Genomic DNA, 72,089 nt, shown 5'->3' with positions numbered 1-72,089 from the left:
TAAAATTGTTTTTTATTCATAAAATTGTATAAATTTCTAGATATATAAAAAAACTGTAGTTAACATATAAATAATTTTTTTAAAATTAACATACATTTAAAATATTAAAGAATGTTAATTAAGAACATTTTCTTTTCCAAAAGCCGGAATAATCTGGAAACAAAATCCTTCGTTAAAAGGAAGAGGTCTCAATCCCACTTGTTGACTCTTTCTTCTCGTTAACGAAATGCTATTTTATAAAACAATTAAAAAAAAAAAAAGTTACAACTAGTCCTCCCACGTAACATTCTCCCGGGAATATAGAAATGCTAGCGTGTCTTGAGTAATGTTATATTTTTCTTATATTCTTATTACTTCCTCGATATTTTATATATAAAAAAAAACTGTCGAATAAAAATATATTAATATAATATAAACATAAAAACACTTGAAATTTTTAGGAGGACTAATAAATAATATTATTTAAAAACTTAAAATTATACATATATCATGACACATACATGATACACATATGAGAACATCTTCATATACTTCAAAGTTAATCTTCGCATAAGCACCTCTACCCCTCTCATTTCTGTCATTTTTATTTGCATTCCCTTACTAGCCTTTCTCACTTCTCTCTCTCTCTCTGCCATGGATATTTCTTTGCTGTTCACAGTTCTCTTCGCAATCTTGATCTTCCCGATGCTCTTCAATCCGAGGGCAACTGCCATTGAAGAACTTGAGTGTACGTTAGCAAATTTCATATTAATGGTTAGAATTTATTTGAAATGACCAAATTACAATCAACTTATTTAAGTTTTATAAAAAGAAAATGTGAACTTTTTAATTTAAATATTAACATTATATGGTCTAAATTTATTTCTCGCTTTAATGTTGAAATGTTTCTCTTGCAAGATATGCTCATGTACTCACCTCCATACATACATTTATTTTATTTTTTATAACCATGTTGTATATTATTAAGAATATTTATCCATTTTATTGATCTCTTTTCAATTATACATAATATTCAAATTTAAAACTTGTTTAAAGAGAAGAGTTCAATATCATACTTATATATATATATAAATATATTTTTTAATATTTTTATTTTCATATTTTTGCATATAGATTCAGTGGTAGAGGGAGAGAAAATGGATTTCAGCGAGTTGAGAAAAGCAGTGGAAGAGGTCGAAGTTGTGGATGGTCACTCCCACAACATAGTTGCCTCTGAGTCCAACTCTGTCTATGGTTTCATCCAGGCCTTTACTGTGGGAGCATTTGGTGATGCTGAAGCCTTTGCTTTTGCACAACAATCTCTATCCTTCAAGGTTATTTTCTTCCTTCTTATTGCTTTTTCCATGCATGTGCTCCTTCTACACCTTAATAACATTTGTTTTACATAGTATTTGGTCAGAGGAGAATGAAGGAAAGAGAAGAGATTTTTAAAACTTTTCTTGTTTTGGTTCAATTTTTAGGAAAAGAAGGAGCAAAAATATTCAAAAATATTTTTATTTGTTATTAAATTTAAAACTATAAAGATATAAAAGTAAATTAATTTTTAAAATCTTATTTCATCTTCCCTTTTGAACTAAACAAGAAAATAATTACCTCCTCTCTTCTCTCAACTAAACAAAATTTCTAATTTTTTTTCTTCTTGTGCCTTCCCCTTGCCTCCCTTCTTTTGAATCACGGACCATAAGGATCTATAAAAAGTTTTAAAGATGTTACACATTAAAACAATTCTGCAAATATTTGTGAGTACTACCTTTGATTCTTTCATATATTTTATTTATAAATATATTATTAGTATGAAGTATCCATTAATTTTGATTAAAACTAATTTTTGTTGAATAACCTTTAATGAGTTATCCTCTTCTAACCACGTTTTCTTTTCTATATACATAAGATTCAAATATGAAACTTTACTTAACAAGAATAAGTCTAATTTCATCAAACTAAAGACTTATTAGTAATTCTTTTATATATTAAATTCAATACCGAGAAAAGAATAAATCCTTTCAAATATAAATATATATATATATAGAGAGAGAGAGATCCGTTTACTCAAGGAGTAAGTCTAAATAGACTTATTCCATTCAATGACTCATGTTATTCTACATCAAATTTTAACGATTCAACCGTTGAATTTAAAGTTCTTAATACGTAGATCAAATCTGTAAATTTTTAAAAAATTTGATATCCAGTTGATACTTCGTTTCATTAATTCAAATCAATGTATAAAATAATTTTATTATTATCCGTCAATTTGATACTTTGTTTTATTAATTCAAATCAATATATATATATATATATATATATATATATATATATATATATAACTTAGAAGAGTGAGTAAATATTCACCTTTTTTTAATCTGTTTTAATTATATAAAACAACGATATATGTTACTAACACAACTTTCAACATACTCTCTTAAATATACTCTTTATTATTAACCGGATTTTATAAGAAATCACAAATGTAAGTAAATTTTACTTCTAATTTAATGAATGTCACTTATAATTTTATTATTTTAAAAAATAAATAATGATAAAATATGTTATATTTCTTGACGTTTTCATACATCCGGTTTTAGCTGTAAATAGTTATTTACAATCAAATTTATAAATTTAAGGTCCGTTAGGAGTGATTTTAACTTCACAAAGCTTAAAAACTAAAACCAATTTAATTTTTTTAGTTTTAGTTTATTTTGTTTTCATATAAGTTTATCCAGTTATAGTTGTAAATAGTAATTTACAATCAAATTTATAAATTTAAGATCCCGTTTGGAGTGGTTTTAAGTTTTAACTTAACAAAGTTTTAAAAATTGTGTTACCCTCTATCCCACATACATAATATAATAATTATAAAAAGAAAATATTATATTTGAATAACTTCAATTAAAGATAAAGAGTATCACGTTTGAAATTCAAATAAATTAAATCAATACTTAACTATTACAAACTTTAAGGAGAATACGTTTTAAGGAAAGTAAATTATAATTCCTAAACAGAAAACATGAAACATAATTTAAAATCCTCGATATCACAGGTATAAGAGCTCTCTCCCTTCGATCAACTAAACTCTTCCAGAAAAGAAACCTTCAACAATAACATATAAACACCCACGAGAAAAAAATAGGGAAGTGAGAACATATCTAGCTCCGGCTACCAGTGTAGAATAAGGCCGAGTAGACACACACAAACAATATATAAAACTAATAATTAAATTTCTCATCAATCCATACAATAATTTTAACTCGGTTTATATCTCATTCCATCACGATATTAATCAAAATATAGTTTAAACATTAGCAAAATGTTTTATGCATGTGACGCCAGTGAAAATACTTTTTCCTACCCGAAGATTGGGTAGTTTAGGTGTACATGTCGAGTCAAGTCATCACAATACTTTCAGTAGAAAGATATACTACATAGGTCTCATTGGGATAACTAAGCTGTACAAGATACACCTTATGCACACAATGGGCAAGACTGGGGCTTCCCTAGCCAAAGTATTCACAAGGACTAATCTCCAAGCTTTTACACAAGAGAGCATTTCTTAGCGGTGTATTCTGTATCATACCCATCACAAAACACAAATGCACATGATGCATGACATTCAAAACTCAATACATTACTACAAAAATTCATTCATAACACATCACACTTTATCACTCACAATTCATCACATATCACTTTCCGTTATCACAATTACTTATATACACAAACAATTCGCACTTACAAGTATATAAGAAGTAGGTTTAAACAAAGAATCGTGCCTAACAAGACACACCCTACGCCTAGTGCATGCGAGGCCATGAGCCTCTGGAAGGAAATCACACCTGGTGTGATCCTTCCCACAACCAACGAGATGCATCCAAAGGACCTTTGAAGCTTTCGTGCCCAACGTGACTACGCTCACGCCTTACATCAATAAGGCTGCAAGTATTTTGGAATTTCACGCCCAACGAGACCAAACCCACACTTGACGTGATCGAGGTAAACCTTAATATCCATAATTCATGATTTTTAAAGGGATTTCTACAGTCTAATTAATTCATGTTTTAGTAGTCATGCAATTTATAATTATTATAAATTAGCTCCAACCTATGGGTTTAGATACATCAACTCCGGGAATCCATAGACACTCATAGATTCATGATTACGTTATAACTAACACATCAATACACACATCTATCATACACAGAGCATTCAATTTCATACAGGTTCACAAAAATGATCAGGTTTAATCCCTTTTCAACATACATACACATCATAGGAATTAGGGGTCAATCTTGCTACCCAACAGTTATATCCTACACCCTAGAGTGAGGTTCTTACTCCCTTCTTATCTTGATCAGTTAGCTTCAAGACTTTGCTCTCCGAGTTTCTCTCCAATTGCCTCTGGTTCGCTTCCCTCTTCAGATCATAATGTACAGTTAGATTGCATGTAAGGTAGTAATGTACTTAAACAAAATCCTAACTTTCACCTGTAACCATAACTAGTTAGTAAAAAGTCTAACTAATTAGCCTCATATATTTGAATTTAAAAAGATAATTAACAAATATTATCTTATCAAATCACTCAAAATATTTTAAATTCTAATTAATTAATTAGAAAATCTATTGTTAACCTATTTGAAAAGAGTGGGATATTACAAAAACTAAAACCAATTTTCAATTTTTTTTAATTTCTGTTTGCTTTCCTTTCAAAAAGTTTACTAAAGAAAAAATGTAAGGCTCTTCTCGTGATGTTGTGATGAGAGGATATGGAATAAGAGTTGAACATAAAATAAAATATTCAAGTTTTTACAGGCTAAACATAGACCGGACAATGACCAGATTAATTGGGTTAAAAAAACTAAAATTTAATTCATACTCAAAATTTAAAGTCCAAATCACACATTTCATCAGACAAGTTTGGCTTGGACTCAAAATTAAAAGTCTAAATCTTACATTTCATTAGACGAGTACGAGCTGAGTTTGTTGCAAGCTGTATGTGACTATGCGTGTTGAACCAAAAATTCTATATTCAATTTGGGTTTCAATTGATGAAAACTAGATTTGAATAGGCTTTTTGCTAGTTAAGCGTATATCAGGCTAAGATGCTTATAATTAATTTGTGCTCAAAATTACCATTTCATCAAGTTGGTTTGAGTCATGATGGTCACAAACTTGATGTGGGATATCAGTAACAACTTATTAGATAAAATAAAAAATAAAAAATAAAAAACCAACAACAACAACTAGATTCAATTAAGACTTCTAAAATGAGGCTTAATTTCGATGAAAGCTTGGTTTGTATGTATTTCTTTTAGGCTAAACTCACATTCAACCAAGACATGATCAACTAAAAGGACTCAAATTAGTTTAGTTTGTGCTCAAAATATAGGGTACAAGTCATTCATTCTATTGAGCGAGGTTTGAGTTGGGTTGGTCGTAGGGTCGATGTGAGTTGCAAGTTAAAACAAGTTGAGGGAAATATATATATATATATATATATATATATATATATATATATATATATATATATATATATATATATATATATAAGGAGGGTTCAAACGATACCGATATAACTTTTATTAAATATTACATCGTTTAATAACTTTATATTAAATGTGAATTTTATAAATTCAACAGTTAGATTGAAAAATTTTTACTCCTAGATCATATATACAAAACTTTATATTAATCTAAGATGATTTAATACTTTTTTCTTATAAAACAAAATTGACATAATATATATATATATATATATATATATATATATATATATATTTTAAAATATACTAAAATATGAACACTTTGATTACTTTCAAGTTGTTGTTTAATTTTAATAAAATTTGATATAAACATATATAAAGTGATATGAATTTTTATTCTAACGGTTGAATTTACAAAATTCACATTTAATATAAAGTTATAAAATGATACAATACTTACTAAAAATTATACGATATTATTATAATCCTCTTTTATATATATATATATATATATATATATATATATATATATATATATATATATATATATATATATATTCAATTTGGGCTTTTAAAATAAGGTTGAAGGCGAACGAAATTCTATTTTAACTAAAATAATACTTCTTCTCATTGTCCATGCATAGGTTATTTGAATTATGCAAACAAATCAAATTCTTTGAACAGTTACCCTGCGTGAGTATAGGCCTATTTCCATGAATCAAAGAGCGGAAAATTGCATTTCTACTTTAAGCTAATTTAGCATATGTGCATTAGTTTCCTGTTCAACCTATTACATGATTTTTTTTCATGTTTGGTGGAACTTGCAATACTTTATGTATGAAATATTATTATAACACCCTATTATCATATTATAATGTTAGAGGAGTTTAAGAGATGTTGCTAAGCTATATGGAACCGAGATATCTTTGCAAAGTGTAGAAGAATACCGTAGAGTTTCTGGAATACAATCCATCAGCTCAACATGCTTCAAAGCTGCAAGAATATCTGCCATACTCATGGATGATGGCATAGATATGATGGATAAAGTGCATGACATAGAATGGCATAAGAGTTTTGTGCCTTTTGTTGGCAGAATCTTAAGAACTGAACGGGTGGCCGAGCGAATCCTTGAGCAAGTGAGATACCTAAACATATTCACTTTTAATTTACATTATATCCCATCATTATTAGGTAGTTTTTTTTTTCTTCCTTTACTGGTTAAGGAATCAATATTTGAAAAAAATTTGTTGAAAATTACAATAAAGTTACACCGGAAGAATGTTTAGATAAAATTTTTCTATAATTTTTTTTTTCTACTTTTGATTCTTTACCTAGTGACCTAACGGCACTTATTAGCATTTTTCTTTTTGTTTTAGATGTTTGATTGATCTGTTTGTTTTACTTTTACTGGTAAGCATGTCATATACTTATCTTACTCCTTCCTAGGGTTATGTTTTTCTTTACTGGCTTCCATAAATAAAAAATTCCATGTGTGTTACTTTTCCCGTAAGTGATATAATTTTGATGCTTTTTCCTTTATGATATGATTTCAAGCCATTTCCTTTAAGTGCACCCCATTTAATAATTTTCTCAGTCTTAATATTTTTTGTGTGTGGTTCAAATTGGGGGATATGTCTCTGGTCATGCTGATTGTTAAATTATTTCCTCTTTATTTAATTTTCGAATATAGTGAAAGTGTCATTATCTTTTGGATTATTAACCAACTATGAAGTCTATAAGTGAATTGACCATGATCGAGGAAATTAATTTTTTTTTTTTTTTGGAAAATTATTCTAAACAAAACCTATGAATCATGTCCAGTGTTGTTACTTGTTGGTTAACAAGAGAAGCAACAATGTTTCCATTGCATATTTTCTTATATTTGATTTCATCTTTCTCATTGGTATTGTATTCATATTCTGCCTCTTAGTCATTCACCTATTTTTCTATTTTATTTTATATTTATATTTGATGCTTCCTGAAGGGCTTGCATAATGGATCTCCTTGGACAATCGATTCATTTACTGAGGCATATATCTCAAAGTTGAAATCATATCCTTTACATGTCACTTTACACAAAATACAAAACAAGTTCTTAGCTTCATAAAAAGTATAAAATAAATCAATGTTTTAGCTAGGTTCCTTAGCATAACTGTTACAGTTGTTAATGAAATCTATGCATTGAAAAGCATAGCTGCATACTATGGTGGCCTCGAAATCAATTTAAACGTGGCTAAAACAGATGCTGAGGAGGATCTGAGACAGTTGTTAAATGGTGAGAACAATATGCAATTTGGTTTTGTTTAGGGTATTTGATACATGCAACCCAAAGGGACAAGGCCCAGATGAGGAGTTCAATACATCTAGGCCTAAAGCCCAAACGTGAAAGGAAACGACCCAATTGGCTTAAAAATTATATTTAAAAATATATATATAGTTGCTGGCAGCCCATTTGTTAGCTTGGTTCCTAATATAACCGTTTGAAATCCTTGTTTTGCTACTTCGTTTTCTTCTTTTATCCATTAGAATAATTTAGTCTATTTTATCCTTTTGCTTTTAATATCATATTTGTATTTAAGGGACCTTTGGTCTTTTATGAAAACAAGAAGAAATTATTCAGTAGCTTATAGTTTTCCTTAGTTATATCAACTAGCATTTCTATTGAATCGTATTGGATAAGAGAAATCTTATCATTAGTGCTTTCAATTTTTCTCATGCCTCTTAAATCCACTAAGGACATGGAAGAAGCTCTCCATGCCTTAAATGAAAAGCTCTCAGCTTTTCAACTTCAGCAGGATTCACGACATGAACAACTCCAAATATCCCTGGAGAATCGTTATGAGGCGCTTACATGAGCTATTCATGGTTTATTAGAAAAAGTTCATACTATTCCATCTCCAGCTCCTCGTTTTCCAGACACACCCCCAAATACAAACCTTTCCTTTAACCATAATCCACCGCCTACCTCCTGTCCTTTTCCTCCTCCACCACCCGCATACAACGTTGCACCTGATGGCTCTATATTATTATAGACTCCTACTCCACATTCAAAGTTCAATCTTTATTCACCTTTCCTTACTCATCTAGCTTTGCCATCGTTTTTCCTGCGCGTCATGCCAATATGACCCGCCCAAAAATAAAGTTGTTACCTTGAAGGTTTGAACCATTAGATGGATTTTTCATAGCCGACCAATTTTTTTCTTTTTATCAAATATTAAATATGGTGTTCTTTCTAATCTTTCTATATGAAAGGTGAAGCCTTATCATGGTTCAAATGGATGCATCAAAATCAACAACTTCACGATTGGGAATCTTTTATCCAAGCAATAGAGGCTCGCTTTGGACCATCTGCTTATCAAAATCATGAAGCGGAACTTCTCAAACTCAAACAAACTTCTACTGTTGCAGAATTTCAACAACGTTTTGAGAAATTATCCAACCGTGTTTTTGGTCTATCGCCGGTTACATTGCGTAATTGTTTTATTTCTGGTCTTACCCCAGCTATCCAACATGAATTAGCGATCTTACGACCCGTTACAGTTCACCAAGCAATGGGTCTTGCTCGTCTCGTGGAAGACAAGTTACGAGATTCTAAACCCAAATTTTCTTCTCGATTTTCCCCTCCACCAACCACCGATATCCCTTCTTCCGTGTCGCATCCTTCTTCATCATCTCACGCAACACCCACACCCTCTTTCCCCATAAAAAAATTGTCCAATGCCCAAATGCAAGATCGTCGTAGTAAGGGTCTTTGTTTCAACTGTGACGAAAATTTTTACCCAGGTCATAAATGCACCCAAACACAATTTCTCTTACTTCTCGCAGAGGAGGAATCCCATATTGTCGACCAACCATCAACTCCTTGTGAGGATATCAACACTATGCTTATTGAAAATCAACCACTTCCAATACATTTACAACTTTCACCACAAGCACTAACTAGTCAACCTTCCCCTCAGACATTGCGATTTAAAGGCTCTATTGATGGGCTTGGTGTCACTATTCTCATCGACACTGGTAGTTCCCATAACATCATGCAACCCAGGATTGCCCATTAACGCCAACTCTCAATTACTCCTACCCCAACTTTCCCAGTTATGGTGGGTAATGGTGCTCATATTTTCTGCTCCGGTTTATGCTCTAATGTGCCAATCACAATCCAAAAACATACATTCCAGGTTCCAGTTTATTTGCTCCCTATACAAGGGGCCGATATCGTATTGGGCATCGAATGGTTACGCACCTTGGGGCCCATTGTCTCTGATTTTTCAATTCTATGCATGACATTCACCCACCAACAATCATCAATTACTCTCACTGGTGAACCGCCTAACCTTCATACCACTTCTTGTCAACAACTTTGCCACCTTTTTCACATGGATGTTATTGATTCTTTACATCTTTTATCCTTCCATCCTATTTCCCAACCACCCCTAGAACCAAGTCCACAAATTTTATCTCACCCTGATCCACAAATACAAACCCTTCTCCACCAATTCAATTCCATATTTGCCAAACCCACTTGCTTACCACCCCCTCGTTTACATGACCATCATATTAATCTTTTTCCCAACTCTAATCATGTCAATGTTAAACCATACCGATACCCACATGCTCATAAAGATGCCATGACTCTCATCATCAATGAATTACTTCAAACCGGTCTAATACGTCCCAGCACAAGTCCTTTTTCCTCACCTGTTCTATTAGTTCGAAAAAAAGATGGAACGTGGCGATTTTGCGCTGACTATAGAGCTCTAAAGGCTATCACTATCAAAGATCGTTTTCCTATCCCAACCATTGATGAACTTTTAGACGAACTAGGAGGAGCCACTATCTTTTCTAAGATTGACCTATGCTCCGGCTATCATCAAATTTGTGTTCACCCCGATGACATACACAAAACAGCTTTTCGCACTTGGGATGGCCATTATGAGTTCTTAGTAATGCTTTTTGGGCTTACTAATGCGCCTTCAACATTTCAAAATGCCATGAATGACCTATTGCGACCATATTTATGGCGTTTTGTTCTAGTTTTCTTTGATGATATCTTGGTTTTTAGTTCTTTTGTTCGTGATCATTTACATCATTTACAAATTGTTTTCCAATTATTATAGGATAACAAGTTTTATGCTAAAGCGGCTAAATGCGTGTTTGCTGTTCCCACAATTCAATATTTGGGTCATGTTTTATCTACTACAGGCGTTGAACCTGATCCTGAGAAGTTATCCACCATAGCACATTGGCCCACTCCTACATCTCTCACCACACTCAGGGGTTTTTTGGGATTAACGGGTTTTTATTGTCGTTTTATACGACATTATGCATCCCTCGCAGCGCCTCTCACGGATTTATTAAAACTTACTTCTTTTGTTTGGAATTTACAAGCTGAACAAGCATTTTCAACATTGAAGGATGCCATCACTAAGACTCTTGTCTTACACCTCCCAGATTTTACAAAATATTTTGACATTATTACGGATGCTTCTTCCGTGGCAGTAGGCGCTATGCTCTACCAAGATCAACATCCCATTGCCTTCTTTAGTAAGAAACTTTGTTCTAAGATGCAACAAGAATCTATTTATGTTCGAGAGATGCACGTAGTGACTGAATCTGTAAAAAAATGGAGACAATATCTTATTGGCCGACATTTCAAGATTTTCACAGATCAAAAAAGCCTTAAATATTTTTTGACTCAAGCGTATCACACGCCCGAACAACAACGTTGGGCTACTAAACTTCAAGGCTTCAATTTTGATATTATTTACAAACCTGGTAAAGAGAGCCTTGTGGCGGATGCTTTATCACATTGTCACCAAGATAACCTTCCAAGTGCTATTCTTCATGCCTTCTCCACAACTGTTCCTTGCATTTTTGAGGATCTCCGAACTTTCTACACCAGCAATGCAGGCTCCGAACTCATCAAGGAAAAAATTGCATCATCAGATCATTATTTACTATTCAACAAGGCCTTTTGTATTATCGAGGAAAGATCTTTGTACCTGACTTCCAGTCCATGCGCTCCAACTTTCTTCATGAGTTCCATTCTACACCCCTTACTGGTCATTCCGGTGTCAAACCCACGCTCGCCCGAATTTCGGCCTCCTTCTCTTGGCCTCATCTTCGCAAGCATGTTCAAGCCTTTATTGCCGCATGTAAAACCTGTCAACAACATAAATCACCCTTGTTAGCTAAACAAGGTCTCCTACAACCACTACCAGTTCCATATCAAGCTTGGGAAGACATCAGTATGGATTTTGTTACTCACCTACCCTCCTCTGCTCATCACACAGTCATATGGGTCATTGTGGATCGTCTCACTAAATATAGTCACTTCATTGCTCTTCCTTCTTGTTTCACTATTGCCAACCTCGCCCAACGCTTTGCGGTGGAAATATTTCGCTTACATGGTGTCCCTAAAAGTATTGTATCTAACCGCGATCCCATTTTTCTCAGTAATTTTTGGCGAGAGAGTTTTAGGCTCCAAGGTACCACCTTGAAATTTTCTACCGCTTACCATCCAGAAACGGACAACCAAAACTGAGGTCGTCAACTGCTGTCTTCAATCCTACCTGCGTTGCTTTGCCGGAGACCATCCTAACCACTGGTTCAACCATCTTCACCTAGCCGAATGGTGGTACAACACATCTTGGCACTCATCCATAAAAATGAGCCCTTTTAAAGCTTTATACGGCCGCGATCCACCTTCCATACTCCATTATCATCAACAACACACTCATCTTCCTGCGATCGGGTCTACTCTCCTTCAAAAACAAAGCATCCTTACTTAGTTAAAAAAGAACCTTCATCGGTCCCGTCAAATCATGCAAACTCAAGCTAATAAGAAGCGAACCAACATCACCTTTTTACCGAATGAATGGATTTGGCTGCGTTTACATCCTTACCGACAACACTCAATTACTTGCCGCCGTTCGCAAAAGTTAGCCCCCAAGTTCTATGGACCATTTCAAATTGTCCGTCGTATTGGTGAAGTTGCGTATGAGCTTGCTCTTCCATCTTCGGCGCGCATCCATAATGTCTTTCATGTTTCCTTGCTGCGACGCTTCATCGGTGATCCTCCACAAGCAACACCGTCTCTTCCGTCTCATTTATTTTCTGGTCCTAAGGAAGATACTTCTGAACCATCCCTCTCAGTTCCCAACACTTCACTTCCTTCTTCACTTAATACTTCCACCACATCTACCTTCATAAATGACGTGCCAGCTGGATCCTCCCTTTTAAATTCCGCCGTTGATAATTCCTTGATCTGTGCCTCACCTTCTCCAATTAAATCACCACGGTTCTCTACAAGCACAATTCCAACCAATTAATTAAATGCCACGTCCACTCACCTCGAAACTACTCCAGATACTTCCAACGGCTTTGAGGACAAAGCCAATTCTGATGGGGCGAGTATTGATACATGCAACCCAAAGGAACAAGGCCCAGATGAGGAGTTCAATACATCTAGGCCCAAACGTGAAAGGAAACGACCCAATTGGCTTAAAAATTATATTTAAAAAATATATATATAGTTGCTAGCAGCCCATTTGTTAGCTTGGTTCCTAATATAGCCGTTTGAAATCCTTGTTTTGCTGCTTCGTTTTCTTCTTTTATCCGTTAGAATAATTTAGTCTATTTTATCCTTTTGCTTTTAATATCATATTTGTATTTAAGGGACCTTTGGTCTTTTATGAAAGCAAGAAGAAATTATTCAGTAGCTTATAGTTTTCCTTAGTTATATCAACTAGCATTTCTATTGAATCGTATTGAATAAGAGAAATCTTATCAGTATTCTTATTCATCCCTCTGTATTTTCAGCTGGGAAGCCCTTCTTTCTACTAAATTCCAAAAATCTTGTAAGCTACATCTTCTTGCAAAGTCTGGAAATTGCTCTATCATATGACTTGCCAATGCAGATACACACAGGGTAATAGATGGATTTTAATTGTTTGATACTTTTACCATATTGATATCCAAACATTTTTTGTTAAAATTTACAATAAAAGCTTTGGCTTAAATTTGTATGTGTTTGGTTTCATGATCGAAAGTATTACAACTGATTTTGTGTCCTGTCAAACATTTTCCTTCAAATCTCAGTTTAACTAAAATTAATTAAAAAGTGCCTTTTGCATTATTTTGAAAAATTATACCAAGTTTTACATTAAACTTACTCTCAAGATTAAAAATTCAAATATATATCCAAACATAAATAACTTTCATTCAAAATCAAATTTTCAAACACTCACCTGAATTCACATAGTTCGTGCCTTTTGTACTTCTTGGAATTTATTATCAAACATCTCCTTATAAAAGTCAAAGCTGTATTTTTTTACATATATCAAGACACACATCACCATGATATTCTACTTGATTATACCTCTTACTTTTATCTAACACTCTAAACTTTTCTTTCTGTAACTAGCTTTGGGGATAGATTTTTGGATTTGAGGAAGTCTAATCCTCTTCATTTGCGTGCAATTCTTGAGGACAAGAGATATGCAAAGTGTCGATTTGTTCTTTTACATGCATCCTATCCATTCTCAAAGGAAGCATCGTATCTAGCTTCTGTTTACTCTCAGGCAAGCATTTTATGTCTCATGTAGTGACTTGTATTAATAGATCAAATTTTTTATTAATACAATCTTCTCCTTCAGGTTTACCTTGATTTTGGCTTGGCAATTCCAAAGCTTAGTGTTCATGGGATGATTTCTTCGGTTAAAGATCTAATAAATCTGGCTCCATTAACTAAGGTGACAATTTAAGCAATCCAAATAATTATTCACCGAGAATATATGGAATTTTTCAGGTAAACATGCCACAGATTAAGAACTTAAATAAAAAAATAGGTAAAATTACATTTTTTGTCCATCTATTTTTATCAATCTGTAATTTTAATTTTTCTATTTTAAAATAAAGATATTTAGTCTCCCTAATTTTATAAATACAGAATTTTGATTCTCTGATCAAATTAACATCTACTAATTTTTAAATTTTAATATTTACTCATACTTTAATGATGTAATATTTGATAATATGACATTTGAAATGAAAAAAAAACTAAAAAAATGTAATAAGATTTTTATTAATAAATAAATATCAATCACTTGTAAAAATAAATATAAAGAAGAAAAAAATTATTTTTTTATTTTTATCTTTATATGTCACACTGATAATACATCATGAAAAAAAAATTAAAATTTAATAATCAACAAATATCAAATTAATAGTATAACAAATATCAAATTAATGATATGATCAAAATTTTATATTTATAAAAATTAAAAAAAAAATCAAATATCTTTATTTTAAAATAAAGAAATCAAAATTATGTATCAACAAAATAGAGTCACAAATAAAAATATAATTTAACCTTAAAAAAATTAAGTATGTGACATATCTAATTAATATTAGAAGTTCACAAAATCGATCCGCCCTACTCCATCTTTTTTCACCTACCTCTTCGATCAAAATATAGGTATAATGATTGCTGAGATTAAAATTTAAATATAAATAGAATTTGAGCTCTTTGTTCTCCATCCTAGTTGATACTGGCAACTCTCAAAATATACGTCTAACTTTGAAAATAAATGTGAACTTTTTTACTATTTTCTTAAAATTCCCTTGCTTTTAATTTCAATATACTTAGGTACAAATGTGTTTGAAATGAGGCAATTTGTGAAATATATTGAAATAAAAAATGTAGTTGTTTAAAAGTTTGATATCCTTTATGGTTAAAAGTGAACTTTATGATTAATCAAATGATATATGTAAATAGGGTGATAAGTCTCACAATAGTAAATTTTGCATTGCAGGTGATGTTCAGCGCGGATGCTTATACATTTCCTGAAACCTTCTACTTAGGTAGGTTAATCTCTATTGCGACACCCATATTAATTAGAAGAATATGCTTAAGTACTTCGTTGTGATTGTTCCAATTTTTCATGTTTTTCTTCTCTTTTACATACATTACCACCGTGAAGTGTACCTTATCCTTTCTGTCATGAAATATATGTACTTCATGTCTATATTGAAGTTATAATGCCTTGCTTAGATCAGCTAAGTAACCACGTCTTGGAAAGTCAAATAATCATTATGTCTGGCTATTTGTGGTAAGGTGAAACTAATAATTATTATAGCAAACTTTATAGTTTGTTGGATGCAAGAATTACACCTAGAGATCTGTTTTGTAGCAGAAGCACGTACTACAACTCAATTTGTAAAGAGGATAAGATAGTGTCTTTTTTTTTTTATTGGTAGTACATATTCTTAAACAGTTAAATGAAGAAATATGCGAGAGAAAGCGTCCAAATTAACAAAATAAAATAAAATTCACTCATAGTGTTCTCTGGCCTCTATCAATTAATTATATTAAATTGTTTCATTATATTTAAGGTCATTTCCTAACATTTACCTTTCATACACTAAAGTTGTAAACTCCATGGAACATGCAAGTGTCAAGTCGTAAGCACATATGTTTATGCTTGCAACTTATGTGACTTTGAATATTTTTATTTAAGTTCACAAATCCAAACAGTTAGAATCATGTCTTTAGTCTATGGTGTTATTGCTGCAAGTTCTTATATTTTTACCTTGAATATTTCACTCTTTGTTCGAAAATTTCCTCCTCTCTGTACTCGTTTAAGGTGCAATAACTACAAGTTGAAATCACATAAGTTTTTCTTTCATAGGTGCAAAGAATTCTCGTGAAGTTATTTTCTCAGTTCTACGTGATGCATGCATTGACGGTGATCTCTCAATTCCTGAGGCCGTGGAAGCTGCAAAAGACATATTTGCACGAAATGCAATCCGCTTCTATAACATTAGTTCGGCCAAAAGTGCCCCTTAATCAAGGAAGCACAAACACTTCAATAAAGTAATCATTTTTGTTGCGTAATTGAATGTGTATTCATGCTGAATACTTTGAAGTTTGAATATTATTACTTCTAGCGGCATTATAATATAATAATTAAACAATTTGTGTTATTATTATTATTGAAAAAAATTCAAGTCTCACATTGACTATAAACTAGAAATTAAGTAATATAAAATAGTATAAGTGGAGAACAATCATTATCTTACAAGCCAGATTCAGGTTATCTACCATTTATCTGCATACTAAGTCTAATAGTGTTAAACGTGATGGAATATATTAGAAAATACACAAGTTATTCACATTGCCTAAAAATTAGGCAATTAAATAGTATATAAGGTAAAAATTATTCTCCACTTATATACTCTTTAATTGTTTTATCTCTAGTCGATATGAGACTTTTCACTATTACCTATAAAATGAAGATTAAAAGAAGTTTAATGAATAGAAATTTCATCATCTTACGGAAAAAAAAAAAACTTTAAGAACTTTAAACCTTATTTGGATGATATTTGTACACACTTGAAAACTTATTTATTATCTTTATCGAGCGTTATATATGCCCTTGATTTGTAAAGTCACTTTAATGAGTATTTCCTTTATATTTGTAAGTAATCTTAGGTAGAAATTACAAGTGTAGAGCTTTAAGATGTCATGAAAAATGTTTGTAATAAGATCACGTTGTTGTAGTTTGAAGAGATAGTAAACACTTGGTTGTAAGAAGGTTGAAATTATAGTGAAAAAAACCTTCGTGTTGAAAAGATTAGATGTAGCTCCTTTGAAGAGTAAACTAATATATATCTCAGTGAGCATTTTTTTTTCCTTATCCTCTTTATCATATTCCCTTACTAAAGAACTTTTTTTGTGGCACTATACGTTTAAAGTTAGTTTTACGAAATTTTTTAAAATTGTCATACACATTTCAACTCTCTTTTCTTGTGTACTTGTTTTACTTTAAGGACAAAAATAACAGAAAAAGTTTAGAGATTAAGACGGGACAAATTGTTGCTTAGAAAAAGTGAAATTTGAAAACGGGTCTAAAAACATATTTAACATCATTATTTACTTAAATATTCTAGCCAATTAAATTTAAAAGACTTTATAATTAGACTAAAGTATGAGTTTTTAACTATAGAGATTTTTATAAAAGTTTTATTTATTTATTTTTTTTACTTATAGAAATTGAATTTGACACTAAAAACTTTATAAGTCACACACTGCTCAGTTAAGTTGACTCCCATGATCTAGTTTTGACCTAATTTATTTCTTAAAAAAGTTTGATATGACTTTGGGCTTATATAGTCTAAGTCATAGGTCTCTTTCCAACATTTAATCAATTTTTATCCTTAATTGTAATTTTGCATATGACCGTAAAAAAATCTTTATTTAGTTAGTGTGTTGTATATTATTTTTTGATTTTCCATTTACTATAAAAGCTAAATAATAATGGGTACAAGTTTCGTGTATTGATCAACATATGTAAAGTAATGAAGAAAAAAAAAATAACACAGAAGTATGAACATGTGATATGAAATATGAAAATACACGCAATTATAAAAATATTAGGCTTAATTATGTTTTGAATATATATTTTTTTCCCAAATTTAAAAGTCATGTTTTTAGTCTTCATAATAGCAAAATATGGTCATTTTAGTTTTTAAATTTAAAATTTATCTTTTTAATCCTTGTAATTTTAATAAAATATTATTTTAGTTTTTTATTATCACTAAAAGCATAATTAACAGTAACAAATTAGGACAATTATGTAGTATCAATTAGTTTAATATGATGCATTAACAAAAATGCTAATAGGAGAATTTTGTGTAACAAATTGAGTTTTATTTGACAAATTTACCAACAACATTATTTGAGAAGGGGGACTAAAATAATAATAAGAAAATTATATTTTAGAGACTAAAAATATAAGTTTTAAATTTGAGAGACAAAAAAAGTATATATAAAAACTAAAACAATATTTTTAAAATTACAAGAATTAAAAATACAAGTTTTAATTTTAGAAGACCAATAAAAATAATTACCCTAAATTTGAAGGATTAGAAGCATAATTAAGCAAAAATATCACTAATAAAGATTTGTTTTTGGTTCTACAGACTTTGCAAGTATTGTTTATATGAATTTTTGACAACTTTAAGCATTTTATTGTCTTTCGAATGACTTAATCTCTTAATTTACCTCCCTTCAGAAAACATGTCATTCTTAATTTGTTAAAATTTTAAATTCAAATATATATATATATATATATATATATATGATCAAAATTATTATAATTAGTTTTAATTTTAAATGTCATCTTAAATTATATGGTCAAAATTCACTCGGTCTAGTAGTGCTTTTGGTGTATCGATCTTACAGCAAATAGGATAAATTTGTTCAAATCTTCCCATAGCAACAAGAAAATACTGCAGATCCACGAGTACTCAACGATCAATACATATTCTTTTTCTAAATAAAGTAGAATGGTTAATTATTTGAACAAGAGTGTTTTTAAAGTGTTTCTTCTATGAGAGAAATTTTATGAATTTTTTTTAGTAATTTACTCTTTAATTTATCATTTTTTATATGTATTTTTAAATTAAATTTTAATATTTTAAAAAATTGTAAATAGTAAAAATAAATTTTATATTACAATATGAATTATTTATTTTAATTACAAAATATAAATTATACGTTAAATATTATCTATTTAAAATTTCAATTATAAATAATTTATTATATTAAAAAATATTTATTTAACATAAATTTTAATTATATGAAACCAAAGTTTATACCGTACAATGAACAAATTAAAATCCGAAATAATAGCAAATACGAATGACCATAAATTTCTTTGTCCCGAAAGGCTTGAACCATAAAGCTCAGAATTTTAAATGCAAACAACGACGAATGTTCATCGCGAAGAAATCAGCAGAATGTAAATTATGCTCCAACAAGTCTTGCATAGAAACACAAGTAGATCAAAATCGGTGTATGAGTTGCTTGTATGCATCCTCGTTCTTCGAGTAATAGTCGATTTCAGCCTGAGAATAAGTCACATTAAGCATCAAAACTATCACCTTGGCTAAGCAAATCATATTATCGTAGAAAAAAGAAGTTAATAGCAGACATATATATCACCTTGGCATAAAATGGTACTTTGTGCATTGGTGCATTTCATGTAAAATATAAAAAATAAAATAGATAATAAAAATAATTCATGTTAAATATGTTTGAATAATTAACCATTAGAGAATGTGAAGGGTTTTAACTGATTATTTAAAGAGTGTGAAATGTTGAAAAATAAAATTACGAGAAAATGAAAAGAAAAAAAAAAAGCTAAATAAAAAATATGGGAAGTAAAAAAGTATTTTAAAAATTAAGGATAAAATAGTCGATAAAATGTATACACTAAAAAAAAATATCATCCTTATTAATTAGTATAAATTAAAATAGTTATTTTGAACAAGAGTGTTTTTAAAAACTATTATTTAAAGATGAGATTTTTAACTATTTTTTTTCAATAAGAACTTTTCTTGTAAGACTATAATGTTTTTAATTTATTCTTTTTATTTTTATTTATAGGTTAAATTTTAATATTTTTTAAATAAATTATCAATAATTAAGCAAGATAAAGCATGATTAAGCCCCTAGACAGTTTGATGCTGGAAAGAATTTTAAGAACAGATAAAATTCATTCCGAAAAACATGCTTTCAAAAAAAATCAAGAAAAAAAGACTCGTTTCACCTTTTCTATTTTTCTTTATTATATCTGAAAGAAGCAAAGGCAAGTCGCAATTAAAAACTATCCAGGAGATATTACAACCCATTAAAGCCTGTTAGTCTGTTACTATATCTCTACCATGTAACTCACTAGTTACCCAAGTGTGAAAGCATTTTATATCATAAGGAATTATAAATTGAAAAGCATCTAAACCAAAATCATACCTTTCGAACTGCTTTTATGGCAGCTAGAAACTTGTCACTGATGAAGTCCTTAAGGAAGTCATCCTTTTGGAGAGCATCCAAAGATTCAGAAAGTGATGCTGGCAATCTCTGATGGATTTCCGGATTTGGATTTGCATCTGTATCACACATGAAATGACAAGTTCATTGTTTGATCGATATTTATATAGACTATAGAGTACTGATGAAAACTATATGTACCACACAAAAATTTATGCAACCATTATAAAGAACACAAAAAACTAGCAAATTGTTAATCTCAATGATACTGAACTCGATCTCTTTAAACAAAATTTCGAATTTGAGTCATGTAGATTGAAAAAACATGATTGGGATGAGAGATCACATTAAACATAGTCAGCTAAGTTCTCTTATGAATATTCCTTCTTGAGATTCTTAAATTAACTTAATGGTGATGCTTGGCCAGCATAACTAAGTTATGCCAGCAATAGAAGAGCATAATGGTGAAGTTGCTTACAATATTTCAGAAAGAATCATAATATATATAATGTTACATTAAGTTAATACGAACTAACATAAAATAACTAATTATTTGAACATCGTATAAGCTCATGGTTGATATTCTAATCAAACACTATTCACAATGCATGCTGTTAAAAAAAATATAATCAAGGTTTATATGATCTTACCAACAGGTTCAGGGAGAGAAAGATGCCTACGAAGGCCATCAACGCCAGCAGCAATTAAGGCAACTAAGCTCAAGTATGGATTTGAAGTACCATCTAATGATTTCACCTCTAAGTTGTTCACTAGACCATCAGGAGTTCCAGGTGGAGCTGCAGCTCGCAATGGAGCCTCCCTATTTTCATTTCCCCAGAAATGGTATGCACCAACGCATGTGTTGGGTCGTATTCGATCATAACTGTGAAGAATTTGAATAGCGTAGTGAGAAAACATATAGCAGCATAATTGTAAAAGTAAATAATGGAAGAAGCTCAAAAGATGATCACTAGCTTATATTTTACCCATTTTTAACTGAGTTCAGTTTCTATACTTTAATGTAAAAAAATTTATAATGTCAATCAATCAAAACTCAGTTCTTTTTAGATACTGGAGCAGAATGGAACAGTGTGAAAACATCTAACCATTGGGCTTGTGCCGCCTGCCCATTGGGTTATGACTAAGAGCATGTTTGTTTTTTCGTTTGAGAGACTCAAATCACGTTTTCATTTGAAACCTTCAATTTGTTGCTTCTGAGTAAACAAAGCTTTGAAATGTGTGCATGTGAATTATAACGTGTATCCAAAATGCTATAAGTGGGGTGAGGATAGCTCCCCACGGTATGGTACAGGGGTGATATTGTAATTTTCTTCTGATATATAATAGAAACAGCCACTTGATTCTTGAGGACATAGGTACACTTGCCTTGTCTATCTGTTTTATTCTACAAATTTAGAATTTGGTTGTTATTGCTAAAATTATACATGAAGTTTTGTAGTTGGATATTATCAATGTATAAACTAATTACTTTTTAACTTAAGGTTAGCAAATATACAAACTTTGCATATGTATTTTACTATAATGCTTTTGTAGATGAAAAAAAAAAATCCTAGCCCTTCACGTACGTAACAACTTAAGCTTCATTACGCTAACAAAATTAGTGATATAATGCCATAACATATATAAAACCAGCTTTTCTCAAAAGAGCAAGAATAAGATAATAAGAGAGCAACCTGTTAGGGAGTGGCGCTACAATTGCCAAAATTGAAGGAAGATGAAGTAGAATTCCAGCCATAAATTCCTTTCCCAGAGTTGATATTCCATGCTTAGATGATCTATCAGATGCCATAAATACATTTTGGCCATTGCGCCACAAGCTAAGATGAACATGGGATCCCGAACCCAAATCATCTAATGAGAACCTTCAATGTGACGAGAGAAAACTTTATTACTTCAAAATTTTGAGCTTTAAGAAAACATTACACTAGAAGCAATAGATAAGGTTCATCAGCTGTAATTAAGTTTTATAAAGTAGAGTCTATACAGACTCCTGTGTAATAGCATGTGCCTGTTTACGTTAAGCATTGATTGTAAATTTGTTTGGGTATATTAAAGTGGTAGTAATAGAAACATTTCTGAAGATCAACTATTTATTGAAGGCTATTGGTTCTTGCTCAAATATTGTTAGAATAATATATTCAAATCAGGAGGGTATTTTTATCTACACGACCAGGATCAAAGAGGAACAAACATGGGCTTCTATAGTTGAGGGATAGAGTAGAATGCATTTACAACATCACAAGACAATTATGTCCACATGGTGTCAAATATGCTGGTAAAGTCTTCAATGCAGGTTTAAGGAGCAAAAATTGATTCTCCTTGGTCCAAAAATCTGAATTACATAGACAGCATATTGATATAATCAAACCAACCAATAACAATCTTTGCCACTTACTTTGGAATAAAAGTTGCCAGCATTCCATGCTTTCTAGCGATTGCCCTAACAACTTCACGGGTGTAAACTAAGTAGTCTGCTGCTTTAGTACAAATGGTATATCCCAAAACCAGCTCAAATTGACCTTTTCCACACTCACCATGTATCTACAGTAATATAAAAACGATAAGTTCAAAAAATGGACCACATGTGACAAAGTGATAAGTAGAAAAGAAGCTTAAAGCAATGTCTTCAAACATATGCTAGTGAGAATGATCCTTCTAGGGACCTTGGCCATGCTTAAACAGAATTGATTCATGTTTGTTGGGCTTTTCAATGCTTACATTCAGTTTTAAGATTATTCTGTTTTGGTGGTGTCCTGGTAATCACTGTTACTTCTGAGGTTGTCATTTGGTTTAAGTTCGAAGTAATTTTTGGAATTATTTATGTGAAAGCAATTTTCAGAAGATAAAAATAGCATCCAATGAAAACCATTCAAAGCCATATCATATGTACATTTACAATTGATCATTTCACATTACCTGTTCTACTGAAATTCCCAAGGAATGAAGAGCGACAGCTACTTCATGAAATACAGGTGAAGCAGCATCAAATGATGATGAGGAGCAGTATGGATTCGAGTCAAACGGTACCCATTCCTCTTTCCCTTCCCTGAAATATTTTTTTTTCCACATTCTTAACAAATCGCCACATTGAATTGCACTATTTAGATCACAAAATAGATAATATCATATATCATACCTTGAGATGTTCTTCAAGAGAACAAATTCATTCTCAAATCCTGCTTTCATTTCCTGAAAGTGGAAACACAGGAAAAGTTAAACACCGTCGTACATCCCAACAGATAAGGTAAACTCTGTTTCGTACCAAGTCAAATTCATCTTTCAGAATTTTTGAAGCTCTTCTTAAGGCTTCTCTTGGGCAAAAATCCCAAGCTTCACCAGGTTTAATGTACATATCAGCTAAAACCATTTCCTCTTGCTTTTTCCTATACAAAAGAGAGATTCATTAGATAACCAAATTTGAACTGTCTTCTCGAGAAGATATTTCTGCAAAACAAAAAATCCTACACCTTAAGAAACTTCCGTGAAGGGAGACAAGTTCTTGATCCATGCAATTGCTATTTACTTAATAAATATGAAAAATTGGCAACAATCCAACACACAAGTATCTAACGGAAAGAAGAAAAAGAAATAAGAGACTTGCACAACATGATAAACAGATCAATGATGCTAAATTGAAATTAGAAAACAGAAAGAAATGAGAGGGAAGTCGGTGGGTGTACCGTTTTGAGGACTTTATACAATTTATAAAGACTTAAAACAACTACACATGGCATAAATTCCCTACCCCTGAAAAAAAATATAAGAAAGAAATCTACGTATAATAAATATTGAACTAAGTAGCAGTGCAATTGTAACTCAACTATAATTCAACTATAGGGGGGCCTAAGTAACAATTCAATTGAAATTCACTGTATAGATCCCTTTATTTGAAGGGCAGAAACAATATATTTTCCTTTCATTTTTTCATTCTTATTAATTTTAATAGGGATATTAGAAATTTACATAATATTATGTTTGATAACTTGAGAATCAATAGCAAAACAAGTTCAAATTATGAAAGCTCAGATATCCTCTTAAGGATGATACTATTACCATGGGATTCTCCTCATTGTAGACAAATCAGGTATTAATCTTGTTTCACCAACTGCATTTAGACCAGACCCTTTGGCAGGTCTACCGATTAGAGAAGAGAATGCCATAGTCTCAACTGCTAAACCAACCCCATTCTTTGCAACAGAATCAATGAAACGCTTTTTAGGAATCGCCTGAAATAAAATAACAGCATCTCAAAATGTAATTTAAATAAATAATTCCTAAACTGTCTTCGTTGATCTTTTATGGGCCTGGAAAGTCAGAAGTTTAAATGCCTAACAGACATAATTTTTTGCAGTATTCTGTATAACAAATTAGAAAATGTAAGAAAGGACAGCAGGAAGTCAGGAAAACTTCTCTGTGACAAGTATCCTAAGCATCATAGATGTGTCTACAAGTCCAGTAAGAGGTTATTTAAACCTGCTACATGACAATAGTGACTGCAATAGCATCCATTCAACATTCTTCCTGACTTCTGTTCACTGTGTAAACTATACAATTATAGTTTACTATTTTCAGGAACTTGATCAATCTATTCTAACATTTTGGCAAATTTCACAATGACAATAGACAATTATTATCAAACATATCTGCAAAGATAAGATGCAGCTAAATTTTTATAGTTTTCATAATTTCTTCTGGAAGACAGAATGGTAAGGTGCAACTGACATGTTATGTATTGATGCAGAACAATAGCAAATCTTTTTCATTTGGTACATTTCATTTTTATTTATTTCCCATACTAATATGATATCTAAGAAGAAGAAAAATGCAATCTACGATATACAGCATGATTGATGTGAGAACCATACAATTTAATTTAATTTCTTTATTGAAGAGAATAAAGAATTGTTCTACCATTTGAACTTTCAAAGTAAACATTTTCTATATTTTCCTCCCAAGGTTCACAAGTAACAGGTTTCAAGCTACAAAAGATATGAACAATGAAGTAACAGCAAAGGGCCCGAGGGAAACTCACACGACATTTGTGCTGTCCTGAACTATCAACCCACATGAGACGAACCAGTGACACATCAGAGTCTAAGCCATCATTTAACTTTTGGGGCAAATTACTTTGTGAATTAACAACACCATTAGCTGAACTAACAACACCGTTAGCTGCACTAACAACACCGTTAGCTGCACTAACAACACCGTTAGCTGCACTAACACCATTATTAGCAGAACTAATCTTGTAAAAGTGGATTGCATTTCGTGCAAAGATGTCCTTTGCAGCTTCCACAGCCTCAGGAATTGAGAGATCACCATCAATGCATGCATCACGAAGAACAGAGAAAACAACTTCACGGGACTTCTTAGCACCTGTGAAAGCAAACTCATAGTTTTAACCAGTGATCTTCACACCATATGAGTAAAGAGGTGGGAATTTTCAAAGACAATAAATGCAACAAAAAGCTAAACGATGTTCTCATTTTCCATATATAAGAATTTCAATCAATAGTTCAGTAGAATCAGGATATCAATTTGTTAGGTCTCAAAAGAATTTATAAACTTAATGGGGAGGGTAAAAACTCACATGGGGATGGTGGTAATATGCAAGAGAAAATAGGCAGAAGAAACTGAAATACCACAACAAAAACTCAAGTATAATCTTCAAATTTAGGATAATAAATGTTAACCAACCTAAGTAGAATGTTTCAGGAAATGCACAGCCATCGGTACTGAACATCACCTGCAATGCAAAGTGTACATTAAATGTCATGGCTAGAAGTCATTCTCTTGTAATTTACATGTTTCATTTGATAACTCTAAAGTTCGAGATGATTCTAATTCCATTATAGAGGATTCTTATACGCTTACAATTTACACATAACACGCGATTTATATTGTACTAGACACTAGTTCATAGTGCAGGGTAATTATACTTATACCTGGAAATTTCTATTCTTACTTTCTTAGTGAAATATTATTTGTATTGTTTATATTATACCTTATTTATTGGGGCCAGCTCTAACAGCTCTTTCATTGAAGAAATCATCCCATGTACACTAAGCTTTGGAATTGCCAACCCAAAATCAAGGTAGACCTGAAGGAGAAGATTGTGTTACCTGTCAGTGAACCTATAATCCACATTCAAATATTCTAATACCAAGACATTGAGTTCCAGAATGTTTGCCTGTGAGTAAACAGATGCTAGATATGATGCTTCCCTTGAGAATGGATAGGATGCATGTAAAAGAACAATTCGAGACTTCGAAAATCTCTTGTCCTCAAGGACTGCACGTAGAAGAAGAGGATTGGAAAGTCGCAAATCAAGATCTTTATCTCCAAAGCTAGACAACAAAAGAACAAATTAGTATACTAGATAAAAGTAAGAGATATTATCAAGCAGAAAATCATGGTGATATGTACCATGACAGCTATAACTAGAAAAAGAAGCTGCGTCTTTGACATTTAAGAGAAGTGTGGTAAATCCTAGGAGTGGACAAGGCACCAACTAAATTTCACCTTACTAACATCAGTGATGTGTTGAATATCAATATATGTAAAAGTATCAAACAATTGAAAACCATCCATTACCCTGTGTGTATCTGCATTGGTAAGTCATAGGATTGAGCAACTTCCAAACTTTGTAAGAAGATGTAGTCAATAAGATTTTTGTTTGCAATACGGACAGGCTTCCTAGCTGAAAGTATAGAATGGTGAGCAAGAATATCCTGAAACAGATCAAATTAAAACCTACCTGCATACTCTACTCACCAATCAACACTTGCCTCAGACCCTCCTCAGCATCCTGCTTAGTGACTTTGGTATTGATTTCTAGGCCACTGCGGTACGCAGCTATGCTTTTCAATCCAAAGATCTCACCAGCAACTGTAACAATATTGCTAAGGAATCCAGCTATGACATTATATTCTTATAAAGCTAAGAAGGCATTTTTTGTGTGTGTGTGGTGTGTGTGTGAGAGAGAGAGAACACATATAAAGGATATGATTTCAACTTTGAGACAAATGCTTTAGTAAATGAATCCAGTGTCCAAGAAGATCCATCAGCCAAGTCCTTCAGGGAACATCAAATTTAGATATAAGATAACATAACAAGAACGTGGATGACTTAGGGGAGAATATAAATACAATTGCAAATAGAAGGATGTAATTGGCAAAATATGCAATTGAACAATTGCATCTTCCTAAGTCCTAGCTAACAACACTAGCCTTTAATTTAGAGTTTTGCTGAGAATAATTTCCCCAACAAGATTTAATTTCTTCAACTTCGCTCATTTCACTTAGGCTTAACAATTGAGTAATGATCCCCCAAGATAATAGCATTCACTGTTCAGAAAAATTAAAGATAAGAGGAAAAGCACCAAAACTAAAGTATGCCCCTGAAGTTCCTAGAAGACCTTCACATGAATTACCAAGCTATAATTATAGGCACCAAGCAAAGCAGAGGACCTATCCCCATTTGATCAAGTTTGGTTCTCTTGGAAAGAAAATAGCTCTATGGCTTGCTATCATGCTCTGATGTCTTTGAAATCTATACATCCTAGGGACTATAAATATAAAAATTCCTTCAAATACTTTAGGATCTTATGTTAAAAAATAAATCACTTGTCAGTTTCTTCCTTCGTTTTTTTTTTTTTCTTAAAGTTATCCATGAGCACATGTATAGGCTGTTGTTTAACACTCAATTCAAAAAATCCAAACAGAAAGTTGTAATATAAAGTATAATTTAGATTATAAAAAAATAAAGTATAATTTAATTGAAAATTTTCTTTCTAACAAATACTAAGAAATCTCTACTAAAAGAATATTCTCAAACAGATTGTACTTAAGACATTCAAACGTTAATTTGCCAAAACACTTTAAACAATGCTGTAAATAAGTAAGAAGATGAAGCCTTTGGAATGAATGCACACATAATAGAAGGCCATATGCAAAACTACTGGTCTGAAATGAACCTTGTAAAACACAACATTTTTTGTCTCATACTTTCAAAGCTTCTGTTTTTTTCTTTAATCTTATAAAATGCTTGCATACTATTTTCAACAATACATAAGGGATTTGAATATGTTACCTTCCTCCCTGCATAACTAATCATGTGGAATTAAACTGTAACATTAAATAAATACCATAATGAATTTTTCCCTGTTAAATATTGTAATAAACTTTCAGCAAGCAATGAGAAAACATAGCCTATGAAAAGAGAAAACTAAGTAGATTACATGGTTACCAATAGAAGTAAAAGAAAGAGAACAATAAAAGAGGCCTAATAATCATGGGAATGCAGATTAAAAGTAAATGTACTTAGGTATCTCACCCCATCAAGGATTTCCTCGGCCAACTGTTCAATTCTTAAGATCCTACCAACATGAGGTGTATAACTCCTATGCCACTCTATATCATGCTTTTTGTCCAATTCTAAGCCATCATCAATAAGTATGGAAGTGATTCTTGCAGCTTTGAAGCATGTCGAGCAGATAGATTGCATTCCAGAGACTCTACGGTATTCTTCAACAGCTTGCAAAGATAGCTTGGATCCATAGAGCTCAGCAATATCTCTTAAATTTCTCTGACATTACATAATAAGCTGTCATAATAAGATTCCAGACAGAAAATATTGAAACTTGAAAGCTGAAAGTTCTTCAAACAAAAATTTTAGAGAAGAAGTTGAGCTGTAAACTAATGCACATTAAAGAACTTCACGAGTTAGCCTTCATGCTGCAGGCACTTCACAGTTGCTTACACAATTTTATAAAATATTGTTTAAAACAAAATGAGGTTTATGTTTTGCTATGTATGAACAGAAGATGGAGATTCATTTTACTTTTTGTTTATCACTAATGAACTGCATAACTAAATTAATCTAATCTTAGCATTAATTATTTTCTTTGCTCAGTATTGTTACTGCAAAATTCAATCACCCTAAAGAAGCAAGTAAACAATCTAAACCCCGAATGATCAACTAAATGCAGTATTTAACTCCCAAAGTTAAATCCTTTAGAATGTGTCAACTATCCACTCCATTTCACAAAAATATGGCATCGTGCAATAACCTTGTCCACAAGAAATACATAGGTAACCGCTGAGAGAAGAAGGTTCACACTCCAGACACACTCACTTCATCTCACATTTACAACAAGTGAAATCATAACAAGAAGACCGAAACACATTGGTACCAGAAAAATATTCTATCAACGCTAGTTCGTTCAGCGTGTTATATATGGGTGCACAATATTTTTAATGAAAACTTTATTTTTATCCACAATACTTGTACTGAATCCAAATATTCATCTTGTGATGGTTTAACATCGGCTGAAAAGTGAAAACTAACAACCGGAACTAAAACATAAAAATTAATCATGTAAGGACTATAACCTATATTTAGAGACCAAAATGAAAAGTGATACATGAAATTAGAGTTGTCAAAATAAGCTAGAATCCGTAAACCAACTCGGTCTACCAAGGGCTTGAGTTGGGTTGGGCTAAGATTTTTTTTATCCATTTTAGTTGTAAGAAAAAATTGACTAAACCCACTAAGATTGGATTGATCCACCTAATATTGATACTATTTATTAATATTTCATATAACAACTTTGATATTATAAGTTAATTAAGTTAGTTGTGGTTGATGTCTATTTTTTTATATTTTTTTTGGTTCTATTTTTAACATAATTGTAATTCTAAAACATAAAATTATAATATGCAATTTCTTATAAAGTTTAATATTTTTTATTTTTTTTAGAATTTAAGTGAGTCAACCCATTTAACTCACCAAATTGTGATGAGCCACTCATCTTCCTTATTAAGGCATGGCTAACTTCCAACAAATGATTTCTGATTGTGATCTTATTGATGCAAGTTTCCAAGAGTACCCGTTTATGTGTATTTCTATATAAAGAGGTACTCTTCAAGTTTGAAGACTCTTGGATTACACATGAGGATTTCCAAAGGTTCCTTTGTTCATAGTGGAATCTCTCCTTATCCTAGTGTGAGCACCTTAAAGTCTAAAATTTTCTAACCCAACCTGGTCCACCACAGGTTGGTGGGCTAAACGGGTTGGCCCACCAACCCACCTAATTTTAAAAAAATATATATTCTAATTTAAAATAAATTAGAATCTAAAGTAAAAATTGTGAAACTAAGTATCATGAATATAACATTAAACTTAAATTAAAAATTTAAAACTTTAAATAATCAAAAAAATAAAAATAAAAATCATTTTATGAGAGTGATTATTCATCGATATTAAATTTCATTGGAGGCTTGAATAGATAAATTTATAGCAATTTTATGTTGTTTAACATTGACTTTATCTTTATCTACAAAAAATAATGGTATCTTGTTTAAATAATACATATATAATAATAAATGATTAAGTGGGTTATTAGTGAGTTAGCTAGGTTGATGGAGGTGTAAGTGTGTCATGTGGTGGGCCGAATTACATTTTTTGACCCATTATGATTTTTTTCATTTTTTTTTGGCCTGGCCCTACTCGTTTTTAAGGTGAGTCGAATTGGCCCACGGGTCAAAATTCACTTTGACGGCTCTGGGTAGTATGGATTGATATTGTGTCAATGTCAAGTAAGTATAATTAGAACAAATTCTAGTTCCCACCTTGAGTTGCATGTTTAATGGTAAATGGTTTTACCTTCGTATTTAACATAGTCAATGTCCGGTAAGTATAACTATAACTAATTATAGTTTCCTCCATAAAGTCTTGTGTGTCTTAGGATAAGTATCTTTACCCTTAGTATGTATATAAGTTGAGATCATTAAACCTTCACTCCTTTGTTTCTCTTTTGTGCATGTACTTGATGGATATACTAAAGATAATTGTCAAGCATAGTGACCAAGTTGATTTAACAATACAAATATCGAGAGGATTGTGAAGACCATTAGGAAGATACGACGCATAAAGACTATTTTTACCTATACTTGTGTTTGGGTTAAGATAACATTTTTATACTACTTTAGTTAGGTTTTATGATGTATGGGTGGGAATAGTTAATATGTGTTTTTACTGTATCTGCTATGATAAGAATTTGTATTTATATTTAAAAGATCATGGTCCTTCATATTTTATGTAGGGGTGTAAGCGGGTTGAGTTGAACCAAGTTTGGATGAACTCATTACCCAACCCAATCAAAATTTAATAGGTTGGGTTAGGCTGAGTTTGTGTAAAAAATTTTAAAAACTCAATCCAACCCAACACAATCATAAACATATTGGGTTGATTTGGGTTAATCGGGTCAATATAATTAAATTTATTTATTTTTGTAAAAATTTAAATATTTCAAAATAAATGTAATCATTTGATACATTGTTGTGAATATAATGTTATCAACCTATAAAGTAAACAATGATACAAATTTAATTTTAAAATAAATTTATTAATTTGTTGCATTATTATCAACTAAAAAAACTATTAATTAATACAAAAATAAAATTTAAAATAAATATATTATATTGTTACAATTCTACCAACCTAAAACACAAACTCCTTACTAACTAATAGTGATAGTGTATATTGTCTTAAACAAATGATCATTCGAACACTATTATTATTATTATTATTATTATTATTATTATTATTATATATGACCGGGTTGGGTCGGGTAACGAGTTGAAAACACAATCCGTTACCCGACTTGTACAATGTCTAATTTTGGTTGGATTAGATTGGGTCTAACCAAAATATTAAAAGAATCTGATTTGAACTCATTGAATTGATTTGAGTCAATTCAGATTTATGGGTTACCCATATCTACTTACACCCTTAATTTTATGGTGATAATATATTTTAATAAATACAACAAAAAAAAAATATATATATATATATATATATATATATATATATCCTCATTTTTATGACAATAAATAAGTAAATAATTGGAATGATTTCATATTTTGGGTGAAGCAAATCAAGTAGCAAATAAACTTGTCAACCATGGACTATTTTACTCATTGTAAATCTTCGTATTTATGATTGTTTTATATTTAATTTTGAATGTTGTTTTGACTACTGTAATGTCAACTATGTTTCCGCGTGGACTTAATTAGTTTGTGGGGATTGTTTGCCCCTCACTTGAACCAAAAAAAAAAAGTGATTGTTTTATATTTAATTTTGAATGTTGTTTTGACTAATGTAATGTCAACTATGTTTCCGCGTGGACTTAATTAGTTTGTGGGGATTGTTTGCCCCTCACTTGAACCAAAAAAAAAAAGTGATGAGGTTTTTTTTTAAACTCATCAATAAGAAGTGAATGGATTAACCCACTTATTACTCAAGCTATAATGGGTCAGGCTAAGATACCCACGTACTAGCTCTACATGAAAGCAACTCTCGATGTGCCTATAAGTTCGCAGCATAAAACAAATAAAAATTTCATGACCAAAAGAAAATGTTCTTCAAATACAGTAACAGAAGGTAGATGATGCAGATGTGGGTCTTTAGATATTTTGTTGAATTAATCTTGAATTAATAAGATCTAAGTAAACGTGAGTTTTCTTTAATATTCTGAAACATAAGGTGACTCTAACTGACATAAAGTTATTTTTATTTGGAAATAAATATTGTTAACATTTATTCATCTAAAGAATATTGTTTAAAAGATTGCGATCATTAATAGATAGTTTGCACACTTACTGTCAAAAATAATTTTAAGTGTGTAATGATCAAAATAGCTAAGCTTGCAATTATTTTACAATAAAATTTATAATTAAAAGTTAGATAACTTATTAACTTTTGAAATAAGCATATATATAGCCTTGATAAAAAGCATACAAATTAAACTCGTATTTAACAAGTAAATTTTTATACAATTTAAATTTAGGATGAATAAATATTTTTAACATATAATTATATCATAATAAAATAATAATAAATAAACATTTTTAAACATATACAGTATAATTTAAATTTATGATATATATTTATATTGTCATACAAAGTTAATTTTAAGAATACTTTAAAATAAAAATAAAAAACTGCATGTACGAAGTCTGACAATGAAGAAATATAGGACACGTGCATAAGCAATGTGGCACGAGCTCTTGTATTAAAAGATTAACTTTTAGTATTATAATATTAAGAGGGTAAATTTATATTTTTCTAAATTGTTTCAACTATTTTTAACTTTTCAATTTAACAAAACTATTGAATTTTTTTAATTTTGATGATCCTAACAATCGAAATTTTGATTTAAAATTGTGTAATTTTGATCTTCTTTTATTTAATTTGTGTAGTTTCCTTTGTAAAGTGAAAAAAAGTGATGCAATGCAGTTGTAAAGAAAGTAAAGTTAGGGAGAAAAATTAAAAGGGTTTGAAAGCAGAGAAGGAAGGAAGAGAATGCATATGAAAGAAATGAAGAAAATTGTATGATACCTTGAAAGATAGTGAGTGTGGTGCAGAAAAAGCATGGATGAAAGCATAGTTGGAATCGAGAGAAACTAAGCTGTGAGCGTTAGCGTCCACCGCTTCCACATCCTCCACCGCTTTTCTCAACTCACTGAAATCCATTCTCTCTCTCTCTATTTCGTCACCACCTATGATAAGGTTCTTCACAACTAACAAACACTCATCATATATATATATATAACAAGTAACTTACTCTTAAAAAAACATACTTACACTAAATTTTACAATTATGAAGGACAAAAAAGAAATAAATAAAATAAGATACAGAACAGACAGAAAAAAGCATGTTAATGAATTATTATAAAAAAATATTATTTATATATATATATATTATTAATTCGAGTATTGTCTATCAAATTCAAGTTTTGTCAAAAAAATAATAATTAATTAAAAATAAGATTTTACTAAAAATTAACGGTCAGATTTTTTTTTATAAAAATTCATTATTAGTTAAAAAATAATGCGGAGAATTATCATCGGAAAAGAACATAATGTATGTAAGTGCACGGCTGGTTGACCATTGTAGGATAGTTTCTAAAACTATTTACGTAAATGGAACTGTTTTAAAATTATGTATACTAAATTATCCCAAATTGGTCAAACAACCCCATTTATTTAAGTAACTTTTTCAAATTGAAGGAGTGCACTTAGGCTGATTGACCAATTTGGGATAATTTTTAAAACTATTTATGTAAATGAGGCTGTTTTCAAATTATTTACACTTTTGGGCCATAATGACATGTGTCACGTGTATTTTTTGAAGCCATGAAAATCATATTATGGAAGTCGCTACAGCCGATAACGACTCAAAATGGCTTCAATGAAGTCGTTGTAGCCTATAGCACCAGCCATTAAATATATATAAAATAATTTTTTAACAAATATAATTTAAAAAAATAAAACTAAAAATATCTAAAATTATTAAACGAATAAAACAGAAATTTAAAATTAAAATATGAAAAAAATTCATAATATAAAATGGAATAAAAGAAAATAATAATAATAAAAATTTAAAAGGTGGTCGCTATGGTCTATAACGACACATTCCTAGAGCGCCACTTATTAAATAATTTTTTATAAAATAATTTGTAACAATTTTAATAAAAAAAATAAATTTAAAAGTATTTAAAATTATTAAACGAATAAAACAGAAATTTAAAATTAAAATATGAAAAAAATTAATAATATAAAATGAAATAAAAGAAGAAAAAAAATTAAAGGTGGTCGCATGGCCTATAGCGACACACTGTCGCTATCGCTATAGCGCCACTTATTAAATAATTTTTTATAAAATAATTTGTAACAAATATAATAAAAAAATAAAATTAAAAATACTTTATAAAAAATGGATTAAAACAGAAATTTAAAATTATAATTTGAACAAAATTGATAATATAAATAGGAATAAAAGAAAATAAAATAAATAATTTACTAAAATTAAATAAATTTTTGTAAAATAATTTATTGGAATGTTGAGTATATAATAATTTTTAATAGATATATTTTATTTAAAAATTGTGTATAGTGTATTTTTTTGGTGTTAAAAATTGTGTATAGTGTATAATAAAAAATGAAAAATAAATAATTTTTTTTAAGGACAGAATTTATTTATCTAAATGGAAATAATAAAAAACACAAAAGAAATGAATTACAAAATAATTTTTTTCAAAAAAAACTAATACAATAAATCTGGAGAAAAAAAATGACCCAATAACAAAAAAAAATAAAAATTTTGAAAAAAAAAAAGACTGATGTCGTTGTGGACCATAGCGACCTTAGTTTTTTCTTTTTAGTTTTTCATTTTTTTTATCTACCTAAAGTCGCTATGGCTCATAGCGACCTCAGTTCTTTTTTTTTTTTATTTCAAAATTTTTGCTTTTTGGATCATTGGGTCATTTTTTTTCTCTACTTTTTTTTAATTTATTTTGTAATTCTTTTTTTTTTGTGTTTTTCTACATTTTTTTCCTTCACTTTTTTGTGTGTGCGTTTTTTATTTATATTTCTTTCCTCAGTTTTATTTTTTCGTGTGCGTTTTTTTTAAATAATTTTTTTTGTGCGTTTTTTATTTTTTTTGCTTCAATTAATTAAAATACATCTGTAAAAGGAAAAAATAAAAGAAAAAATATCAAATATCAAATTAATTAAACAAACAAAATAAAAAAATGCATAAAAAATAACAATAAAATATAATTTTTCAAAATAATATATAAAATAAATCTAGAAAAACTTAAAAATAAAAATAAAAATAAAAAAAGGAGATCGTTATGGCCCAGAGCGACTTTTGTCGCTATGGGCCATAACGCCTCCAACAAATATATAAATTTTATTTTTAAAATCTTCTTTTGTTGTACAAAAATTATTAATATATTTTTAAACATCAAATTTTAAATGAATTATATTTTAAATAATATTTTATTGCTATTAAAAATTATTTTTTATTATAAAATTTAGCCATTTAAAATGGTTTTGGAGCCTATAGCGACACTAGTTAAGTCGCTATAGGTTGTAGCGACTTCTACGTGGCTAAGTTAAGTCGCTGTAGGATGTCGCTATGGCCATAGCGACATTGTACAAAACAGTCCCAAAGGTGTACATAGTTTCAAAACATTCCTATTTACGTAAATAGTTTTAGAAACTACCCTACAATAGTCAATCAGCCCTGTTATTAAGTATCATAGTCACTCAAGTATACAAAATTAAATTTTATAGTTAAAGAGAAGAAGAAAAAAAGATAAAGATAAAAATATAAAATATAATAAACAATAAAAAAAATGACATGTATATAAAAGAGAGTTCACTTACTCCAAAAATAATTTTATTAGACTTACTTCACTCATACTATATATAATAATTCATCATTAAATTTACAAAACACCAACTAATAGCAAAAAATAACTAAAAATCTAGGATTATTAATATAGTCAAAATGTTGGGATATGTACAATATAACATATATACACCAAGCTTCTCACTAACAACATGGCCTCGCAAGCATCCACACCCAACTTATCCCTACTCTACTCCCACGTAAAACATGATCATCACAGTCTAACCAATAGGAAAACACACAAGGGTAAGCTAAATATCAAAAGAATCAACATATAATGTATATAAAAGAATTACAACTATATTAACCACAACATCAGCAAGTAAACCATACCACAACATCTAAAGCTTAACACCATGCCTAATAACTCAAATATGGCATTCAACATCTTATAAGAGTAAGCAGTTCAATAACATATGACAAGATCATATTTCACCAATCAATGTCATTTAATCTTGAAACAACAAGTATATGAACAACGTCAAATCACACCATATCATATGCATGCATTTAAACTAATGTTTCGTTGTGCATTCATCTATGAAGATCTCTTACAACACCTGAGTAATTTAAGTGGTTTGACTTTACCAAACCAACCGATCATTTGCACATCTTACACACCTACTAGATCTACAACTAAATCGGGATACTAATCCCTATCACATGATTTCTTGGGTGTCGCCACTTAAATTTGGAAAGTTCGGTACCATTGTTAGGTATAACAACTTAGATATAGGCTTACCACGACATTGACATGCATTAATCAAGTCCCTTATTGATTACAACCCAGCTAACTATCTTTACGATTTCACACACCTCTCTAGTAATCAGAAAAAGGTTATAGCTCTCAATTTCATACCTTACTCTAACATTGACTAAGGATTTAGAGGAAACTTTCTAATCCACTCCAAGAGTTTAAAACCTACTCAAGGAGAGTTTTTCCAACAACTAGCCTCCCATATCCTTACAATGGGATATCCAACTTTCAAAAATATCCTCTCATCTAGTCCTAAGTCAATCAACATGCCTAAATGTTTATAACACTCTTAGAATCAACACGTCAGCAAGTGAACAAATCATGCATAAATGCTTATAGTACTTTCATCATCACACCTCAACAACATACATCTATATGTATTACCACATGTCAATATATATAGAACTATCGACAAAAATTTGTTTATAGCATATCAATGCATCCCAACAATTCAACAATACAACCATCTATATGTTATTCTTGATCAACATACATGGAACAATTATCAACAATTAGCGTACATGTAATAAATTCACCTAACCTATTCATGTTCATCATTTAATCAATCATACAACAAGAATTTTCAAAGTACAGCGCGCCCAACGCCATTGAGGTAGGGAGCTCTTTACCTCACCCTTATTTGGCACCATACAATCGTGCCCAAAGAGGATTAGGTAGAGATCCATAAACCCTCACGCCTGATGTGGCAAAGCCCCACACTCGACCCTAAACTAACTCCAGATGATTCTCTTTCCTCACGCCGAATGTCATTCATTTGGTGCCCAACAACAACCCAACCCAAGGTAATTCTCTCACCTCAAGTCTGGCGTCATTCAAACCTCGTCCGACATGATTTCAACATGGGATGATTCTTTCACCTCACACTTAGTGCTACCAATCCTGGCCCAGCATAAACAAGATAAAGGCCCCTGGTTAAAGCCATGCCTAACGCCTAAAAGGCACGCTTAGTGCAACATTAATTTCTACACATAACAGACTCATAAATTGGCCTAAATCACCTGAAATCCAAAATAATACCAACATGAAATGTACTAAACCATACATAAGCATCATAAACAACTAGAATCCAACCAGATAATCAACATGCAATTACAATTTGATCAAAAACCATCAAATTCATCTCAACATACTTCAAAACCATCAAAACTTAACATTCATTTATTCCGATCTCAATAATCAAAACAACCACAATTTCAAAAGATTTCCAGCAACATGTACACCATAGGTTAATAATGAAGTGAGTCTTAGCTTCCTTTACCACTGAAAATCTCCAAACCAAGAAGAAAAGGAAGAAGCAAGAAAACAAACTTTGAGCCAATATCGAAGCTTCACACCAACATAATCTCGATTCTTAGCCTCCAAGTCTTTGAATCACTACTCCAAAGATCAACAAGAATCGCCAAAGCCTTCAAGGAATCTAAAAGGAAGAAAGGAAGATTAAAGCTACAAAGTCCTTCTTTTTAGTTCTCTAGGAATCTTGAGAATGAACTTATGAAATTCAATTATCAAAAGAAACCTTATATACTCCTTCTTTTAAAGTCAAATTAGACCTTTATCCAGAGAAATCCTCTAAACAACTAAAACTCTTTAGAAGTTCCTCAACTCTCAAAGTCTCTCAACGACTACTCTAAAAAAAACACACACCACATAATCAACCCAACTCTCAATTACTGATAAAATACAATAAGTGACAAAAATGAAAAGTGTTACACTCTACATTAAACTTCAACAATTTAACATTTAAATTAAAAGTTCTTAATACATAAATAAAATCTACAAATTAAAAAAAAAAACTCTAAACTCATATGGTACTTTGTTATATATATTAAAATCAATGTATAAAATATTCTTATAATTAACCGTTAATTTAAATTAATGAAATGAAGTGCCAAATAATTTTTAAATTTCTTAAAGATTTGTAAACACTGTTTATGCATTAAAATTTTTTAATTTAACAATTGACAATTAAAATTTAATGTAAAATAAATTAATAAATAAAGTAAATCTACTAAAACTTATTCTAAAAATAAGTAAATCTCATATATATGACACAAACTTAAAAGAGTATTTTGGAGGAGTCATTATAATCACTCATGTATATATTTGAATTTTTATAAAATTAATTTTATAACCTCCTAAAATTAAGAATTATTTTATCATCTAATTCATTTATCTAACATTATTTTATGTTCAATATAATGATGTATATTATATTTATAAAATATTATATATCAATTTTTTCTTTATTATGCATGTAAAATATAAATAAAAAGAATATTAAATGGATCGGTTTTTTTTCTTGACACTCCCAGTCCCAACTGTAACACACACTCTTGGTAATCGTGGGGCCCAGTATGCACAAAGAGTCAGAACGTAAGTGAAAGATAAATTATGGGATTGTATTGCAAATAGCATTGTGCGGAGGAGAGAGTCAATAAAGTCGAGACCTTTTATTATAGGAAAATGCTTTATCTTCCCTCCGCATTTCCGATTTATTCTTCGAATCATTAAAAATTCGACAGCTGTACAAATTTCTGAAAGTTTCACAGATCCAAAGATTATTTGGTCCATTCGTTTCGAGAGCCAAAACATTTCCCTTTATTATATGGTAAGCTTTTGTTTATTTATTTTTTCTAGATACTTTTTCTATGATGCGTCGGCTAAAAGTAATGAATGATAAAAATATGGGAAATGATAATAGTAAATAATATAAAACAAAAGTTTGATTGCATATTTGAATTCAGAATACATTATTCAGATATGCAGTGCCAAAATTGGACGACAGAAACTATTTATGTTATCTTGGTGCCTTGTATTGTGTTGTCGCAACTCGAAAATGGTCTTTTGACCTTATGCAAAAAACGGACAAGAATTGCAAACGCAAACCCAAGTAGCGGAAAGGACGAGGTGCAATTAACTATGCATTATTTGGTACTTTGGTTTATGAAACAAAATAAAAAGGAAAAAAAGTGAAAGAAAGTGAAAGGAAAACAAAACAAAAGGAAGTAAAGTGTAATTGTAACACTACTTGTTGTTACCTATTTTCTTTTAGCAAAAATTGTATTTTGATGTTATGAGGTGTGAAATTGAGGAACTTTGGAGTTAAAAATCCTTAGAAGAATTTTTAAATGTTTTAGAGGATTTTTTTAAGTAAAGATTCAGTTTGACCCTAAGAAAATAAGTATATAAAGTTTATTTTAATAATTGAGCTTCATAAATTTTGTTTTTAAGAAATTTTATAGAGAAACTAGAAAGAGAAGTTTTACGGTGCTTATTTTTCTCCTTTTTCTTTCTAGGCTTCTTGATTCTGTGGATGATTATTGTTGAGAAATTGAGTAAAGATTCGAGTTTGAGAAGCTTGAGAATAATAACTTTTGGTGTAAGTGCAGAGCTTACGATTGCTTGAGACTCGTTCTTTTATTCTTCCTCAATTAACTTCAGCTCCAAGTTAAGGAATATAGGACCTTGGTGTTGTTGAATTGTTTGAGTTGCATGCTATTGGATTTAAGTAAATATGGATGTATTGTTGGATTCTTGGATTCGTATGGTGAAAATCTGAGTTTTGTAGTTCTTGGAATTTATGAAGAGTGTTGGGTTGAAATATGATGATTTGGTGATATTTGTGTTGCATGTTGGTATTCTATTGTAGAATGAAATGTTGATTATGTACTTGAATGCTATATTGCGATGCATGTTTGTAAATTTCTGGATTTTAGGTCGTTTGAGTCAAATTTGTGAGTTAGCAAATGCATAATTCATCGTTGTGTCGAGCGAGAGAGAGAGAATTGTCTTTGTCTAGATTGCGGCCAGACATGGGACTTTGCCACGCTAAGCGTGCAAGCTTAGGGATTTCTACCTAATCCACACCAGATGTAGGTTGTATGATATCAAGTGTGAGCAAGGTAAAGGACTCCCTACCTCAATGGCATTGAGCATAAGGTGGATAGAGTCGAGCGCGAGTTGCCTTATTTTAATTTATTTTTATAATTAATTGATAAACATAAATTTATTAAATAAATCTATTGCATATTATATGTTAAAAGGTATTAATTTTATTTATATTTACCTTTAATTACTATATTTACGGATAACACAACCATTATAATTTATCAGATATTTAAATAATTTATTTAATATTCATAAATTATAAATATTTTTAAATAAATCAAACATTAATTGCCCATACATTAGATAGGCCTACCTCCTAGTTATCAACATTATCAATTTTATTTTATTTTAAAAAATAATAAAAATAGAGATAAAAAAGAATTAGAGAGATCCATTTCCGACACCCTGACCTGTATGTTTGACAATGACAACTCTCCAGTCTCCTCATCACTGTAGAAGCGATGGTGCAGCGATATGATGCATACAAGAGATAAGATAAGAGAAATGTGGGTATAATTTGATTGAAAATTATTAAAAATAAAAATATTTCTACACCGTCTATTAAAGGTATATTCTATAAATTAGATAAATATTTTTAAAAAAGAGAGAAAAATATAATAGTATTTTGCATGAGGTGCCACGCATTGAAAGGAGTAAGAGCAATAATTGGTAAAATAAAGTTCACGTGATGAAATAACAATAATTCACCAAGGTTTGTCTTGCTTCGTAACAGTAGGTTGTAGGGTCAAGAGTTATGAACCTCGAAATATGCAAAACGTGACACTGATTCGATCTGATTTCTCATCCATACAATATGCAAGAGTTTATTCATAACTTTTCCAAACCTCCACTTTCTTCTTGTCATTCATGTATATCTTAATTCAATTAAAAATTAATTTGAGAGATAACGAATCTAATCTTTCTAAATAAAATATTATATTCAAATTTTGTAAGTGAAACAATCGTGATCAAAATAAGACTTTACACTAAAAATATCATCAGTCAAAATTTTTAATAAAGTTTAATTATTAACAAAGTTGATAAATATTATATGCTAATAATATATGTGATTTTAAAAAGAATAAATACATCTTCAAGACAAAACTGTGATGCTCACACTCCAAAAATTTAAATGTATATACAAAATTAATCTAAAGTATTATTAAGTTTAAAGTAAATATTAAAATATTTTTTAAAAAAAATTGATAATGTTAGAGATAGGTCTTAAAAAGTAATTATATTTCGTATATTTTTTTAAGGATAAACATTTTAAATTAATTTTTTTTAAATGTAATAAGTAATTTTTAAGCTATGAAACTTTGAAAGTAATTGGTATCAGAATAGTATCCTTATGTATATTAAATATGTATGTAAAAAAAACCTTAATATATACTAATTAATAAAACACATAAATTAAATTCATAAAAGTAATTGGTATCAGACTATCAGAATAGTATCCTTTCAAATAAAGATACCCTAGTTTATTTAAACTAATTAACCACCAAATATAGTTTTTGAATATCAAGTCTGCAAAAGAAAAAAGTTCCAAGTAAATGAGGTTGCTTCATTTCAATAGTTTCATGCATATAATGTAATGATTCAAACTTATCATGGAGCTGACAAAAAACAAATGCTTATCATTAATTGCAAATCAAATATCAAGTCCAAACACATTACTTTGGTTCCTTTTTAATTGTTCAATTAAACAGATAACACATAATTAAATTACTGAATGTGACCTACGTATAAATTCTGTTAATTTTCCTTTTCTCATTTACCATAATTAACAATGTAAAAATAATACCAAAGAGCAATTTTTTTTAACATGTAAAAATTACATTGATGGCAACAAGTTCAATATCAAAGAACAAAACAATCTAAAGATGTAAATAAAGTATAATAATTAATAATATCTTGATTCTAGTTAATAAATAAAATTTCTTTCCAAAATGGAAAAATACATTTTCTTGAATTTTGAATTAGTTTACAAGATAAATATTTAAAAAAAATTGTATTTTAATATGATAAATATTTTTTTAATAAGAACACATACACTACAACACAAAGAGCATTTAGTAACATTTGAAAAATGTTACTAAATTGTGTATAAATGTTACTAAATTTTTTTAGCAATATATTATCAAATATTGTATATAGTTTATGTTGCTAAAGACTTTTAATAACATTTTTATACAATTAGCTAACATTTTTCAAATGTTATCAAAATAGTATTTCTGTAACATTTTAATGATGTTGCTAAATTTTTGTTAACTTTATAAAATGATAATTGATTTTAATTTAGATATTATTATCAATTATTATATTTTTATGCCTCGTAAATCTTAAAGACATTCTTAATTAGTCACTACTAATTATATATCAAATATCAAACTTCATTTATCTCAAGTATAACTATATGATATAAGTCATTCATTTATTCGATGTGAGACTTTAATTATAGGTAATAATTAGAGATGAGAGAAATATAATTTTTTTACTTGATGTAAGACTTTGATTCTAGAAGCAATTATAGTAACATTTTTCAAGAAAATGTTCAAAAATAACCTATTTGACATTTTTTTACTTAATATGAGACTTTGATTTTAAAAATAATTGAAAAAAATAATATTAAAATAAAAAATGTTACTCTATTTATAATGACATTTTTTAAAAAAATATTACAAAATAACTTATTTATTTAATATATAGTAACATTTTAATAAATGTATGAAAGAAAATGTTATTAATGAGTTAAAATGTAGTAATGATAACGTGTAAAATAAAATTAAAAAATATTACAAATTATATGTGTAGGGCATAATTTTATTACTCTTTTAATAATAACATTTTATTTTTAAATAGGCTACATGTATTTCCTTTTTCAAGGCAACCATGTTTGAAATATTTCAGGGACTAAACACAGAGACCCATCACTTAAAATTTACGGATTAATTAGTTATTTGATTTATTTGTAATTTGTAATCACCTTATCTTTCTATTTCTTGGATTAATTAGTAACAATATTTGTTTTTCCTATTTTAATTTTTCAACTTGATCATTGTTGTTAATTTCCAAGCTAAGATGCTGTCTGCTGATATCGAAGCGGATAATTTATAATTTTACTAAAAATTTTCAAAAAAAAATAATGATTAATTTTTATCTTGCATAAATTTATGTCTTATCTTATCCAAACTTTTTTATAAAATTAAAAAAAAAAAGTCTCTTTATGTGCCTCTATTATTTCTTGAATTACTAAAGAGATTCCTTAATTGGAAAAGATCATCCTCCCCTTGGCTTTAAGTTCATATTTATTTTGTTGCATGGATAAAGTTATGCATTCCTCTAGACTCGACGTGGCTGGTCGAGATTGTAATGCTGTCGGTGGGGCATCTACAATTTTATTTTAGTGGGACATCAAGATTGTAATCTATTTTTATAATTTTATAATAAAACAACCAAAATAACTATTTCTATAAATTAAATTGTCATCTACGTATTTTTATATTCTTAAAATGTTGTGCCATGGTTTTTTATTGTTAATATATTATATGAAAAGTAGGGGTGAGCATAAAACCGAGACCCGAACCGAATCCGAAAAACCCGATAAAAAATATTACTTTTGGGTGGGTTCGGGCGGGTTTTACGGGTAAATCGGGTTAAAATTGTGATTTTATACGGGTTATATTGGGCGGGTTCGGTTTTAAATTTTTAAACCCGCTAAAAACCGAACCCAACCGAAAATGAGATAAGTTTATATTTTTATTATTTTTATATAACTAAACAACAATGGTCCAAACTCAAAAGTCTTTATTTCAAGTATAATATAGCCATCAATTTGTAACTTTTTTTTTTCTTTTTCTCATAACCTAGATATTTCTTTTGTCTTCTCCTTCCTCATTCAATTTCTCAATACACTAGTCTACTTTTAGATTTTTCTTTTTGTTTCTTTCTTTATCTTTCTTTTCCATCTTCCTATCTCCATTTTGAGTACAACTTGTGTGACAATGGTTTCTTATAGATTTTGTAATCTAACTTTAGATTTCTTTTGCATGTAACAACTATGAATTTTGTTATCTTTTATTTTTGCTTCTTTAGTTTGTAAATGTTTTATTTACGAATCTACTTACATCATCTATTGTTACCTTCATTCTATTTTTGTATACTGTTTTAAAAATATTTTTTTACCATTTTAAGCTTCACCTTTGTTAAAATAACTTGGTCCACAAAAAATCTCAAACCCGATTGTACCCACCCGCCCAAATCCGAATCCGTTGCAACCCGAACCGCCTCAAATCGAAAGCTCAGTCGGTCGGATATGAGTCACATTTTTCCAAAGTCGATTTACAACGGGTTGAACATTTTTCACCCGAACCTGACCAAACCCGCCCGTTGCTCACCCCTAATGAAAAGAACACGCCTTGTGTAAGTAATTAAATAAATATTCAATTATTTATCTCACTATAATTATACGTACATTCCATTCTTACAAAATTCACTGTGAAAAATATTTTTCGATCAACTTTTGCCATTGTCACGGAGAAAAAAAATTAATTTCAGAAGTAAATATAGCATCAGATACACAATATGTTTTTTAACTTTACGTACCAACATTTCAGACAAATTAATTATCTCGTTTAACTTCCAAAATTTACGATTAGATCGAACATCTAAGACAAATGTTTTAAGTTAACCATCAATTAAACTCTATAAGCTTCCTGTATAAGAAAATCTCGACAGATAAAACTTAACCAAATTAATAAATCAACTTTTAATAAATCAACTTCTCTTTATTTTTTTTTTCATAGACATCGTCCACTTCTCTTTATTTGATAATTAATTTATTTAACATTATTTATATATGTATATACACCGATATATATAATTATATTGTCCTATATAAGTTCCTCCATTTTTTATTCATTATTATTTTGACATTATTTTTTTTATTTTTTTTTATTGTCATTTTTCTATAACCAATGAATTATTAATTTTTTTTTTTATTTTTACCCTTAATAATTAATGTATGTTTACTGAATAATGTGTTTATTTATTTTTTAATGTATCTATTTTTCTTCTCCAACAACCTAAAAAGTATAACAGGAAAATAAATAATAAATATTTTTAAAAACTAAAATATTAATCATTTTCTTAATTCCTGTGTATAATTTTAAACGTCAAACAAAAAAATGGAGGGAGCATATTATAATATAATATTATAACATATATATTTGTTTATGGTGAAATTCATGAGTCCTTTTTGTTTGAATTAGCAAAGTTTTCAATTTAGGTACGTAGCAACTAGAATTTTATGTGAGCCTTAAATGTATAAAAGATGAGTAATCACAATGAAACAATCTATGAAATTGTTTAAAATCCCATTCCATATAATTAGCATGCATAGATTCCCAAATATTCGTCAACGGTTATTATAAAGTGGGTTTCATGCATGCAGACATTTAGATGAATTGAATGGATAACATATATACTTATAATAGAAATCATGATTAATTTACTTCCGATAATTATTAGATTACAAACATGATGATCTTGAGAAGTAATTTTGAGAAGCAAACGAACTACGAAATTACACTATATTAAACTACAATGAAACTATTCTAAGCAACTAGGAAAAATAAAAGAGTGACTAAGAAATCATACTCAACAATCTCACACACTAGAGCCATGTGCGTGGGTAGTGAGTGTTTATGAAAGTTCTCAAGCATGATTTTCCAACCCCCTGGAATGAGATTGCCTCACCTATTTATATAGAGTTTGAGTGAGGGTGGTTATTTTTGTATGGTTTCGACGTAGTGTAACGACCCGCCATGGTCTCTACACTTAGTGGAATCGCAGAGAATATTAAACTGGATAACACATACATACAGGCATAAATATAAAGATCAAAATAATTAAGTTTCTGTATACAAAATAAAGCGCCATATATGTACAGTCATCCCAAAATATTCCTTAGTGCCGGTCAAGCACAGACAAAAATTGTTACCCAAAATGGTAACTCAAACACACGAGGCTCAACTCCTCGTCTCGCAGCGGCCACCTCTACTCCAAGCTATCCCTGACCTGCTCCCATACCAAGTATGATCATCGCAGTTCCACCACATGGAAACAAAAGGGTAAGCTAGAGTTCAAACATCAATCATATAAGTACAAAATAAAATCTATACTACACATGCATCCCAATCAAGTCCCTAAGTAACCTTCCATCTCAATCAATCATCCATTCATCAAACATGAAGTCAAACACCATACACTCCATCATCATGACAATCATGCAATACATGCAACTCATGACAGATATCCATGCATATCAATCATCTAATGCGTCGTCACGCATACACCTAAGAGATCTCCATAACAATAGAGCTGTATAAGTGACATTCCATCCTACCGAAACCACCCCAACCGTTTTCACGCCCAATGCGCCCGCTCGGTCACAGCTAAACAGGATATAATCCTCACTCGGGTTTACTCGGATGATGTCACTTACACACTTGGAAGTCCAGATCCACCGTCAGGTATAGCACAGCTGGGTACGGGCTTACCACGACCTTGGCATGCATTAACCAAGTCAATTGTGAAGTTCTCCCACCGACTATCCGCAAGGATCCATGCACCTTACCGAGTACTTGGTTAAGGGAATAACCCTCGACCTCATACCCCGCTCTAACACTAGCTAAGGACTTAGAGGAGACTCACCCAACCCAGTGGCCTATCTGAGCACCACTCTCCCAAATCCAGTGGCCTCCATGAGCACCACGTACTCTCATATATCAGTGGCCTATCCAAGCACCACTCTCAAGAGACTCTATGTGAGCTCTTCTAGTTCGAAAATATTTTTCCTCTCCTCAAGTCCTAAGCTAGACTCATGCCATAGGCATCACATGCAATCACGCATCATACATCATAATGGTCTGCCCACCATCATGATCAACAATCATACACATGTCATAAGACATCACATGCAATAATGCATCATACATCATAAATGGTCTACCTACCATTATGATCAATAAACATACTCATATGAACATATACACATGTCATATCATATTCAAACATTCATACGTATCATCACAAAGCATACATATGAATCACACCTCACCATACATCATATATCATACATACATGATCTAAAACTTCAACTTTAAACGTACATAAATATCAATTTAAATCAATTATTTATAAATATAATCGCGCACAGCGCAGCCAGCTCGTGCCTGGCCTAACACCAACCCAAGAGCTCTAAGCTCTCCCCCGCCTGGCACGCTCAACCCGCGCCCGGCCTGATCTCAGTTAGAGAGTTTCAAAACTCTCATCCAAGCCAACACATCCAGCCACATGCAAACACAAAACACAATGCATAGGCTCCATACAACTCAAAATAAACTTAAATCTCACATTCATCCAACCTATGCATCAAAATCATCAAAATCCTCCTTTTTCTCAAAATCTCAAAAATAAGATTTTCTTCAATCCATCTATGGATTCTCAGCATTCATGCATCAATTGAGTTTCTAACTCACATACAACCTTAACAACAAACAGTCTAGCTTCCCTTACCTGAAGATTGGCTCAGATAGCCAAAAACTGACAAGAAGTAGAATTCCCCTTCGTAGCTCAACCCGGAACTTCAATCTACCTAAAGCAAGCTTTCTAATCTGAATTTCAAGAAATGACAGAAGGCATTAGTGGTCTAGAGGAGAAAAGGATTCATACAGAGAAATTTGGGAGAGAAATGAGCTCACAGACCTAGAGACCTTCTCTCTAAAACTTTTCTCTAGAAATCTCTGATTCTCCTCATGGCCCACACCCTATTTATAGACTTTCCGGATTGGCCAGAACGACCTGTACCGATACCGGAACGGCCCGTTCTGAACTGCTTCGTTAAGTGAAAAAAACTCATGCAGAACGGCCCGTTCTGATGTCAGAACGGCCCGTTCTGGGACTCATCCAGAACGGACCGTACTGCATCCAGAACGGCCCGTACTCCCTTCCAGAACGGCCCGTTCTCCATCCAGAACGACCCGTTCTCCAACCAGAGCAGCCCGTTCTCCAACCAGAACGGCCCGTTCTCAACCACGAATTACAGGCCAATTTAATAGCTTGGAATGGCCCGTTCTAGATTTGGAACGACCCGTTCTATGCTATTAAATCACCAATATTAAGCTTTTTTTTTTAAAACAACTTGCTACGTTACATGTAGTGTGTGTAACTGTTTCCCACTACGTGACGTGAGTAACTTCTCAACCATTTTTAACTTCCGGTAACTATTACTACATTTTTCGATCCTCGAATAATTCTTCGCGAAACGGTTAATACTTATTAACTCCCTTGATACATAACTACCCCAATATCCACGTATTTGTAACTTTCTTGAACTGATTATAACCACAGATAACCACTTCCCCTTTTTTTCAACCCTCGGAGATATATATTCTTATAAATTCTCTTTGATAAACGTACTATACATCGATGTGCAACTATCTCAATTTTGCACAATTCTAGTATTTTTTTACATTATAACGATCCACCTTTCCTATTCAAAGGTTTTCTTCGATTATCCCAACAATATTAGATAATAATATTGAATAATACAGCATTTTTTTTTCATGGGACAACACCTATTTCTTTTTGGGAGACAAAATATAGAATTATTAAATATGTTAAAATAAAATACATATGCTGTGGTTTTCTATGAACCTCCAATTGAGCGGGAAACGACTAAAATGGGAGATCCGAAAAAAAAAATGTTATTACACGAGATCCAAGAAAAAAATGTTATTACAGGAGATTAAAAAAATGCTATTCCACGAGATCCGGAAAAAGATGTTATTACAGGAGATAAAAAAACACATGTTATTCAACGAGATCTGAAAAAAAATTAAAAATGTTATTACAGGAGATCCAAAAAAACACATGTTGTTCCACGAGATCTGAAAAAAAGATTAAAAATGTTATTACAGGAGATAAAAAAAAAACATGTTATTCCACGTGATCTGAAAAAAAAATTAAAAATGTTATTACAGGAGATCAAAAAAACACCTGTTATCCCACGAGATCTGAAAAAAAAAAATGTTATTACAGGAGATAAAAAAAAAATGTTATTCCACGAGATCAAAAAACAAATTATTACACGTATAACTAATTGTTTGTTATTTTATATAAAATCTAATTCATATTATTTTATGTATTAATTTCTTTAAATTAAAATATCTTTAATTATAGTTTGTTTCTTTTTTAATTTAGTAAAATATATTAATTATAAACTCTTTAAAAATATATATTCTTGGTTAGGAAAAAGATAAATATTAATTAAAAAAAAAATATGAGATATACACTCTAATTGGTTAGAAGATATTTGAGTATTAATTTTGTAACGTAGTAAGTTAGTTTAGAGTTTAATTGATTCTAGAGAGAAGAGTATATAAGAGTTTCTCTAAGAAGGGAGTCTCATAAATTCATTCTCAAAGAAATTTAGAGAGAAGTTTTAGAGAGAAGAACTCTGGAACCGTGAGCTCCTTTCTCTCCCAAATTTCTCTGTTTGATTCCTCTTCTCTTCTACTAATCTCTTCTATCTTTTCTTGGAATTCAGGTTAAAAAGCTTGTTTTTGGAGGATTGAAGTCCGCGGGTGGAGCTTTGGAAGAAATTCTTCTTCTTCTCAAATTCTTGGTTGTTCAAAGCCAATTTTCAGGTGATGGAAGCTAGAATGTAGGTTGTTTGGTTGCATGTGAGTTTAGGAACTCAATTGGTGCATGAATTTTAAGAATCAAAGGGTGGAATTGACACTATTAAAAAAATGTCATTTTCCTGCGAATTTTTCTACAAAAAATATTCGCAGAAATATTTTACGAATTTTCTTGCAATAATAATTTTGCAATTTTTTTTATGAAAAATAATTTACAGATATTTCTTACAAATTTTTTTGCGAAAAATAATTTACAAGAAATTTTTGCAAATTTTGCTACAATTTTAATGATCATAGAATTTTTTTTTCATGGTACAAATTTGTAGAAAATATTGTAAGAATTTTCTTTTGTTTCTTGCAGATTTTCTTGCAAAAATAAATTCGCAAGTAATGTTTACTAAATGGTAGAAAAATTTTGCAGGTAACTTTTCCTGCCAATTTTAATCCTCAGGAAAAATCAAAAAATATTTAAATTTATAAGTTTAATATTTTAAAAAAAACTTCAAGTCTCACATCAATTGAAAATAAAACAATTAAAGAGTATAAAAGTTGGGGCAACTCTTACCTTACAAGTTGATTTGTATGGTTGAGTATTAGACTTATAATCTACAATCTTAAAATTTAAAAGATTATGTATCACATGTTGGAGGAATGAAAACAAATGTTTCGGATGAATTCATTGTGAGCATTTGAAAGTTGAAGAATTATTAATAGAATTTATAGTAATATCTTTAATTTTTTTTGTAAAAAATATTCCTGCAGAATTTCTTGCAAAAAAATTCACAAGAAACTTTCCTGCGAATTTTTTTTGCAGGAAAGTATCCTGCGAATTTTTTTTTGCATGAAACTTTCCTACGAAATTTTTTCGCAAGAAATTTCGCAGGAAAAGTTCCAAGTAATAAGAGAAATTCTAGTAGTGTGAAAGATTCCTCATTTTCGGGATTTTGGGAAAAATGAGGTTTTTGGGTGATTTTTGATGCGTCTGTTAGATGCATGTTGAATTTGAGGTTGTTTTTGAATTGTGTGAAGCCTATGTGTTGGATTTAATGGATTGCATGCATGTGGTGAAATCTTCTGATTTTCAGGTTTGGATGGGATTTTCAAAGTTTTGGGAGGTTGCTGTTTGAATTTGCCCTGGGCGCATGTTCTTGGCACCGGGCTTGCATTCATTAAGGGCAATCATTTCTTGATCACGTCGGGCGTTGTTGGTTTTCCGAGCAAGCGCACCCAAGTCTCTGTAATATAGTAAAAAGGTTGTCGATCCTCAGGAACTTGTGAAGAAGAATTTGATCTCTATTACACTAATTGTTACTTGTAAATTTAGAGCTTGATTTATCATACATGTTAAATATTTGATGTGAGCGGTAAATTAAACTACGTAACCAAAATCAAGTTAAATTTAAGAAAAACATATATGAGAAACAGTTGGGATTAGATTTCATCAATCTCCCTCCTATGCATTCCTATTGACTCTTTCAAATGATTCTATTACTTATTGTTATTGAGTTCTCTATATTCATTCAGACCTAATTCCTTGGCATAAGAAAATCTAAGATATTTAACTCAATGAATGATTCCTCACTTCATTCAGTTAAATGTCTTGCATTAAGAATCAGAACTTGTTGCAACTATTAATTTCGAAACCATCCCTGGCTTTCAAAACTAATAGGTGATTTGTTTCAAATCTAGATTCAGAAAACGTTTTCTAACCAAATTCTAAATCCAAGATCAAAGATAAATGATTAGTTTATCAAAGCATTAAGAACAGAATACAAATCACTGACATTGAGTAATAGATGAGATATGTATATATAAATCAAAGAGGAATACACAGGATTTTGATGACTACATCAATTCCAACCCTAGATCTTTAGCTCTCCATGGCACAAGAAATCACAAAATAACAAGAAGAAAGGTATAAGAAAGAGATCCTCCTAAGAATCGTGTTCCCATGAGCTCCAAGATGCTCTGTTTCCTTTTCTCCGCTTTGTTCTTTCTCTCGTGCAACTTCTGATCTCTGTTTTCTCTCTCCTCTACCCTTTTATAGGTGCTAGAATTAAAACAGAGTAGGCAGAAAAGAGAAGGAACCGCTCAGTGCCTTGAAACGGCTGAGCGGTTTGGAGAATTCTTCAACATGAAGTAATCTGATGGGCTAAGCCCCTCAAATCCGCTGAGCGCCTGAGATGATTCTTCACCATTAAGCAAGAAAAAGGGGCTGTGCACTTCAGATCCGCTGAGCGCCTAGGAGGCAGAGAGCACTCATTCTTCCAGGGCCAAAATCGCTCAATGCTTGGGAGTGGCTGAACGCCTCTCCTTTGGTGCACTTGTTAAGCTCTTTGGCTTGAAAGCGCTCAGCCCTTTTGAAGGGTTGAGCCGTTTGCCTCCAGACTTCAAAACCTACAAATAAGAACAAAATCTAATCAAAAGATTCATCACTCCCTATAATAACGTAAATTAAGAGTCCCTCTTTGATTCTAAGTATATTGCCCAAAATTATATCAATATGTACAAAAGTTGTGCTAGATAAGTGTCTCAAATTTGTATTCCATCAGACTAGTTAGACACTTATCAGGCACGAGGTTAGTCACCCCGGGCGCGATTGAAAATGGGAGTCTCTGGATGAGTTCACGCTGGGTGTGAGGAGAACCCCGCCGAGCATGATATCAGATAGTGGATTGAGGTGGTATGTTACTGATATGGCGCCGGGCCTAGTGTAGATGCACTGGGCGTGGAGACCTCTACAGGTCTCTGGTTGGATACCAGGCGCAGGGTGATTGCGTCGAGCGTGAAGACTCCTAGGAGTCTTTGACTTAAGGATGTCGAGCGCGAGTTGATTGTGCCGGGCGCGGATGAGCCTTAGAGCTCTCTGGTTGGATGTTAGGCCGGGCGCAAGATGGCTGTGCCGGGCGTGAGTATGCTTAATGATTTGGTTAAGTTGCTAAGTGGCCTGATGAAGATGTGTTGAGTAGTTGTAAAATTCAAGTTGATTATATGTTGTAAGTTGATTTTTAGTTATTTAAAGTTGTTTAATTGAAGTTGATTATAAGTTGTCAAGTTGATATGTGATGTCTATTGTTGAAAGCTACTTTTAAGTTGTAAGTTGTCTTAAAGTTGTTTAGTTGTTTAAAGTTATTGAAGTTGAGATTTGATGACTATAGTTGCTTAAACTGTTTACTCAAGATGTTATTATGTTGGTTATTGTTGTAAGGATGGCTATTGTTGTAAAGTTGTTGAGATGCCTATTGTTGTGAAGTTGACAAGTTGGGATATATGGCTAAGATATATGTCCTATGTTGAGATACATAGTATTAAGGTGATAAGTTGAAAGTTATTTTTAAAGTTGAACCCCTTAGTACTGTGTGGGCGACATGGAAGTAGTCAATCCATGTCATGGTTGAATGACCAATTTGAGTAAGGTATCTAGTTAGAGATGTAGTCTTTGACTAGGTACGGGAGGGTGCGTGGTACTTGGAGGGCAGTGGGTGGGCTAACTCCATATGTGGATTGGTGATGCAAGCCAAGGTCGTGGTAGGCCCATACCCAAACCCTTCTACCTTGACAGTAGTACTGGACCTCCGAGTCTAAGTGGCACACCTGAGCAATCGTCTATTGTTGTCTATACCTGGTTCTCCTCAGAGTTCCTAACGATGCCTTATACCTGACCTAGTTGAGATAGGTCAAACGTTGGATTCGGTAGGAGTTATGCCACCTAGACTGCTCAACCTCAATTGCTGGAGATCTCCTAGTTGTATATGCGTGACGACGCATTAGTTGATGTTGCATGTGTTGTTGCATTCAAATTGCATATAAAGTTGTATGAATGAGCTGATAGTTGAACTATTATGATAAATTGTGTGGTTGCGTTGTGATGATGATTGGACGAACAAGTAGTATAGTTATTACCCTATACTTGTATGGTTGTTTATTGAACTCTAGCTTACTCTTCTGTTTCTATGTGGAAGGACTGTGATGATCATACTGTCTATGGGAGCAGATCAATCATTAATTATTTTTAAATATTCCTAATTAAAATATGTTATCTTAATTTGATAGAATACATCAATTATAGATTATTTAAAAAATATGCATTCCAAATAGTTAGGAAAATAAATAATATTAATTATGAGAAAAAAGTAGTATAAGATATGCACCTTAATTGGATAAGAGAGATGTGCATATTAATAAAAAGAGAAAAGTGATATAAGAGTAATTTTAAAAAAAAAATAATATATATATATATATATATATATATAACAAATTTATTATTATCAACTTGATTAATTACTTTTTTTAATCATAGTGAATTAGGTATTTGGATCTTATATATAAGAAAGGATGTAGTATACAAATATGATAAATTTATTGTTATCAATTAAATTAACTATTTTTTAATGTCACTAATTTAAGTTATTAGGTCTTATATATAAAAATGGAGGTATTATGAAGATGTATTAGTAGTTGTGCATATTTTCTTAAACGTTGTGATTATTTTATGTATCATGCTTTCATACATTAAACTATGTCTCCTTTTAAATTACAACTTTGTACCTATATAAACAAATATATTATTTGTGGAATGAGAAGTAGAAAAACTTTTTATTATATGATTTTCTCTATTATCTAATTCCTTTACTTCTAAATTGTGTTATTTTCCATAAAAAATTATTAGCACAATTGTTTTTTCTCTACTGATCACATTCACTATATAAGAAAAAGTCCGAATGTAACATTGTACGTTGTAAGTTAATTGTTTAGGATTTAGTGGAAGTTAGAGAGAAGGTTATATAAGGTTTCTTTTGAGAATAGAGCCTCATAAGCTTATTCTTAGGAAAAATTAGAGAGAAGTTTTAAAGATAAAGGACTTTGGGTCTGTGAGCTCCTTTCTCTCTCAAATTTCTCTATTTGATTCCTCTTCTTCTCTAGATCACTAATCTCTTCTGTCTTTTCTTTGAATTTGTAATGACCCTCCATAGTCCTACACTTAGTGGAATCACTCTAACGATACCAATCATCTAAGACGAAATCAAGTATCAAGTATTTATGTATGAAATATAGTACTATGTATATACAGTCATCCAAAATAATACTGTTCTAGTGTCGGTCAGCACAAACAAACAGTTACCCAAGAAGGTAACTCTGGTACTAAGTCAAAACTCCAACCCTCGTAGCGATCACAACGGCTAGCTCCAACCTAACCCTGATCTGCTCCCATACACAGTATGATCATCGCAGTCCATCCACATGGAAACAAAAGGGTAAGCTAGAGTTCAATAAACAACCATACAAATATATAATGATAATCAATATTATATATTCATCCAATCATACTCATAGAGTCACACCGTACACTCTATCCAATACTACTCAGGTATAAAATGCAACTCAACAATCATGAAGTCAAACACCACACACTTCATCATATTTGAAATCATGCAATAATAGCAACTCATGACAGATATCAATACATATCAATCATCTAATGCATCGTCACGCATACACCTAGGAGATCTCCCTAACAGCAGAGTAGTATAAGTGACATCCCAATCTTACCGAAACCACCCCAACCATTTTTACACCTAATGCGCCCGCTCAGTCACAGCTAATCAGGATATAAATCCTCACTCGGGTTTACTCGGATGATGTCACTTACACACTTGGAAGTCCGATTCCACCGTCAGGTATAACATAGTTGGATACAGGCTTACCACAACCTTGGCATGCATTACCAAGTCACTTGTAGAGTTCGCCCACCGACTATCCGCAAGGAACCACGCACCTTCCCCAGTACTTGGTTAAGGGAATAACCCTTGACCTCATACCCCACTCCAACACTAGCTAAGGACTTAAAGGAGACTCACCCAAAACAGTGGCCTATCTAAGCACCACTCCTACCCAAAACCAGTTGTCTATCTAAGCACCACTCTCATTTATATCAGTGGCCTATCCAAGCACCACTCTCAAGAAACTCTATGTGAGTTCTTCCAATTCAAAAATATTTCCCTCTCCTCAAGTCCTAGTGTAACATTGTTAAAAAAAAAAAAAAAAAAAGAGGCTGATTTAGTAGCCCAGAACGGGCCGTTCCCAAATTGGAACGGGCCGTTCCAAGCTACTGAATTGAACTACATATTGTAGTTGAGAACGGGCCGTTCTGAGAAGGAGAACGGACCGTTTTGGAGGGAGAACGGACCGTTCCGGAGGGAGAACGGGCCGTTCCGGATGAGTCCCGGAACGGGCCGTTCTGATTTCAGAACCGGCCGTTCTGGGCGTTAATTTTGTGCGTGATTTGGGAGTTCGGAACAGGCCGTTCCGAACTCGGTACGGGCCGTTCTGGGCCAATCCGAAAGTCTATAAATAGGGGGTTGGGGGCCTTCATGAGTTTTGGAGTTTTTAGAGAGAAGTTTTAGAGAGAAGGTCTCTGGGTCAGTGAGCTCCTTTCTCTCCCAAATTTCTCTGTTTGACTCCTTTTCTCCTCTAGATCACTAACTCCTTCTGACTTTTCTTGAAATTCAGATTAGAAAGCTTGCTTTGGGAGGATTGAAGTTCCGGGTTGAGTTTTGGAAAGGAATTCTTTTTCGTCATAGTTGTTGGCCATTCTTAGCCAACCTTCAGGTAAGGGAAGCTAAAATGTTTGTTATTTAAGTTGCATGTGAGTTTAGAAACTCAATTGATGCATGAAAGTTGAGGATCCATGGCTGGATCGGAGAATTCGCTAATTGTTCAAAGTCTTGGAAAAAATGGGGTTTCTGGTGAATTTGATGCATCAGATGGGTGCATGTTGATTCTAGGTTTATTTAAGTTGTATGGAGCCTATGCATTGTATTTTGTGTTTGCATGTGGCTGGATTTGTTGGTGTGGATGAGAGTTTGTGAACTCTGTTACTGGAATTTAGGCCGGGCGTAGATTGAATGCGCTAGGCGTGGATGAGTCTTGGGACTCTCAGGCTGGGATTAGGCTGGGCGAGCTCAGGCTACGCCGAGCGTGAATAAGTTTATGAATGAATTGATGCTTATGCATGTTTAAAGTTGAAGTTTTAGATCATGTATGTATGATATATGATGTATGGTGAGGTGTGATTCATATGTATGCTTTGTGATGATACATATGAATGTTTGAATATGATATGAAATGCGTATATGTTCATATGAGTATGACTGTTGATCATAATGGTAGGCAGACCATTATGATGTATGATGCATTATTGCATGTGATGTCTTATGACATGTGTATGATTGTTGATCATGATGGTGGGCAGACCATTATGATGTATGATGCATGATTGCATGTGATGCCTATGGCATGAGTCTAGCCTAGGACTTGAGGAGAGGAAAAATATTTTCGAACTGGAAGAGCTCACATAGAGTCTCTTGAGAGTGGTGCTTGGATAGGCCACTGATATATGAGAGTGGTGCTCTGGGAGGCCACTGGATTTGGGAGAGTGGTGCTCAGATAGGCCACTAGGTTGGGTGAGTCTCCTCTAAGTCCTTAGCTAGTGTTGGAGCGGGGTATGAGGTCGAGGGTTATTTCCCTTAACCAAGTACTCGGGAAGGTGCGTGGATCCTTGCGGATAGTCGGTGGGCGAACTCCACAATTGACTTGGTTAATGCATGCCAAGGTCGTGGTAAGCCCGTACCCAGCTGTGCTATACCTGACGGTGGATCTGGACTTCCAAGTGTGTAAGTGACATCATCCGAGTAAACCCGAGGGAGGATTATATCCTGTTTAGTTGTGACCGAGCGGGCGCTTTGGGCGTGAAAACGGTTGGGGTGGTTTCGGTAAGATGGAATGTCACTTATACAGCTCTATTGTTGTGGAGATCTCCTAGGTGTATGCGTGACGACGCATTAGATGATTGATATGAATTGATATCTGTCATGAGATGCATTTATTGCATGATTATTAATATGATGAAGTGTGGTGTTTGACTTCATGACTGGTGGATTATATTTTATGCATGAGTAGTATTGGATAGAGTGTATGGTGTGACTCTATGAATACGATTGTGTAGTATAGATTATTATGATTCATTTGTGAATTCTAGCTTACCCCTTATGTTTCCATGTGGTGGAACTGCGATGATCATACTTGGTATGGGAGCAGATCAGGGCTAGCTTGGAGTCGAGGTGACCGCTGTGAGACGGGGAGTTTGATCCTCGTGTTAGGGTTACCATTTTGGGTAGCGATTTTTGTCTGTTTGACCGGCACTAGGGAATATTATTTTTGGGATGACTGTACATATATGGCATTTTATTTTGTATTTAAAGAATTTGGTTATTTTTATTCTTATCTATACCCGTATGTATGAGTTATCCAATTTAATATTTTCCTTAGTTCACTAGTAGTAGTGCGATTCCACTAAGTGTAGAGACCATGGCGGGTCGTTACACCTAGGCTAGACACATGCCACAAGGCATCACATTCAATAATGTATCAATACATCATACATGGCCAATCCACCATCATGATCAGTAATCATCCTCATATGAACATATACTCATGTCATCTCATATTTAAACATTCATATATATCATTACCAAGCATACATATGAATCATACACCACTATACATCATATATCATACATACATGGTCAAATCTTCAACTTTAAACATGCATAAGCATCATTTTCAGTCAATATTTCTAAACATACTCACGCTCAGCACAGCCAGCTTGCGCCCGACCTAACATCCAGCCCGAGAGCTCTAAGGCTCATTCACGCCTGGCGCAACCAACGCGAGCCCGGCCTAAACTCAACCCGAGAGTTCTAAACTCATCCATGCTCGGCGTAGAATCCCCACGCTCGACGTCCTTAAGATAGAGACTCACAAGAGTCTACACGCCCGACGCATCCATCTTGCGCCCGACGCCATCTAGACAAATACCTCAAGAGGTCTCCACGCCCAGTGCGCCTACCCTACGCCTGACACCACACCAGTAACCTGCTAGACAAGGCCACTATCTGATATCGCACCTAGTGTGGTTCTCCTCACGCCCAACGCGAACTCATCTAGAGACTCCCATTTACAATCGTGCTCGACGCAAGAAATGGTTGCCCCTGATGAATACACGCTCGGTGCCAAGAACATGCGCCCGACACAAATTCATACAACAACCCCCAAAACCTAGAAATTCCATCAAAAACCTGAAAATCAAGAAATCCAGCCACATGAAATCCATAAAATATAACACATAGGCTCCATACATCTCGAAAACAAGCTCAGACTCAACATGCACCCACCCGATGCATCAAAATTACCAAAACCCCATTTTTTCCAAAACCCCGAAAAATGAGCAATTCCTTCAATCCATCCATGGATTCTCAAAATTTATGCATCAATTGAGTTCCTAAACTCACATGCAACCAAACAACATACATTCTAGCTTTTCTCACCTGAAAGATTGGCTTAGAGTAGCCAAGAATTGAGAAGAAGAAGAATTTCTTTTCGAAGCTTGACCAACAGACTTGAATCCTCCAAAAATAAGCTTCCTAGCCTGAATTCCAAGAAAAGACAGAAGGAGTTAATGATCTAGAGAAGAAGAAGAATCAAATAGAGAAATTTGGGAGAGAAAGGAGCTCACGGACCCAGAGTCCTTCTCTCTAAAACCTCTCTCTAGATTTTCTTTGAGATTGAGCTTATGAGGCTTCCTTCTCAGAGAAAACCTTATATGCTCTTCTCTCTAGCATCCACTAAACCCTAAACCAACTTACTACTTTAGAAAATTCAAGCTAGGAAGCTTGATTTTGGCTAATTGAAGTCCACAGATTGAGTTTTGGGAACTCTTCTCCTTTTACCTTTTCTTGCCTGATTTTGAGTCAATCTTCTGGTGAGGGAAGCTAGGATGTTGTTGATTGGTTTCATGTGAGTTAGAAACTCAATTGATGCATGATTTGATATTTTTTCTATTGGATTGAGGGTTTTAGCATTTTCGGGTTAAAATGAGATTTTTGGTGATTTTGGTGTTTCTGATGAATGCATGTTGATTTTGAAGGTATTTTTGGATTGTATGAGGTTTGATTGTTGGAGTATATGGATTGCATGTGGTTGGTATTGTTGAAATTGTAGGTTTTTGTGCAAATTTCTAAAGTTGGAGTGCCACTATATGAATTTATGTCATGCAAGCATTCATTAGGGGTACCCATTTCGCGTTCACGTCGAGCACGAGGTTAGTCTCGTTGAGTGTGAATTAAAATTGGGACCTCTAAAAGAATGGTGTCGAGCATGAAGAAGGTTACATTGGGCGCTATATCAGATAGTGGTATAGGTAAGTCTTTACTAATATGGGTCGGGCACAAGGTTGGTTGCGTTAGGCGTGAATGCCCCAGGGAGTCTTTGACTTCATGACGTTGAGCACAAGGTAAGTTTCATCAAGCGTGATTTCTTAGGGGAGTCTCTACCAGACTGATACAGGGCGTGGTACCTTGACGTCGAGCGTGAGAGAGATCCCTAGAGCTCTCGGGTTGAGCTTAGGTCGGGCACGAGCTAAGCTTTGGCAAGCATGAAGTGTATTTTTTTGTTATGGTTGAGTTGTGATGCTTTTGCATGTTTTGATGTTTACTAATTATTTCTTATACATGATATATGATTCAGAATATTGATTGATTCATATGTATGCTTGGGAATGGTATATATGAATGTTTAAACATGATTTGATAGTGTATATGAGGATGATATTGATCATAGTGATGGATTGACCATGTATGATATATGATGCATTATTTGTGTGTGATGCCTCATGGCATGTATCTAGCTTAGAACTTGAGGAGAGTGAAAAATTATTTAAACTAGAAGAGCTCACATAGAGTCTCTTGAGAGTGGTGCTTGGATAGGCCATTGGTTTTGGGTGAGAGTGGTGCTTGGATAGGCCACTAGCTTGGGTGAGTCTCCTCTAAGTCCTTAGCTAGTGTTGGAGCGGGTATGAGGTCAAGGGTTATTCCCTTAATCAAGTACTAGGGGAGGTTGTGTGGTTCCTAGCGGATAGACGATGGGCAAAATCTATAAGTGACTTGGTAATGCATGTCAAGGTCGTAATAAGCTTATACCCAGCTATATTATTCCAGATGGTGGAACCGGACTTCCAAGTGTATAAGTGACACTATCCGAGTAAACATCTAGGGGGATTTGATATCCCGATTTGTTGTTGACCAGCAGGGCGCTTCAAGCATGAAAGCAGTTGGAGTGATTTCGATAGGATGAGATGTCACTTATATTCCTTAATTGTTAAGGAGATCTCCTAGGTGAATGTGTGATGACACATTATATGATAGATATATATTGACTTCATGATTTGATGACTCAATTATTGAGTAGCATAGATGTTTATTTTTATGCTTGTATGATTGTTTATTGAACTCTTGCTTACCCTTTTGTTTTCATGTGAATGGACTGCGAAGATCATACTATGTAAGAGAGTAGGTCAGGGTTAAGTTGGAGTTGATGTGATCACTGTTGAGGCGCTGGATGTTTTGTTCTAGTGTCGGAGTTATTGTTGGAGTAACTGATTAGGTGTGCTTGACAGATACCAGGATAGTATTATTTTGGATGATTGTATATACATAATACTGTAGTTTGTATATAAACATTTGATTTCTTTTTATCACTTCCTTTACATGTATATTTTATTATCCAACTTAATATTTTATCTTAGATGATTGTAGTTAGCACGATTTTTAATGTAGAGATCATGACAAGTAGTTACGTAGATAAAGAATTTTATCGGTAAAAGCAAAATTTTTGCATTTACACTATAAGAAAAATGCAAATTACCAAAGGATAATTTCCGACGGATACCAATCCGTCTAAAAACTTATATTTTCGATGGAAAAAAAATTCGTAGGAAAAGTTATATTACCGACGGATAATTTCCGATAGATACAAATCTGTTGGAAAATTTATATTTATTTGTCGGTAAATTCCGACGGACACAAATCTGTCAGAAAATTTATATTTCCAACGAATAATTTTTGACGGATACAAATTTGTCAAAAAATTTATATTTCCGACAGATATATCCATCTGTAATTTTTGACGGATTTATTTGTCGATAATTTTTTATGGAAAAAAAATTTGTAAAAAATTTTATATTACTGATGGAATATTTCTGACAAATTTATATTTATCGAAAATGTAAGAATTTTTTATAAAAATTGACAATCATATATTAAAAAAGATCATCAACAAAATTTTAAATATATATATATATATATATTTATAAAGAGAGTGAGAGGAGGAATCAAATGACTCACACCGCCCAATAACTCATGGTTTATGTTGAATTTCATTATCCAATTATTAAATTAAAAGTTATTAAATTTTACTAATAATTAATATAGAAAAAATGGATTAGCTTTGTGTTCTTACCGGAGATCGGTGGTAGGGACGATCTGTTAGGTAAGATCGGTGAACCTCCTTCACTGGTACGCTTGTTGCTCCAAGATGGGGGTGGTACCTGCAAAAGAGACTCTGATGCTAAAGTTAGGGTTTGTGTGAGAATGGGTCTCGTATAAGTAATGCACGTACCTTAGTGTTAATTAGAGTTTCGTTGGGCCTTGGGCCCGAGATCAGTTATGACCTATTTAGATGTCGAGTTGACGTCGCCTAGCGCGTATCCGAGGTCATCTTGTGCTGAGATGCCGAGCTCGAGCTCAGCATGGCGATACGGATAGTACACTAGCCCCCCGAGCTTCGAAGATCGTGGGTCGAGGAGTTAAGTCCGAGCTAGTCAAGGAGAAGTGACCTTTCGCGTATGCCTGCCTGTCGAGATGCCATGTGTCGCAACTGTCGCCTCGTTCTCGAGAACGTGCAGGCGGCGTGTTAACGAGAGTGATGGTTATGCAATGATGACTTGTATTCGGCATAATGGGCTTCATTTATTGTGTCGTCAGTTGTGTTCCCTGATCGACACGTGTCGTGACTGTTTTGAATTTTGGAGGTTTCTTTTCTCTCTCTTTCTCGCGCCCCTTCCCATTCACTTTACTCTTTTTCGCTGCTTGGCTTCTTGCGTACGCTGCTTTCCTTGTTTCTGTTTGTCCTCCATCCCCGTTTTCTCTGTCTCCATCGCTGTTTCCAGTAACCCAATCATTATTAGGGTTATTTTCTTGAGGAAGAGTACCAGGTACTTTCTTTCTATGGTTTCCTCTCTCCTTCTTCTCAAATCTTCCCTCCTCGAGTCTTTTTGTTTCTTAATGGCTGGTGACAGTGGTTCCGCCTCTTTTGCGCCTGCCAAGGGCAAGGGCAAGGCGCGCGGCAAGGCAGTGGCCGCCGGGACGGCTGTCGCCGAAAAGAGAAAGGCAGAGAATCCGCCTAAGGATCTTACTCCCGGCGTCCCTGGCTACGATTGGGTCAGGCATGAGGTTGGGGAGAGTCAGAGTGTGTTTAGGTCATTCATGGAAATCAATGCGATTTTAAAATCGCATAGAATCTATGACCTTCCGTCTCCAAATTGATCCGGCTTGAACCCTGTCAGGCCGGTGAGCGTGTGTACATGGGGAGTTCTTCTGACCCTCCCCATTTCTATGTATATTAGTGTTTTTTTAGGGATTTAGGTGTCTGTCTTCCTTTCACTCAATTTGAGTGTGACTTTTTGAATTTCATCAACTCGACTCCTTGCCAATTGCACCCCAATAGCTAGGGTTTTTTGAGGGCTTTCCAAGTCTTGTGTTTGGTCTTGGGGATAGAGGTATCTCTGCCCGTTTTCCTTCATTTTTACCAGTTGAAAATGGGTGTTCCTCCGTATGGCTTGATGTCTCTGAGTGGGAGTAAGGATGGGGGTCTGTTTACCCTTTACTCCCAGTCATATAAAAATTTCAAACAAAAATATTTTCGGGTGGCACTTGTGGATGTCAACCCATTGGAGGATGGGGCGTTCTACTTCGGCAGGTTGCAGAAGTTCCCCTTCTATTGGCGGCCAGCCCCGGCTAGATTTCACGGGGTGGGGAAGTTGCAATTGACAGCTTCAGAGTCGGCCGCCATTAAAAACCTTGAAGCACTTCCTCGTTCGCTGGATTGCAAGCTCGTCCTGTCGCTTGCGAACTCGATGTATAAGGAGAGGCCCTTAGAGAGTGAGTATATTGTCTCTCTTAGATTGTTAGGGTTTGTAAAAGCTTTTTTTGCTGATGTATTTGATGTGTTTTGCAGGCATAATGGGCAGGAACAAGTGGCGTGAGCTGAAGCACCGCTACAATGTCACCGAGATTGAGGTTCCGAGCCTCAGGAAGAGGAGGTTGCCCCTTTGAAGACAAACAGAAAAAGAAAGAGGGGAGAGAAAGAGGTTAGGGGGACCTCTACCTCTCTAGATGCCGAGGAGGTGACCTCCAAGGCCGCTGATGCTGATGCGATTGACCTTACTGGGGGTTCTCCGCCTGAAAGAGCCCCCCAAAAGGTAGTCGAGGAAGGAGCTCAGGTTGCTGAGCAGGCAGCCCAGGCCGCCGAGGTGAGTGCCTTGCTTTTTGTCTTCTCTTCTACTTTCTATTTTTCTTGTTCTTCGCCTTAGGAAGAAAGTCTTATCTTTTGCAGGAAGGGAATGTTGTTGAGGTCCCGGTGCCTCCGAGTTCGGGGGCGCCAGGGGTGGACCCCCTTGTTGGCGAGCAGGAGGCGCCTGCCTCTGCTTCTACCGAGGCCCGTGGGAAGGGGCCAAGCTCTGGGGCCCCGACTTCTGCACCAGGGACTTCGGTGCCACCGTCCGGCCAGTCAAAAGGGGGCCCCTAGAAGCCATTACCTTGCCCAGCGCTTTGTGAAGGGTTCCTCCCAGGTGCAGTTGGATCATGTGAGCGCTTCGGAGGACATAGATTCTTTATGGAGTGCTGAGGTGACCTCGGAGACGTTCTTCTCCTGGAGTTCACTGAGCACGACTGATCAAGCCATGATCGAGTCGGTCGGGCCGGTGGCGAGTCTGGATTCTTCTAAAGTTTTCCTGCAGAGGACGATGGCCATCGTGGATCATTGGAAACACAAGTGGGCTAAGCAGCAGGAGGACTTGGCGAAGTTGCAAGGGCGCTTCCAGCCCTTGAAGGATGAAAACAGGGCATTGGCGGCTGCTCTCGGCGACGCCAAGATGCAGAATGAGGCCGAGCTGCAGGCTACCCGAAAGGAGCTGACAAGGGTCCAGAAGTCCTTAGAGATTGCTCTGAGGTCTAATGAGACTTATGCTGGCCAGGTTCGTGATTTGCAGGAGCTTGCCAACTCTTCCCAAGTTCGGGTACGCTCTTTGGAGGATGAGGTCACCGCACAAAAGGTTGAGTTGGTGGTGGCGACCGAGAAGCGTCTTTGTGACGAGGTGCTTCTCGGTGGCCAAGCAGAGGAGAATGTCGCTTTGAAGGTGGACCTTGCGAGGCTGGAGGAGGTGAAGGCGGGGTTGGAGAAGAAGCTCGGGGAAACCGAGCGGGCTGTCGTCTTTGAGCATAAGAAGGGATTCCTCAAGGCAGCTCGCCAGGCGAGGCTTCTCACCCCGGGGTTCGACTTCTCCGCCATGCATGTGGAGAAGGAGGTCCGCTTTGGAAAGCTGGTGAAGGAGGACGACCTCGAGGATAGCTCCAGTGAAAACGCCTCTACGTAGGCTAATTTTGTAATAGCCTGGTTCCTTTGCTTCTTTGTTTTCCTTTTCAAGGATTCATCATGTGAACTCATAATTTTTGTTGTGTATATATGCTTTGGTTGTTTGCCTTTGCATTTTTGATGAGTTTGTTTGGACCTCTGATTTCGCGTTTACGCTTTAGGCTTGATTTTTTCCTGTTTGCGCGATTTGGAAAGCACGTTTAGTATTTGCTGTGTATTTTTGTGCTGTGTGGCACTTAGACCTGATTTAGAGCAAACTGATTTGTTCCAAGGTTCGAATTGAGATGTTTCGCGGTGAGGTTCAAACTTGACCTCGAATGGATCATACTCAGGTTTGAACTCGACCTCGAGTTGATTATACCAAGGTTCGAACTCGACCTCGAGTTGATCATACCAAGGTTCGAACTCGACCTCGAGTTGCTTATACCAAGGTTCGAATTCGACCTTGAGTGGATCATGTCGAGGTTCGAGCTCGACCTCGGATTAGAGTAGAATGAATCGTATGAAGGTTCGAACTCGACCTTGATTGGATCACATCAAGCTTCGAACTCGACCTTGAGTTGAGCATACCGAGGTTCGAACTCGACCTTGGGCTGAAGTAGAATGAATCGTATGGAGGTTCGAACTCGACCTTGAGTGTGATATGAATAATATCAAGGTTCGGACTCGACCTTGGATTTAAGCGAAGCGTATTCAAGTTCGTACTCGACCTTGATTAATAGCGAGATAAGTCAGACCAAGGTTCGAATTCGACCTCGGCGTAAAGTAAAATATGTTGTGTCAAGGTTCGAACTCGACCTTGGCTTAGACATTTTATGGTAAAATAATGTAAAGCTAGGAGAATATGAATGAAAAGAATGAGTTATTTTATTAATTGTGTATATGTGCCTCGTTAAAAACCCTCTCAGCCAAAACCCATTTTTCTATTTTTTGGGATAAAAGACTGAGGCGGGAAAAGAGTGCACAGCTCATTCGTACAAACTTAACTGAAGTAAAACTTGAGATGCGTGGCATTCCAAGTTCGCGGTATGGGCTTTCCCTGAGTTCTTCTAACCGGTATGCTCCGTTTTCCATGTCCTCTACAACTCGGAATGGGTCACCCCAGGTGGGTGCGAGTTTTCCATCTGACGTGTCTTTCCATGCTTCGCCTAATAATCGCCACACCAAGTCGCCAACTCGGAAGGAGCGAGGTCACACTCGCGTATTGTATCTTCTGGAAGCTCGGAGCTTGCAGGCTTCTTCGTGGATTTGAGCTTCATCTCTGAGCTTGTCAACTAAGTCGAGGTCAGCTGCTAACTCTTGAGCGTTCTGCTCGCCGTTGAAGACTTGGCGTTGGTGAGATGTCTCTCCGATTTATACTAGAATCATTGCATCAGCTCCGTAAGTCAGCCTGTAAGGCATTTCTTGCGTTGTTGATTGGGGGGTGCAATGATACACCTAGAGGATACTGGGAAGCTCGTCGGCCCACTGTCCTTCTGCGTTCCCCAGCCGCTTCTTAAGTTCTCGGAGGATGACCTTGTTGGCGGCTTCGACCTGGCCATTGGTCTAGGGGTGTTCCACCGAGGTCGGGAGATGTTTGATACCGAGCTCACAGAGGAAGTCCTCGAAGCCTTGTGCGAGGAACTGCCTGTCGTTGTCGGTAACAAGGGTGTGAGGGATTCCGAATCTGCAAATAATATTCCTCCAGGTGAATCTCTGTACATTTTCGGTGGTGATTTTGGCGAGTGGACATGCCTCAATCCACTTGGTGAAGTAGTCGATCACCACTAGGAGGAACTTGAGTTGACCTTTCGCGGGGGGAATGGCCCGAGGATGTCCATTTCCCACTGGAAAAAGGCCATGACGACATCATCTGGTGAAGAGTTTTGGGTGGTTGCCGATGTGAGTTGCCGAACTGCTGGCATTTTTTGCACCTTTGTACATAGTCATGGCAATCCGATTTCAAAATGGGCCAGTAGTATCCTGCTCGGAGTACTCTGGTCGCCATTGAGCGTGCCCCGGAATGCATGCCACATATGCCTCGGTGGATCTCCTCGACGACATAGGCTGCCTGAGGTGCAGTTAAGCATTTGAGCAGTGGGGTGGAGATGCCACGCTTGAACAGTTCGTCGCCGACAATCACGAACTTGGCCGACCTCACCCTCATCTTCCGAGCTTCGTCCCTATCCTCGGGCAAAGCTCCTACCTTTAAGTAGCTCTAGATGCCTGTCATCCATCCGTGGTCTTCGCTGTTGCTGGCGTTGACGACCTTGTCGTCTAGGCTGGGTGAGTGCAAGGTCTCCTGGATGATGGTCCGATGTTGTCCAGGGCGTTTGGTGCTAGCGAGTTTTGATAGAAGGTCGGCTCTAGTGTTTTGTTCTCGCGGTACATGCTGTATAGTGAACTCGTCGAAAGACGAGATCTGTTGTGATGCCATGTGGAGATACCGCTGTAGGAGAACGTCCTTGGCCTGGTATGTTCCGCTGAGCTGCTCTACCATGAGTTTCGCGTCGCTGTTGCAACTCACTCTCCGAGCCCCGAGGTCGTGAGCCAACCTTAGCCCTGCGAGGAGCGCCTCATATTGTGCCTGGTTGTTGGTCACCTTGAAGCTGAACTTGAGGGATTGCTCCAAAGTGACTTGGTTCGGTCCTTCCAAGATGATACCTGCACCACCACCCTTAGAGTTGGAGGACCCGTCAACGTGCAAAGTCCATACCTGTGGTTCTTCGACTAAGGTTGGCGTGAGTTCGGCTACGAAGTCGGCCAGACATTGAGCTTTCAGGGCGCCGCGACTTTCGTACTAGATGTCGAACTCAGACAATTCTACTGACCAGGCTATCATCCGTCCGGCGAGCTCCGACTTTCTCAGGATCTGCTTGATTGGATAGTCGGTCTTGACGACCATTTGGTGACTTTGGAAGTAAGGTCGGAGACGCCTGGCTGCCATGACAAGTGCCAGTGAGAGCTTTTCGATGGTCTGATACCTTTTCTCCGTGTCTTGGAGGACTCGGCTGATAAAATAGATCGGCGTTTGTGTTTTTTGGTGCTCTTGCACTATAACCGCGCTGATTGCGCTTTCTGCCACCGCCAGGTAGAGGAGGAGATCGGCTTTGTGATCCGGCCTCTGAAGGATTGGCAGAGTAGTGAGGAAGGTTTTGAAGCTTTTGAAAGCCTCCTCGCATTGGTCCATCCATTTGAAGTTCCTTGGCTTGCGCAGCAGGGTGAAGATGGGCCCTGCCTTGTCCGCCAATCTGGGGATAAAACGGGAAAGGGAGACCAACCTTCCTTCCAGACACTGGACATCTTTCACGGTCTGGGGACTCTGCATCTGAATGATGGCTTTGCACTTTTCCGGGTTGGCTTCGATTCCCCTGCTAGTGATCATGAAACTAAGAAACTTACCTCCCTGGACACCGAAGACGCATTTCTCTGGGTTGAGACGCATGTTGTGTCTCCTGATCTGGCCGAATACCTCGGCGAGCTCGGCAGCATGGTCCGCGGCCAAGGTGGTTTTGACCACCATGTCGTCAACATAGACTTCCATGTTACACCCAATCTGCTGGTGGAAGACCTTGTCCATCAGTCGTTGGTAGGTGGCCCCTACGTTCTTGAGACCGAAAGGCATCACTCGGTAGCAGTAATTGGCATGATCGGTGATGAATGATGTATGCACCTCGTCTGGTGGGTAAATCACGATTTGGTTGTACCCGGAGTAAGCGTCAAGAAAACTGAGAAGGGCGTGCCCGGATGCTCCGTCAACCAGCCTGTCGATACTTGGCAAAGGATACGAGTCCTTGGGGCATGCTTTATTTAGGTCGGTGTAGTTGACGCACATGCGCCACTTCCCCGAGCTCTTCTTTACTAGAACTACATTTGCCAGCCATGTGGTGTATCTGACTTCACGGATGAAGCCGGGGTTCAGTAACTTCTGCGTCTCGGTGATGATGGCTTCTCGCCTCTCGCCACCGACCTTCCTCTTCCTCTAGGCCACTAGCCTTGCCTCCTTGTGGATTGCCAACCTGTGGCAGATGAAGTTAGCATCTACACCTGGCATGTCGGCGCTTGACCACGCAAAGAGGTCGGCATTCTTGGAAATTTTGGCTTCGAGCTGTTGCCGTAATTCTGGGCTCAACTGCCTGCTGATTTTCGTGCATTGCCCCGGGAGTTTTTCGATCTGGAGGTCATCGAGCTCGTTGGTGGGACTCGGTCGTTCATCATAGGAATCGGACCTCGGGTCGAGGTCAGTGATCTCCACGTGGGTGATGTGAGCCACCGTAGGGGGATCACTCTTGCATCGCTCGCCGGACGACGAGATTTTCATACCCTTGGTGTAGCATTGCCGAGCTGTGTTCTGGTTTGCCTTGACAGAAATAATCTTCCCCTCACTCCCTGGGAATTTCATGGTGAGGTGTGGGGTAGACACCACTACTCCGAGTTGGTTCAACGTCGGCCTCCCAATGATTATGTTGTAGGAGGTGTTTGCTTCTACGAGGAGGTATTGGACCATAACCCGCCTTGTGTCCGAAGAGGTCCTGAAAGTTGTCAGCAGGTCCACGTACCCTCGAGTGTGTACTTGCTCTCCTGCAAAACTGACTAGGGGCTCTGTGTGAGGTTGGATGAGAAAGTGGGGGATATCTAACCTGAGGAACGTCGGCCAATACAGTACGTCAGTCGAGCTCCCTTGGTCAATCAGTGTCTTGTGGACCTCCCAATTAGCTACCTCCACGGCGATGACCATGGGGTCATCCTGGTTGGGGCTGACGCCAGCATAGTCGTCATCGGTGAAGGTGATCGGTTGTGAGCTCTGGTGCGAGGCCGAGGTAGTGGAGTGGACGTTGTTGATATTGCGCAGGTGTCTCTTCCGGGCCGAGCTGCTGGAGCCTCCCCTTGCAAAACCACCTGCAATTGTGTTGATTACTCCCCGTAGGGGAGCTGACCCTGTTTCCTGGCTTACCTCGGCTTGCACTGCTCCACCGGCGTTTTGCTGAGAGCCGGAGGGTTGGTCCGTGCGAGCTCCCGAACCACGACCTCTGCCTCGTCCTGTAGCCTCCTCGGTGACCCTGCTGTCATTGGACATATTGGCCGAGGTGGCCCGCCTGAATGAGTTCCTCAATACGGTCTCGGAGCGTGCGGCACTCTTCAGTGGTGTGACTGTGGTTTCGGTGGTATCGACAGTGTTTGGACTTGTCTGCACTATTGGAAGTGTGCCCTGGTGGTGGCAGGGTGAGCAGATTGCTATTACTTGCCTCCTCCAGGATGTGAACTCGGGGCGTATTCAGGGGAGTGTAAAAGTCGTATCTCCCCCCCTTGCTTGTCCTAGCAGTTTTCTTGAACTAGCTATCATTGGTGACCCTCATCTAGTCTTTGTGGCCACTGTCATGCTTCGCTTGTGATTTTTCGCGGACCTAGTCACGGAAGGCAGAATGTTCTTCCATTTGGATGTACCCAGCAGCACAGGCGCGAAGCTCGTCCATATTGCGAGGAGCTTCACGAAATAGAGTATCGACGAACGGTCCGGGCTTGAGTGCCATGAGCATGGCGTGTAGGGCGACCTCGGGATTCAGATTTTGGATTTTTACCGAGATGGCGACGAATCGTTCCATGA

General features: G+C 34.2%; 2 protein-coding genes across 4 annotated transcripts; one reads left to right on the top strand and one right to left on the bottom strand.

Annotated features, from left to right (window-relative positions):
• Window positions 1-497: 497 nt before the first annotated feature.
• Window positions 498-16,460, top strand: LOC109811235 (protein fluG-like). 3 transcript variants are annotated; one of them, XM_083060626.1, is made up of 10 exons: window positions 499-727; window positions 1,114-1,313; window positions 6,356-6,610; window positions 7,459-7,527; window positions 7,635-7,749; window positions 13,296-13,404; window positions 13,900-14,056; window positions 14,132-14,227; window positions 15,290-15,338; window positions 16,166-16,460. In XM_083060626.1, exons 1-10 carry the CDS (start codon window positions 634-636, stop codon window positions 16,321-16,323), a joined length of 1,302 nt encoding a protein of 433 aa, XP_082916752.1. In that variant the 5' UTR covers window positions 499-633; the 3' UTR covers window positions 16,324-16,460. The 3 variants fall into 3 exon arrangements, with proteins under 3 accessions (XP_082916754.1, XP_082916752.1, XP_082916753.1); XM_083060627.1 differs by having other exon boundaries at window positions 500-727; window positions 1,120-1,313; XM_083060628.1 differs by lacking the exon at window positions 6,356-6,610 and having other exon boundaries at window positions 498-727.
• Window positions 16,461-19,145: 2,685 nt separating this feature from the next.
• LOC109795515 (protein fluG) lies at window positions 19,146-33,916 on the bottom strand. The gene is made up of 18 exons (XM_083060624.1): window positions 33,730-33,916; window positions 28,663-28,914; window positions 27,336-27,402; window positions 27,103-27,219; window positions 26,923-27,028; window positions 26,519-26,675; window positions 26,333-26,428; window positions 26,026-26,074; window positions 25,361-25,704; window positions 24,382-24,554; window positions 23,591-23,711; window positions 23,465-23,517; window positions 23,245-23,374; window positions 22,724-22,869; window positions 22,002-22,190; window positions 20,958-21,190; window positions 20,290-20,426; window positions 19,146-19,385 (listed from the first exon to the last, which is right to left on the bottom strand). The coding sequence occupies exons 1-18, from the start codon at window positions 33,862-33,864 to the stop codon at window positions 19,323-19,325; spliced, it is 2,568 nt and encodes an 855-aa protein (XP_082916750.1). The 5' UTR covers window positions 33,865-33,916; the 3' UTR covers window positions 19,146-19,322.
• Between the last annotated feature and the right edge of the window lie 38,173 nt (window positions 33,917-72,089).

This window comes from Cajanus cajan, chromosome 7, assembly GCF_000230855.2.
Source record: "Cajanus cajan strain Asha chromosome 7, NIPB_CcT2T_4, whole genome shotgun sequence".
NCBI classification, from domain to species: domain Eukaryota; kingdom Viridiplantae; phylum Streptophyta; class Magnoliopsida; order Fabales; family Fabaceae; genus Cajanus; species Cajanus cajan.
The sequence above is the reverse complement of the archived record's forward strand: the minus strand, read 5'-3'. Positions and strand labels throughout refer to the sequence as shown.

Coding starts and splice junctions, on each gene's coding strand:
- LOC109795515 (XM_083060624.1), bottom strand. CDS start 33,864: ATGGATTTCAGTGAGTTGAGAAAAGCGGTGGAGGATGTGGAAGCGGTG. Junction 20,427..20,957: donor TTCTCTCCCTGAACCTGTTG/GTAAGATCATAT, acceptor TGTGTGATACAG/ATGCAAATCCAAATCCGGAA. Junction 19,386..20,289: donor CCATAAAAGCAGTTCGAAAG/GTATGATTTTGG, acceptor ACTTATTCTCAG/GCTGAAATCGACTATTACTC.
- LOC109811235 (XM_083060626.1), top strand. CDS start 634: ATGGATATTTCTTTGCTGTTCACAGTTCTCTTCGCAATCTTGATCTTC. Junction 13,405..13,899: donor CCAATGCAGATACACACAGG/GTAATAGATGGA, acceptor TTCTGTAACTAG/CTTTGGGGATAGATTTTTGG. Junction 14,057..14,131: donor TAGCTTCTGTTTACTCTCAG/GCAAGCATTTTA, acceptor CTTCTCCTTCAG/GTTTACCTTGATTTTGGCTT.